The sequence below is a fragment of the Macaca nemestrina genome, chromosome 5 (assembly GCF_043159975.1).
Source record: "Macaca nemestrina isolate mMacNem1 chromosome 5, mMacNem.hap1, whole genome shotgun sequence".
Taxonomy (NCBI): Eukaryota; Metazoa; Chordata; class Mammalia; order Primates; family Cercopithecidae; genus Macaca; species Macaca nemestrina.
In genome coordinates, this window is record NC_092129.1 from 122,625,133 (window position 1) to 122,697,221 (window position 72,089).

At 37.2% G+C, this 72,089-nt stretch overlaps 1 protein-coding gene across 2 annotated transcripts; it reads left to right on the forward strand.

The window, feature by feature from the left end:
- Positions 1-15,612: 15,612 nt before the first annotated feature.
- On the forward strand, positions 15,613-60,393 carry LOC105479515 (lengsin, lens protein with glutamine synthetase domain). 2 transcript variants are annotated; one of them, XM_011737505.2, is made up of 4 exons: positions 15,613-15,932; positions 40,907-41,033; positions 50,259-50,425; positions 55,115-60,393. In XM_011737505.2, exons 1-4 carry the CDS (start codon positions 15,903-15,905, stop codon positions 56,312-56,314), a joined length of 1,524 nt encoding a protein of 507 aa, XP_011735807.2. In that variant the 5' UTR covers positions 15,613-15,902; the 3' UTR covers positions 56,315-60,393. The 2 variants fall into 2 exon arrangements, with proteins under 2 accessions (XP_011735807.2, XP_024647883.2); XM_024792115.2 differs by lacking the exons at positions 15,613-15,932; positions 40,907-41,033 and adding an exon at positions 42,106-42,289 and having other exon boundaries at positions 55,115-57,144.
- The last annotated feature ends 11,696 nt before the right edge of the window (positions 60,394-72,089 follow it).

Consider the following 72,089-nt stretch of genomic DNA (forward strand, 5'->3'; position numbering starts at 1 on the left):
AGCTCTAAGTGGTTAAAGAGAGGACACATGTCTGTGCTTAGATAAGGTACACAGGTTGGCTGCCTTGTTAGACATTTGAGAATCTGATATTTTCTGTTTCTGTTGTGATAATCAGTGTAGAGCTTGCACAAAGACTCTCAAGATAGGGTTTTCCCCCAATATAGGAAGGTTTATAGAGGCTAGGCAGAAACCAAAAGGCAAAGCAAATATCCCTTTAGCCCCACTGACATTCTCAAATGTCAGTTTAGGGTTTGCAGTGCCACAATGCTAGCTGGACCCTTCCTTTCTAGTGTTGTAGGGGGTTCCATCACACTAGCCAATGCAGTGTCCTATATCCCAGGGAACAGGTGGACTAGCACACCAGGAAGTCTTCCCCCAGGATGAAGGGAGCCATAATGCATAATCTCCAGAGCCTTGGGAGCTACTTTCCTGGGGCTGCTGCTACTGACAGCAACCCCATCCACTCCAGAGTCAGGGCGGACAAGCACCTGAGCATGCTTTCAGGGATCCTGAAGACCGATCCACTCAAACACATTGCTTGGGAGTCTAAGGACAGGCCTGCCTAGCCCACCACTGCCGGTGTCTATACATGTTGTTTGGAGGCTTGAGGATCAGTTGATACCACCTACAACCAGTGATGCCCATGCATGCTGTGTGGGAGCCTGAGGATCGGCAGGCCCTGTCCACTGCCACTGCTGGAATCCATCTGTGCCATCTAGGGGCCTGAGGATCAGCTTGCTTCTGCTGGTACCTATAGGCACTACCCAGGAGCCTGAGGACTGGCCTGCCTGGTGTTCCAGTTTCCAGCAGAACCTCACCAAAGCCAACACTAACAAGTGCAGCCTAAGTCACTGAGGAACTCAGAGACACTGCTGATGTGTTGATTATAGCTGAAGAAATCATATGGAGACTACGCTACTGCGTCCACCCATAATTAAAGCCAAAGCACCTACCCAACGAACACTATAGATACTTTGACAGGAAAAAAGTCTTTCACCATAAAAACCAATCCATAAATTTGGAATAAGTGACTGTTACCCCAGGTATGCAGATAACAATGTAAAGACACACACACGCGCGCACACACATACACACACACACAACACCATAAAAAAGCAAGGGAATGTGACTTTCCAAAGGAAAATAATAATTCTGGCTGGGCGCGGTGGTTCAAGCCTGTAATCCCAGCACTTTGGGAGGCCGAGGCGGGCGGATCACAAGGTCAGGAGATCGAGACCACAGTGAAACCCCGTCTCTACTAAAAATACAAAAAATTAGCCGGGCGCGGTGGCGGGCGCCTGTAGTCCCAGCTACTCAGGAGGCTGAGGCAGGAGAATGGCGTGAACCCAGGAGGCAGAGCTTGCAGTGAGCCGAGATCGTGCCACTGCACTCCAGCCTGGGCAACAGCGTGAGACTCCGTCTCAAAAAAAAAAAAAAAAAAAAAAAAAAAAAAAAAAAAAAAAAGGAAAATAATAATTCTGTAATAACAGATCCTAAATAAAGGAAAACTATGAAATGTCTAAGAAATTCAAAATAATGATCTTAAGGAAACTCAGTGAGACATAAAAGATAAACCATACAAGGAAATCAGAAAAACAATTCATAATATGAATGAGAAATTCAACAAAGAGGTAGATATCATTAAAAAAACAAACAAACAGAAATCCTGGAAATGAAGAATTCAATAAAAGGGAAAAAAACACAAGGGAGAGCTTCAACAATAGACTAGATCAAGCAGAAAAAAGAACTTCTGAACTTGAAGACCGGTCTGAAGTAACCCAGTCAGACAAAACAACAACAGCAGAATAAAAAAGCATGAAGAAAGCCTATGTTACATGTAGGGCACCAAAAGGTGAACAAATATTTAATTTTGGGAGTTTCAGAAGGAGAGGAGATGGGGAAACATGTAGAAAATCTATTTAATAATATAATAGCTAAAAACTTCCCAAATCTTCAGAGAGATATAGACATCTAGGTACAGGAAGCTCAAAGATTCCCAAATAGATTTAATCCCAAAAGGTCTTCTCCAAGGCATGTTATAGTCAAACTATCAATACTCAAAGAAAAATTCTAAGGACTGCAAGACAAAAGCGCCAAGTCACATATAAGGAAATTCTCATCAGACTAATAGCATATTTCTCAGTAGATATCTTATGGGCCAGGAGGAAATGAGATGATATATTCAAAGTGTTGAAAGAAAAAAATACCACCCCAGTAGTTAAGAAGAAAAATATAATCAGTACAGCTTTTTTTTTTTTTTTTTCCCCCAGAAAATAAGGAGAAGTAAAGTCTTTCTAAGAAAAGCAAAAACTGAGGGAATTCATCACTGTTAGAGGGAATCTACAAAAAAGCTTAAGGGAGTCATACATCTGGAAGCAAATGAACCCTATCTAACATCATGAAAACACATAAGAGTATAAAAGTCACTGGTAGAGCAGATACACAAATGAGAGAGAGAAACAAATCAAGTTATTACAGAAAATCACCAAATCATAAAGGTAAACAATAAAAGAGGAAGAAAGGAACAAAAGATATACAAAATAATCATAAAACAATTAACATGATGACAGGAGCAAGTCCTCACCTATTGATAACAATCTTGAATATACATGGTTTAGATTCCCCAGTAAAAAGATACAGACTGGCTGAATAGATGGAAAAAAACCAAGGCTGAACTATATGCTACCTACAAGTAACTCACTTCGCCTGTGAAGACACACATACACTGAAAGTGAAGGAAGGATAAGAATATTCCATGCAGGGCGGGTGCGATGGCTCACGCCTCTAATCCCAGCACGTTGGGAGGCTGAGGCAGGTGGATCACTAGGTCAAGAGATCGAGACTATCCTGGCTAACATAGTGAAACCCTGTCTCTAGTAAAAATACAAAAACTTAGCCAGGCGTGGCGGTGGACACCTGCAGTCCCAGCTACTTGGGAGGCTGAGGCAGGAGAATGGCATGGACCCAGGAGGCAGAGCTTGCAGTGAGCCGAGATCATGCTACTGCACTCCAGCCTGGGCGACAGAGCAAAACTCCATCTCAAAAAAAAAAAAAAGAATATTCCATGCAAATGGAAGACAAAGCATGCAGGAGTAGCTATACTTACGCCAGACAAATTAGATTCCACATAAAAACAATAACAATGAAAAGACAAAGACCATTATATAATGATAAAAGGATCAATTCAGCAAAAGCCTATATCAATTATAAACATATATGCACTCAACATAGGAGCACACAGATATGTAAAGCAAATATTATTAGCACTAAAGAGAGAGTAGACCCCAATACAATTACAGTTAGGAACTTCAATATCCCATTCTCAACTTTGGAGAAATCATCCAGATAGAAAATCAACAAAGAAATATCAGACTTAATCTGCACTATAGACCAAACGTACCTAACAGGCATTTATAGAACATTTCATCTAACAGTTACAGAATACACATTCTTCTCATCAGCACATGGAACATTCTCCAAGATAGACTATATGTTAGGCCACAAAACAAGTCTCAGCAAATTACAACAAAATCATATCAAGTGACTACTCAGATAAAAATAGAATAAAACTAGAAATGAATAACAAGAGGAACTTTGAAAATGTACAGTTTTCAAATATATGGAAATTAAACAGCATGCTTCTTAATGATTATTGGGTCTATGAAGAAATTAAGAAGGAAATATAAAAAGATCAAAACAAATTAAAATGGAGACACAACACAAAAAAACCTATGAAATACAGCAAAAGAAGTTTTAACAGGGAAATTTGTAGCAATAAATGCTTACATTACAAGAGAAAGATTTCAAATAAACAACCTAAGGAAATAGAAAAGAACAAACCGAACCCCAAATTGGTAGAAAGAAAGAAAAATAATAAATATCAGAGCAGAATGAAACAAAATAGAGACTAAAAAAAGGATCAATAGAATGAAAAGTTTGTTTTCTGAAATGATAAAATCAATAAACTGTTAGCTAGACTAACCAAGAAAACAAGAGAGAAGACCCAAATAAGTAAAATTAGAAATGAAAAAGGAGCCATTACAACTGATACTATAGAAATACAAAAGATCATCAGAGACTGTTATGAACAACCATATGCCAAAAAATTGGAAAACCTATTAAGAAATGGGTGCATTCCTGGACACATATAACCTACTAAGATTGAACTAGGAAGAAATAAAATCCCTGAGGTTCAGAGCTTCAGTGAGGACCTGAAGAGTAGACAGATGCTACAGAGGGATCTGAAGTGTAGCTCTACCCCTACCCCAAACCCTACTCCTATGATCTCAATCATGGTGATGTTAGAGTGCCTATAATGACATCTTATTTATTTATTTATTTATTTTTGAGATAATTTTGAACTTGAGGAAGAGTTGTCAAAATATTACAGAGTTCTGGCTGGGCACGGTGGCTCACACTTGTAATCCCAGAAATTTGGGAGGTCAAGGCCAGTGGATACCTGAGTTTGGGAGTTTGAGAGCAGCCTGGCCAAGATGGTGAAACCTTGCCTCTACTAAAAATACAAAAATTAGCCAGGCATGTTGGTGCCTACCTGTAATCCCAGCTACTTGGGAGGCTGAGGCAGGAGAATTGCTTGAACCTGGGAGGTGGAGTTTGCAGTGAGCCAAGATTGCACCACTGTATTCCAGCCTGGGCAACAGAGCAAGACGCTGTCTCAAAAGAAAAATAAATACATAAATAAAACAGTACAGAGTTCTTATATAATCATCGTCAAGGCTTCTCTTATGTATTTTTATTGTTTGTTTTTGAGACAGTATCTCACTGTTATCCAGGCTGGAGTGCAGTGGTGCAATCATGGCTCACTGCAGGCTAAACTTCCTGGGCTCAAGTGATCCTCCCATCTGAGCCTCCTGAGTAGCTAGGACCACAGGCATGTGTCACCATGCCTGGCTAAATTTTTTCTATTTTATGTAGAGTTGCAGTTTGGCCATGTTACCCCGGCTGATCTTGAACTCCTGAGCTCAAGCAATCTGCCTGCCTCGGCCTCCTAAAGTGCTGGATTACAGGTGAGAACCACCTCACCTGGCCCAAAGTCTTTTATTTATTTATTTATTTATTTATTTATTTATTTATTTATTTTAAAAATTGAGACAGAGTCTCGCTTTTGTCTCCAGCTGGAGTGCAGTGGCCCTATCTTGGTTCACTGTAACCTCTACCTTGCAACCTCTGCCTCTCAGGTTCAAGTGAGTCTCATGCCTCAGTCACATGAGTAGCTGGGATTACAGGCATATGCCACCATGCCTGGCTAATTTTTGTATTTTCAATAGAGACAGGGTTTTGCCATGTTGCCCAGGCTGGCTTTTTGTATTTTAGGAAACTACATTATATTTAGAAATGTCAGGCCAGGTGCAGTGGCTCACGCCTGTAATCCCAGCACTTTGGGAAGCCGAGGCAGGTGGATCAAGAGGTCAGGGGTTTGAGACCAGCCTGGCCAACATGGTGAAACCCCGTCTTTACTAAAGATACAAAAAAATTAGCCAGGGATGGTAGTGCGCGCCAGTAATCCCAGCTACTTGGGAGGCTGAGGCAGGAGAATTGCTTGAACTCAGGAGGTGGAGGTTGCTGTGAGCCGAGATCCTGCCATTGCACTCCAGCCTGGGTGACAGGGCGAGACTCTGTCTCAAAAAAAAAAAAGAAAAAAGACATGTCATCATTTTTGGGGCCGTGTGTGGTGGCTCACGCCTATAATCCCAGCACTTTGGGAGGCTGAGGCGGTACTATGGCCTGAGGTTGGGAATTTGAGACCAGTCTGGCTAACATGGTAAAAACCTGTCCCTACTAAAAATACAAAAATTAGCTGAGCGTGGTAATGCACGCCTGTAATCCCAGCTACTACGTGGGACACTGAGGTGGGGGAATTGCTTAAATTTGGGAGGCAGAGGTTGCAGTGAGCTGAGATCATGCCACTGCACTCCAGCCTGGGTGACAGAATGAGAGTCCGTCTCAAAAAAAAAAAAAAAAAAAATCATTATTTTTTATTATTCCATGTAATCTATACATAGAAACTTTATAATTTTATACATGTATACATATATACACATTCTATAAGGAAAATGACCTTATAAATTGTATTACAATTACAGCATGGGAGTGAAGTCATATTTAAAACTAGTAATACCATCGGAAGCATAAGTAAGTGCAGGGGACTGCAGATGGGTCTCTATCTTTCTTTTACTTTTATGCTCTACATGTGTACATATTTATAGGCTACACATGAATCTGTTACATGTATAGGATGTGTAATGATCAAATCAAGGTATCAATTATCCAAGTATTTATAATTTCTATGTGTTAGTACATTTCAAGTCCTCCCTTCTAGCTCTTTAAAAAAATACAAAACATTGTTGTTAACTTTAAAAAAATACAATACATTGTTGTTAACTTTAAAAAAATACAATACATTGTATAGTCACCTTACTCTACAATCAACATTAGAAATTATTCCTTCTATTTAACTGTATGTTTGTATCCATTAACCCACCTCTCCTAATCCTCCCCCACTCATACAATCTTATCGGTTTGCGGTATGTATCTTTACCTCCATATGATCAACGTTTTTAGCTCCCACATATGAGTAAGAATATGTAATATTTGTCTTTCTGTGCCTGGCTTATTTCACTTACCAGAATGACCTCCAGTTCCGTCCATGTTGCTGCAAATGACATGATTTCATCATTTTTTATGGCTAGATAGTATTCCATTGTGTATGTGTATGCACATTTCATTGTGTATTCCATTGTGTATGTGTATTTGTATGTGTATGTGTATGCACATTTTCTTTATCCAGTCATCTGTTGACGGACACTTAGGTTGACTTCATATCTTCTATTGTGAATAGTACTGCAATAAACATAGGAGTGCATTTATCCTTTTGCTATGTTGAATTATCTTTCCTTTGAATAAATATCCAATACACTGCTGAATTGTATGGTAGTTCTATTTTTCAATTGTTTTTTGAGAAACTTCCATTCTCTTCTCCACAGTGGCTATATTAATTTATATTTCCACTAACAGTGTGTAACAGTTATTTTTTCTCCACATTATCTTCAACATGTTATTTGTTGTTTTTTTGACAATAGCCATTCTAATTGGGGTAATAGGACATCTCATGTGATTTTGATGTGGTTTTGATTGGCATTTCCCTGATGATTAGAGATGTTGAGCATTTTTTCATACACCTGTTGGCCATTTGTATGTCTCCTTTGAGAAACGTCTATGCATGTCATTTGCCCACTTTTTAATGGCATTATTGTATTTTTTACTGTTGAGCTGTTTTTGTTGCCTGTGCTTTGGATGTTTTACTGCTGAGTTGTTTTTGTTACTTTGCTTTTGAGGTTTTAGTCATAAAATCTTTGCCTAGACAAATATCTTGAAGAGTTTTCTCTATGTTTTCTTCAAGTAGTTTTATAGTTTCAGGTCTCACTTGTAAGTCTTTAACCCATTCTGAGTTTATTTTTGTGTGGTGAGAGATAGGGGTCTACTTTCATTCTTCTACATACAGTCATCCAGTTTCCCCAGAGTCAATTATTAAATAGACTGTCCTTTCTTTAATGTATTATTATTATTATTATTATTATTTGAGATGGAGTCTCATTCTGTCTCCATGCTGGAATGCAGTGGTGCAATCTTGGTTCACTGCAACCTCCACCTCCAGGGGTTCAAGCGATTTTCCTGCCTCAGCTTCTTGAATAACTGGGATTACAGGCACCCACCACCACACTTGGCTAGTTTTTTTGTATTTTTAGTAAAGATAGGGTTTCACCATGTTGGTCAGGCTGGTCTTCAACGCCTGAACTTGTGATCCACCTGCCTCGGCCTCCCAAAGTGCTGGAATTACAGATGTGAGCCACTGTACCCAGCCCAAAGTATTTTCCTGATGGCTTTGTTGAAGCTCAGCTCGCCGTTAAGTATGCAGATTTGTTTCTGGATTTTCTATTCTGTTTCATTGGACTATGTGTCTATGTTTATACCAGAACCATGCTGTTTTGGTTACTACAAACTTGTAATATATTTTGAAGTCAGGTAGTGTGAAGCCTCCAGCTTCGTCCTTTTTGCTAAGGATTACTTTGGCTATTTGGGCTCATTTTCAGTTCCATAGAAATTTTAGAATTGTTTTTTCTGTTTCTGTAAAAGTGACATTAACATTTTGATAGGGACTGCATTGAATATGTAGCTTGCTTTGGGCAGTATGGTCATTTTCACCATGTTATTTTTTCTAATTCTTGAGCATGGAATTAGTCTTTCCATTTGTTTGTGTCCTCTTCAATTACTTTCATTAGTGTTTTGTAGTTTTCCTTGTAGAGATCTTTCATTTAATAGGTTAAATTTCTTTCTTTCTTTCTTTCTTTCTTTCTTTCTTTCTTTCTTTCTTTCTTTCTTTCTTTCTTTCTTTCTTTTTGTAGCTATTGTAAATGAGTTTGTCTTCTTGGTTTCTTTTTCAGATATTTCGTGATTGGTGTATAGAAATGCTGCTGGTTTTTATTATGTTAATTTTGTATCTTGCAACTTTGCTGAATTCATCATTTTTGATTTTTTTGTAGTCTTTAGTTTTTCTAAATGTAAGATCATGTCATCTGCAAAGAGGAACAATTTGCCTTGATCTTTTCCAGTTTAGATGCCTTTAATTTCTTTCTTTTGCCTGATGCTCTGGCTAGGACTTCTAGTAGTACTATGTTGAATATGAGTGGTTAAAATGGGCATTCTTATTTTCTTCCAGTTCTTAGAGAAAAGGCATTCAACTTTTTCCTATTTGGTAAAATGTCAACTGGGCATTTGTTATATATGGCCTTTGTGATTGTGATGTATATTCTTTCTACATCCAGTTTTTTGAGAGCTTTAATAATGAAGCTGTATTGAATTTTATCAAATGCTGCTTCTGCATCTATTTAGATGATCATATGGTTTTTGTTCATTCTGTTGATGTGATGTTTCATGTTCACTGAGATGCCTATGTTGAACCATCCTTGCACCCACAGTATAAATCCCACTTGATTATAGTGTCTTATCTTTTTGATGTGCTGTTGGATTGAGTTTGCCAGTATTTTGTTGAGGATTTTTGAGTTTATGTTCATCAGGCATATAGGCCTGTAGTTTCCCCCTTCCCCTTTCCCTTCCTCTTCCCTTCCCCTTCCTCTTCCCTTCCTCTTCCCTGCCTTTTTCTTTTCTTTTTTCCTTCCTTCCTCCCTCCCTCCCTGCCTTCCTGCCTTCCCTCCTCTTTCTTCTTTCTTTTCTCTTTTCTTTCTCTCTCTCTCTCCTCTCCTTCCTTCCTTTTTTTTTTTTTTTTTTTTTTTTTTTTTTTTTTTTTTTTTTGAGACGGAGTCTTGTTCTGTTGCCCAGGCTGGAGTGCAGTGGCCGGATCTCAGCTCACTGCGAGCTCCACCTCCTTGGGTTCACGCCATTCTCCTGCCTCAGCCTCCCGAGTAGCTGGGACTACAGGCGCCCGCCACGTAGCCCGGCTAGTTTTTTGTATTTTTTAGTAGAGACGGGGTTTCACCGTGTTAGCCAGGATGGTCTTGATTTCCTGACCTAGTGATCCACCCGTCTCGGCCTCCCGAAGTGCTGGGATTACAGGCTTGAGCCACCGCGCCCGGCCCCTTCCTTCCTTCTTTCTTCTTTCTTCCCTCTCCCCTCCCCTCTTTCCTTTTCTTTCCTTTTCTTTTCTTCTCTTTTCTCCTTTCTCCTTTCTCCTTTCCTTTTCTTGTCCTGCCTGGTTTTGGTGCCAGGGTAATACTTGCGTTGTAGAATGACTTAGGGAGAATTTCCTTCCTTTCAACTTTTTGTAAGGCTTGTTATTAGTTCTTCTGTGTACATTTGGCAGAATTCAGCAGTTAATGCATCCAGTCCTCAGCTTTTTCTGTGTTGGGAGACTTTTTATTACTGATTCGACCTTGGTACTCATTATTGGTTTGTTCAGGTTTTCTATTTATTCCTGATTCAATCTTGATAGGTTGTATATTTCGAGGGATTTCTCCTTTTCCTCTAGATTTTCCAGTTTGTTAGTGTATAATTGTTTATAACATTCTCTGGTGATCTTTTGTATTTCTGTGATGTCAGTTATAATGTCTCCTTTTCCATGTCTAATTTTGCTTATTTGGATCTTCTCTCTTCCTGGTTAGTCTAGCTAGAGATTTATTGTTGTTGTTTATCTTTTCAAAGAACCAATGTGTTTGGTTGAATTTTTGTATTATTTTGTTAGTTTCTATCTCATTGAGTTCTGCTCTGATATTTATTATTTCTTTCTTTGCGCTAGTTTTGGGTTTGGTTTGTTCTTTTTTGTTGTTGTTGATGTTTTGGGTATTTTTGTTTTGTTTTGTTTTTGTAATCAAGTTCCTTAAGGGGCATCATTAGATTATATATGTGAAAATTTTCACTTTTTTTTTTTTTTTTTGAGACAGAGTTTCGCTCAGTCACCCAGGCTGGAGTGCTATAGCGCGATCTCGGCTCACTGAAATCTCTACCTCCTGGGTTCAAGTGATTCTCCTGCTTGAGCCCTCCAAGTACCTGGAACTACAGGCACACGCAACCACGCCCAGCTAATTTTTGTATTTTTAGTAGAAATAGGGTTTCACCATGTTGGCCTGACCTCATGATCTGCCTGCCTCGGCCTCCCAAAGTGCTGGGATTACAGGCATGAGCCACTGTGCCTGGCCTCCTTTTTTTTTTTTTTTTTTTTTTTTTTTTTTTATGTAGGTGTTTATTGCTATCAACTCCCCTCTTAGGAGAGCTTTTGCTGTACCCCACACGTTTTGGTACCTTGTTTTTCTATTTTCATTTGTTTCAAATTTTTGTTTATTTTCTTCTTAATTTCTTCATTGACGCAGTGGCCATTCAGGAGCATGTTGTTTAATTTGCACATATTTGTAGAGTTTCCAAAGTTACTCTTGATGTTGATTCTTAGTTTTATTTAATTGGAGTCTGATAAAACATTTGATATAATTTTAATTTTTAAAAATTTGTTTAGACTTGTTTTGTGTCATAACATATAGTCTATCCTGGAGAACATTCCATGTACTCATGAAGACAATGTGTATTCTGCTGTTGTTTTATAAAATTCCTTTAATATTTTATACAATCACAGAACAGAGTTAAGGGAAACCTGAGAGATCATCTTGCCCTAACCCACATTTTGCACAAAAGGAAACTGTTATCAAGAAAACTATGTGATATGCCTTTAAAAAGCAGTGTTTCCTGTAGAACTCAGGTCTTTAATCTGCTCCTTGTTTCACTACAGTAGCAGTTCTCAAAGTATGGTTCAGGGACCCCTCGGGATTCCAAGAACCTTTGAGGAGACTGTGAGGTCAAAATTATTTTCACAATAATGGTAAGACCCTGTTTACCTTTTCACTCTCATTCTAGCTTTGGTGTATAGTGACGTTTTCCAGAGGTTGCATGACATGGGCTGTATCAAAAGAATGAATGCAGGTCGGGATCGGCGGCTCATGCCTGTCATCCCAGCACTTTGGGAGGCCGAGGCAGGTATATTACCTGAGGTCAGGAGTTCCAGACCAGCCTGGCCGACATAGCAAAATCCCGTCTCTACTAAAAATACTAAAAATTGTTCAGGCGTGGTGGCGGGTGCCTGTAATCCCAGCTATCTGGGAGGCTGAGGCAGAATTGCTTGAACCCAGGAGGCGGATGTTGCAGTGAGCCCAGATCGCATCACTGTACTCCAGTCTGGGTGACAGAGCAGACTCTGTTTCAAAAAAAAAAAAAAAGAATGCAAAAGCAGATATGAGATTCCAGTGGTTTTCCTCTTAAGCTAGACATTAGAGAAATTTGCAAAAATAAGAAATAGCATCAATTTTCTATAAAAAATGCAATTTATGTTCATATGTACAATGCCCATTATTATTATCATTATTATTTTTGAGACGGAGTCTTGCTCTGTCACCTAGGCTGGAGTGCAGTGGCGCTATCTCAGTTCACTGCAAGCTCCCATTCCTGGGTTCATGCCATTCTCCTGCCTCAGCCTTCTGAGTAGCTGGGACTACAGGTGCCCGCCACCACGCCCAGCTAATTTTTTTATATTTTTGGTAGAGATGGGGTTTCACCGTGTTAGCCAGGATGGTCTCCATCTCCTGACCTTGTGATCCGCCTGCCTTGACCTCCCAAAGTCCTGGGATTACAGGTGTGAGCCACCGTGCCTGGCCTATTGTTATATTTTTAAATATGGTAATATTGAGTAACATAACCTGTGTATGTGTGTGTGTATGTAAGTGTGTGTGTATATATGTACATATGTGTGTGTGTGTGTGAGTATATATATATATGAGGTTTTGGTGCTCTCAAGAATTCGTAGGTATTATCCCAATAAATAGAATGATGTCATTAAAAGAAGGAAACAAGGACAACAACAGCTACAAATTTTTAAAAATTAATAGTGTTATAAAAATGTCTTCTGTGAATAGACAGTGGAGACTCAAAAGAGGGGAGTGGGGTCAGTGATGAGAAATTACTTAATATGTACAATGTATACTATTCCAGTGATGGCTACACTAAAAGCCCAGACTTCACCACTATGCACTATATTCATGTAACAAAACTGCACTTGGACTCCATAAATCTTACAAATAAAAAGAAATGTATTCTGTGGCACTCTCCTTCTTCTAAAAATAGCTTGGGCTGTTTTGGAATAATTTTTAACTTATTATATGTGATTGCAAGCTCCTTATGCGCCTTGGAATTCAGAATTTCATGCTTTCACTTTCACAACTAACTTCATTTAACTTTATGAAGCTTGTGCTAAATATATAAATGCTTAAGGATATGTGGAAATCATTGAAAATGCTAAATTAAAATGATTTTAAACTAGTTTTAAATTGTGTCATCTTTACAAAAAAATTTTTTTCAGAGAGTTATGCTGTTTTCTACTCGTTGTTTACTTAGGTTTATCGACGGGGCAGATGAGAGGAGAAATTCCCCTTCTAAAACAAATGAAAAGGACACACAAAAATATTCTTCAGTTTCCCTGCCAATGTGGGTTTCTACTCAGCCCTGATTTCACTGATTTTTTACCTGTCCTCACTCCAATTTTTTTTTTAGTGATCGGTTTTAAATCTTAATTCTGTAAATAGATCTACCATTTTCTTAGAAAATGAGCTATTTCTGGGCAGAACTGAAAAGAGGTGGGGACTGGATTCATGAAAGGAACTTTTGGGAGCCTTTGTGAACAGGAGTTCTAGAACCACTAGGGAAGCTGAAATATTACTCCTCATAATTTTTGTATGACGTTCTTTTCAATAAAGGGTGTCAATGTAGCCTTCCAGTTATGTATGTCATAATTAGATGCATATAAAGGAGGAACAAACCCATGCAGTTTCTAGAACAACAAATTAGGGGAAAGATAGAGTGGAAGTATCCTTCTGTCATGGTTCTTACATTCTTATGCTGACCTGAAACCACATTTTTGTGATTGATGAAGGTCATAAGAAAGACTATTTCCTTCACTGAACTTATCTATTATTCTCACAAGTCAGTTATTCTCTTGGTCTCATTGGGCATGTTTTCACACAATTTCCTTATCAGTTAGTGCTGGGAAGACAAGAACTTTGTATTTTATACACTGTACTGTAACATATAATATACATAAATATGAAACAAAAACAAATTCATTGTGATTTCATTTTCTCCCACAATGAAAGAATAGATTTAATCCTTTACCTAATTTGCATCCTTTGCTCTTCCAATCCTGTTCAATAATTCATCAGAAGGCAGTAACTTAGTGGTAAACAACATATTGTTTCCCCTTGTTGGTACTTAGTAAGCTTTAGCTTCTGCAATCTGTTCTCGTGAAATGAATCCCATAATTCCTTTAATCATTTTAGTTACTCTTCTCTGGATCCATTCAATTAGATTACAACTTTTTGGCAAGATAAGTACTTGAGTTGAACAGTCTTTCCATATGTTGTCTCAGAAGAGTGGTAAGGGAAAGGCTTGTATCATTTACATCATGGCTCAATGGCTACATTCTTTTTGACAAAGATAGCTTTCTGGATATAGTATGTATTGAACAAGTGCTTGTGAATGAAAATGTTTAATATAGACTTATTGACCATTTATTGTTTTTCTAATCTATTTGTTAAGCCCTTTACTGACATTTGGTTTCTTCTTTGGAAAAACAGATTTTAAATAATGGTAATACTTTTAAAATATGTATCATGCTAATATCATAAATTAGGTTATATACCATATGTCCAACCAAGCTTTAGAACACTTTTTACAAAAATGGGCAAATCAAGGGTTCTGGAAAGGATATTATAAAAAACTCATGGATACACATTGAGAAGAAGAGATTGTCCAAATAAGGTAAGGAAAAGAAGATAAAATGAATCAAATTGCATATTCAATAACAATAAAATTCCTAGGAGAAAATTTGGGTAAGTAATACTATGAAGAAATGATTTTTTTTAACATGTCCCAATACGTAACTGAATATGTAAACCAGCTTAGAGTTCTTTTCTTTGATATAGGAAAGGGAACATTTCATAAACAAAAAAGAAATTTTTCACAAAACATTTTTTTCCATACCTCAATGGCACCTGTTTTGCACGGAGACAAGCACATGCAGGAAAAAGTTGTAAAAGTGGAAGTAAACATGGTTTCAGAAGAGGATTCAGAAAATCTTAGGTAAGACTCTGGTATAAGACATTGTGGGAATTAAACATCCTACTAGAGATCTGGGGGAAAGCACCAAAAGCAAGTCAAATACTAGAATAGGAGATAGAATCCCTTTTCTTGGAGAGGTTCAAGAATCCAAAACAGCCATATTCAGGATGCAGTTTCAGGTATCAGCATCAGAACTAGGTCCAAATCCAAGATCTGGTTGTAGATCAGGCTACACAGAGCAGAAGCTTTAGAGTCAGTCTTGGAACCAGTACCAACGGAATGGAAATAGGAATAGTTAATTACTGTCTTTAGGAAATGGGGCTTTTGAAATGGGCCAAGAGAGTCAGGCAGGATTGACTGGTTATAGTATTGGCTTGGCCTTCCTCAGGCCCAGAAGACCTGGACAGAAGTGATTAGCCATGGAGACTATACACTTCCACATGGAAAATACTTAGAGAGAATTTGGTTTGGTTCAGAAGAACTCCATATTCTCCTTTATCAACTATACTTGAAGTTGAGTTGATGGCAGCAGAAGTGTGATTTCAAACTCCCTTTACTAGTGAAGAGAAAGCATTCCCTATTTCCTCTACTGAGTTAGGATTGTTTATGGGACCCTATGGGGCAGCCTGTGTATTATTCCATATTCATTATGGACAGTGGGGATGGTCTGGGATTTGTCTTAGACTGACATTGGAGAATTGAAAAGGCTAAGGAAAGATATTTCAGTTTTATAATGAAGGTCCAAAATTAATCTGGAGGCCAGAGGGACCCAGAAAATAAAATAAAAATGAGAATTACTAATGAGTGGATCTTTGCCATTGGTAAAAATCTGGGTCACTTATAGCTGTATTTTTCCATCTGTGCTTTTGTCTGTGGGCTTTGATAGCATAGTTGTCTAATAAGTGTTTCAGCATCTGAATCTGACAATAGATATCATTCCAGAATACAATTGTTATGTAACAAACATTCTGTATTCTGGAGAAAAAAGTCAATCAACACAATTTTAAGCTTTCTATGTCTTTTGTTTGCAGGGATTCAGGCATAAACAAGCATTTGTCATTCGATTCTTCTAGTGCATTTCTAGCATAGTGTGCCTTAGGCATGACACATCAGGGTCTGATGTTTATCTTTTATTACCTGCCAGACCTCTCTGGAAAAGCCTCCATGGAATTCATCATCTGCAGTCTTTGTTGTAGGTACATATATAAATACATGTTGAACGCATTCGTTGAGGATATTGTGGTTTCTAAAGCTGAACTTAAATAAAAAGTATTGAGATGAATAATGAAGAGGACTTTCTGCAGAAGGTATGAAGCTAATCATTAAAATGTTTTTAACTAAAATATTGACAGCAAATCTTTTAAAAAATGTGAAGTATTTGAGTGCCAGTAAGAATAAGTGTAGCATAATTGTACTTATTATATGTCCACTTTGGAGAAGTTAATGAAGAATTGCCCTTCTCTACTACACAGTAAGTTTATAAAGATAATGAAAACTAAACAGTTCAAAATATTAATCTAGGAAAGCTCATTTGGTTTGAATAGTCATTTAGATTCAATAGGCACCAAGTTTCAGAAGAATACGTATGCTATAAAAAATTTTATTTCTATTTTGGTTGTTATTGAGAGAATAATGTTTTGTTTTTCTCAAAGCTTTGGCCTCATTCTAACAAATATGCTTTGAGATTAAATGACTAAAGGTGGAAACCTGTTTTCAAATTATATTTGAAATGCACAGCATGAATAGTGATAGCCACTCATTGGGTCTAGCATATATTAAAATAATCAGTTGTCAGCATATAGCATTTCTCCTCACTTCTTAACGTGTGTGTACCCAACCTTTACTCTTGTATTTCTGACCGACCATTTTGAAAGACTGAAGTACAGACTTGGAGGCAAGTTGTGGTAAAATTTGGGAGGATGTGGGTTATCTTTATTAAATTAAGAAAATATATTGCAAGAAGCATACCTACTATGTGAAGAGTGCAGTGAAAACCAGTGCATTATGTATGAAATAGTGGCATATAGAGAACAAACCTGGTCCCCACTTATGCATGGAGTGTAGAAGATCGCTAACATCTAAGAATGGGTTCACTGATCTGTATAGTGAATACAAGCAGTTGTTTTGAAAGAGACAAGAACAAATGCACTTTCCATAAGGAAACTGGGCAAGGCTGTGTGAAGAAGGGACTGCCTGAGGCGGAGGTGTGGCTTATCCTGTACTGTCATGTCACTGTTGTAGGCAACAAATGGTGGTTTGTGTGATTATAAAGAATTTAGCTAAAAGTAAATTCATAGCTGCCACTGAAGGCTTATAGAAAGAAAGTAAGGGTGATTAGCATGTACATTATTAGCTTTTGGGGTTTTCGATTTCTAACTATGTAACTTCTTGGACTAGGTTTTACTTACTACTTCTGAACCCACAGCAAGAACTCTGCTTTCTTCCTCAGCTCCCACAATTTTAGCCCAGGATTCCAGGTGATGCAGCTCCTACGAAAGCCCTTAAAAGCCATGCCCTCCTCAAGACCAGTCTAGACCAAATGTTGATTGTTTACTCTTAGGAGGGCAGAAAAATGAACAACATGATTTTTAAACTGCACAATTCTCACAGCAAGAGACATTTTCTGTCTTTTGAGGAAAGTTCCTTTGGAGTTGGAATAGAGCATTGTATTTACTAGATGTTATAACGGTGAATGTTGACTGTCCACTTGACCCAACTCCACTGAGTAAGCTCTTTTATATTCTCCTGTATAGGGTCACAATCTCAGGAAGTGAAAGAATATGGAAGGAGGCAGGGAGATGACATGTGACATTCCTTTTCCAGCTAACTGATGTCTGGTAAAGGAGAAGATTGTGTTTCATACTAGATGCTCTGGGAACGTGAGCAAGAGCAGCATGAAGTAAACTACAAAACACAGCACCTGAACAAAAGCTCAATGGATTCCGAAAGGCAGATAGTGTGTATGGAGAAAATCTCTCAGAATAATTACTTCCCCAACCTGAACAAATTCTTTGTTAGAATCTTCAGTAAAATGAACAGTTATTAATCTTAGATTTGGTATTTCCCTAAAGAATATTTTACTGAGATTCTCTATTTAAAACAATGATGTAAAGTCATGCATTCAGCCACATTCTTAGCAGTGGCAAACAAAAAATTGATTGAAAACACATTCTTATTTCTTATAGTAGACCCTATGGGGTGTATGAAGTTGAGAAATTGAGTGAAAGAGTAGCATATCATAACAATTAAAATCTGTTTATCAAGAACCTTGTGTGTGGTTCTGAGCTGGGTAATATGTCAAGTGAGTAAGATCTGTTCTCCGCCCTTCAGATATTTATAACTCAATACAGAGAACACTGACACAGGTAGACACAGTTCTGACGTTTCCATATCACAGAAGGAATGAATGTCATCTGGGGTGAAGTCAGAGATCCATCCAGCTCTGCAGCCTGTATCTGTTGGGGGCATGAAGTGCAGCCCCATGGGAGGCTCTGCCTGACCTTCTAGAGGCTTGCTTCAAGAGGCTAGAGGTTTACCTACCCCAACTCTCCCTGCTTTATGCTGTTGTCTGTGTGACTCTAGAGAACACCTGAGTCTTGTTTTATATTTTCCATTTGTTTTGTCTTTTAGAATTCAGAAGATTTGTCTTCTGAAGATTTCAAGGTTTATAGTTCATTTTATAATTATTTACCTCAAACCTACCTACTTCCAGTGTATCAACTAGCTCTCCATTTAAGAAATCTCAATGGAGAGACAAGACAAAAATTAGATGAGAGTTTCAAGAGTAGTGGGTTAAGCTCGCACTTCCTGAAATCAGAATGCCTGCATTTTAATCTCGGCTTTGCTACTTACTAGCTGTGTGATGTGGGGCAAATTATTGGACTTCTCTGTACCTCACTGGGACATTAATAGTGTCCACAGGAAGAGATTTTGTGGAGATTAAATAAGTTAACACATGCAAAATGCTTAGAACTGTGCTTACAATATAGTGAGAACTCATTAAAAAGGAGTCATTCATTACATATACTTTATTTTGTTATGTTGACCTCTAATAGCTCTCCTGTTTTCATTTTTACAGACTTAAAGAGTTTTACGCTTTCCTTTACATGATGGAATGTATTTGCTTATGATAGTAATGATAACAATTATATATAATGTACCTTTTTACATAAACATATATCCATCCACTTCTAGCCTATAAGGGCTTTCCTAAGGCACAATGACTAGAACTATTTTTAACAATCTAGTTACAGGCATATTATAATTTTTTAAAAGGATAGAACACCTTCCCCTCTCATATTTAAAGTATTTTTATATTCATATTTACAGTATTTTTATATGCTGCAGCAGCCCATTAGCTGATATCTTCACTAACAGTTCCATAACGTTCTTGGATCTTTTTCATACTGTATTACAGAGCCCATTATCTTAAATATATATTATATATACATGAATATCTAAATTTTTTCCACGTCTTTTTACCTTTGAAACATTTTTGTTGCTTTTCTGCTCACCCACAAAGTCTTCACAAATTATTTTTGTCCATCTGCATGGATAAATATATTTTTAGCCATACAATCTTAATTTCTCTAAAAAATATGGAGAATTTTTTGATATACTTATGAACATACTAAATAAAACAAAACTTTTTGCTTCCTTTATTATTTTAGTTTTCTTTATTATTTAGCTTCATATTATAAAAATCACATGGTGTTAGACCTTTGTAAAAATTATGTTTTTCCTTCTCTGAAAATGTTTGGTTAGGTATATTTTTCTTGTGTAGAACTTCTATTGTAGATTTTGCATAACTTGCCCATAGAGGTGAGATTTGTTTATGGGTTGATGCCACTGTTGACTATTTGCCAATTTGTTGGGAATAAAAACGAGACTCATAGCATTTCATATGGAAGCAGCTATATCATTTACATTCTGATACTTCTTTCACACAGAGCTCTCAATAATGATTGTTGCTCTATCATTCTTGGTCACATGTCAATGTTCCACCTAATCCACCAGCTTAGATCTAGGTTATTATCTTGTAATAATAATGAGAATTAAAAAGTCAGAAAGTGAAAATTTGATGGTAGAAGTGGAAATTAACCAGGTTGACCCTGATATTTGGCTATCTAATCTCCCCACAAATGTGCTTGGAGATGAGAAACTCAACACTTTGACAAATAACCCATTCCATTTTGGGCCCATTATATTAAGTAAAATTCTGATTCCTTGCAAATTCCAAGAAATTTATCTGGATTTTCCTTCTGTGCTTTGTTTTACTTCAAAAGATAGAGATACTATTGAACTCTCACTCGAAGTGTGGAGTTTTTTTTTTTTTTTTAGACTTGGATTTCCTTAGTTTTCAGTATTTTGTCACATATAAAGTTTTTAAGCAGCAAGAAAAAATGAAATAAGAGTTGCAAACCACACATATTTTAATTCTGCTATGTTTTAGGTATGAAGCCAGGCAAGTTGCTGTATTTATCAGATCCTCAGCTGCCTCACTGAAATATATATACATATATATATATTTATATAAATATATGTATATATGTGTCTATATAGATATATAGAGAGTGAAGGCATGCATACACACACACACACACACACACACACACACACACACACACACACCAGAGACAGAGAAAGAGAGAGAGAGAATGTTTTAGCTATTTCAGAAAAGCATGAGAAATAATGTTTTCTCAGTATCTTAAGTGGGGTAATCATAACCCTAGGGAAAACGGCTGATATTGAGGATAACTACAGTGAAAAAACCCTGAAGAAAAGGTAAAATTTATAGAGTAAAGCTACAGAGGCATTGTAGAGCAGACTTTCACCAGCACAAGCCCATCTAAGTGAAGAAGCACAGGTCTAAGCCTTTCTAGAGAAAATTTTGAAGAATGCCATGCCATATTTTATCTAGGAAAGCTGTTTTGACTGAATCATCCTACTGGGTTACCATCAGGTCTTGTTGACATCCAAAGAAGTCTCATTCAGAATCTTTTATAAAGGAGATGTCTGAGTCAAATGTCCTTTCTGGCCTTATACTTCAACATGGTAGGTCTTGTTTGTAATTAATTAATTAGAAATTATTTACTCAATTACTACTTTATGCTAGGCAATATATTAGGCACAAGGATACATCTAAATGCCACCTTCTAAGAATCTTCAGTCTTTGACATGTTCTTCTTGTCAGCCTTTCCTGACTTTACTTCCTATCCCATCTGTCTTGGATTCCATATCCTATTATTTATTTATTTTTTTTCCTTTTTGTGGAGAACAGGGTCTCGCTGTATTACCCAGGCAGGTCTCGAACTCCTGGGCTCAAGCTATCCTCCCGCCTCTGCCTCCCTGAGAGCTGGGATTACAGGCATGAGCCACCGCGCCCCGGCTCCATATCCTATTATTTTAGCATCTTCCTTGCCCAAATCCTCAACTTATTTTTGCCATTGTCCTTCTGAGTTTGTGACCTCATAAAATCTTAAACCATGGTGTCTTCACATTTCCAGCTGAGCATTGCTAGAGAAAATAATTACCTGTGCAGATTGGTGTCGCTACAACTTTAAAGCCTCCAATTCTTTCTGGGCCCTTGATATTTTTCTTTCCTGAGTCGGCTCTTTCTCAGTCTCCACTATAACTATGTCAAACAATTTCCATTCTCCTTAAGCCTTTAGTCTTCCATATTCCTACTCTATCTGAGCACTTCTTACCCTAAAGGGACAACTGGAAGCACCACAACTCTCCACCTTTTCTTATCCAGAATGGGTAAGATAGATTAAGGTTTAAGATCAGTTTTAGATTGAAATTCTACCATTTATTGGGTGAAAACCTTCCTGAGACTCAGTTATCTCATCTGAAAGGCACTCATGAAATGTTAACAATTCTTTTCTTTCTCTCCTTCTCCTCCTAATAGTCCTCTTCCTCCTCCTCAGTTTTTCTCTTCCTTGTTTCAGCCAGTTTGGGCTGCTATAACAAATTGCCGTAGGTTGGCTGGCTTAAACTACAAACATTTATTTCTCACAGTTCTGGAGGCTGTAAGTCCAAGTTCAAGCATCTGGCAGATCTAGTACTAGTAAGGCCTCACTTTCTGGCTTATAGATGCGCATATTCTTGTATCCTATATGGTGGAGAACAGAGAGAGAGAAGTAAGCACTCTTCTATTTTTTTTCCCCCCCAGTAAGGGTACTAATTGTATCACGAAGGCTGTAGCCTCATGACCTAATCACCTCTCAAAGGCTCCACCTCCTAATATCACCACATTAGGTGTTAGGGTTTACTGTATGGATTGTGGGGGACACAAACATGCCGTTCTTAACTCTGCTCTTTCTTCTAACAATCTACGTTTTTTCTTCCTCTGATAGAGGAAAATGTATTAAAGTTAATTCTGTTGTTTCAACCTCAGATTCCATCTTTTCTGTCCTCCCAGGACCTCCATTTATTTTTTTTCTACTCAATCCTACATCCCCTTTTTTGGTTCCTTTCATTAAGCATGTATTTATATATGTATGTATGTATTTATTTATTTGTTTTTGAGACAGGGTCTCACTCTGTTGCCCAGGCTGGAGTGCAGTGGTGCAATCTTGGCTCACTGCAACCTCCACCTCCCGGATTCAAGCGATTCTTGTGCCTCAGCCTCCCAAGTAGCTGGGATTACAGGTGTGCACCACCATGTCTGGCTAATGTTTATATTTTTAGTAGAGACGGGGGTCTTGTTATATTGGCCAGGCTCATCTCCAACTCCTGGCCTCAAGTGATTTGCCTGCCTCGGCCTCCCAAAGTGCTGGGATTACAGTGTGAGCCACTGCGCCTGGCTGTCTTAGCATTTAAATATATGCAAGTCTTCTCTACCTAAAAGCAACGTAAACTTTTCTTGAGCCTCTATATTCTCCGCTAGTACACATCTTTTCTGTCTTCTTCATACTTTTGAGTTATATTTCATATCTTCATTTGATAATATTTCTTGTGTGCTTACTGGGTATAGATCCTGGGCTAAACAACTCACATTCCTCTTCAACTCACTGGATCTTGCTGCTGCTCACATGCTTCCACTGTGACTGTCCTTACCAAGGCCTCCAGTAACTTGGGTTGCAAAATACAATGGGCAAGTATTAATACCAACCTTATTTATCATTTCAGTAGCTTGGTCCATTGGTACTTCCTTTTTATGTTTGCTCATTAAATATGGTGGGTTTTCAGTTCTATTTATTTATTTATTATTTTTACTATACACCATTTAAATGAACATCTCAGTTCTGTTTTAGAATTCTTATTTTCTCAGTCCCTGTTCTTTCCCTTAATAATTCTAACCACTGTCAGGGCTATTTTTTCCTTACATTTCGCTTTTGCATTTTGACCCTTATAGTCAATGCTTGCTGGACACTTCCAGGTGACACAATCACCTTAGATTCCATATGCTCAAAATAGAACTCATAATTTCCCTTCTCAAGTCTTTGCTTTTTGGGTTTCCTAGTAGAAATGTGGCTGTCATTTTTCAGTCCTCTGTCTCTGACACTTCCTATATCCAGCCCAATACCAAACTGCGAAATCTACTTCCCAAGTATGTCTGCACTATGCTCATTTCGCCCCCTACTCCAGAGCTATTCTCCTAGTTCAGATCAATGTAATCTCTACTCTAGATTACCCAAGTGGGTATTACAGATATAAAAAGTTCCTTGGTTTATAGTATGCTGAACTAGATGTAGTGTTTCTCAATTCTACAAGGGACACTTAACTGTATATTTGGCACTTAAGAGATCATAATGTCTGGACTAAAGTAATTAATGCCTTTTAGTTTGGAGAAAAAAAACTTATAGATGGACGAAAGCTCTACTTTAATGATACTGAAAGTTATTTAATGAAGCATTAGGTGAGATCTCCAAAGGGAGACTATATAATTTACTAATTATAATGAAGACAACATAACTATGAGTTATTTGAAGAGGACATAAAGTTTAATAAGGATTCTACTTTCATTGGAGACTTAAGAACATCAATCATCCATTAAAAATAGAGCTACTATATATGATTCAGCAATCCCACTACTGGATATATATCCAAAGGGTGTGAAATCAGTATGTTGAAGAGATATCTGCACTCCCATGTGTATTACAGCATTATTCACAATAGCCAAGATATAGAATTGACCTAAGCATCTGGCGATAGATGAATGGATAAAGAAAAAGTGATATATATACACAATGGGATAGTATTCAGCCTTTAAAAGGAAGGAAGCCTTAAACAGGCAATAATTAGCTTAGCCCAGGCATTATGATCTCTTAAGTGCCAAATAAAATTTTCTGTTGTTTGTTAAAACATGAATGAACCTAGAGGACATTATGTTAAGTGAAATAAGCCAGACACAGAAAGACAAATACTTCATGATCTCACTTACATGTGATGTGTAAAAAGGTTGAACTCAGAGAAGCAGAGAGCAGAATGTGGTTAACAGAGGGTAGGTGGTGGAGGGATTGCGGAGATGTTGGTCAAAGAATAAAAAATTTTATTTAGAAAGAGGAGTAGTTTTGAGAGATCTACTGTACCACATAGTGACTACAGTTAATATATAAGGGGACCTCAAAAAGTTCATGGAAAATGCGTATTATAAAAAAAAACTGTACATGGATTTTAAAATCTTTTTGAACCAAAGTAAGTTCAGGCTAATTTGTTATAACGTGTCTGAACAGGATATAGTTTGAGGCACTAAGCATAAGACATCAGTTTGAATAGAGCGTCTATCAGAGCAGCATGAATTCCGCTAAAATCAAAGTAAGAATGAACATCAAATTTATGGTGAAGGTGGGGTGGAAGAATGGTGAAATATTTGATGCTTTATAAAAAGTTCATGGGGACAATGCTCCAAATAAATCAGCAGTTTGAAATGGATGACTCTTTTTGAGAAGAGATTAAACAATGTTGAAGATGAAGCTTGAAGTGACAGACCTTCCACATCAGTTTGCCCTAGTTGTTCATGTCTTGATTGAAGACGACTGGCTTTTAACAGCAGAAACAATAGCCAAGACCATAGACATCTCAATTAGTTAAGTTTACACAATTCTGACTGAAAACTTAAAGTACGGCAAACTTTCTACTTGATGTGTGGCAAAACCATTGTACCCAGATCAACTGGAGATAAGAGCAGAGCTTTCAGTGGAAATTTTAAACTGGTGTGATCAAGATTCTGAAGCATTTCTTCAAAGAATTGTAACAGGAGAAAAACATGGCTTTACCAGTATGATCCTGAAGATACTGCCTAATCAAAGCAATGGCTAGCAAGAGGTGGAAGTGGTCCAGTCAAAGCAAAAGTGGACCAGTCAAGTGCAAAAGTCATGGCAATTGTTTTTGAGATGCTCAAGGCATTTTGCTTGTTGACTTTCTAGAGGGCCAAAGAATGATACCTACTTATTAGGAAAGTGTTTTGAGAAAGTTAGCCAAAACTGTAGCAAAAAAATGCCCAGGAAAGCTTAACCAGAGAGTTCTACTTCACCACGATGATGCTCCTGCTCATGCCTTTAATCGAACAAGGGTAATTTTGTGAGCATTTTGAAGGGAGATCATAAGCATCCGGTTTACAACACTGATTTGGCTCCTTCCGTCTTCCTTTTGTTTCCTAATCTTACAAAAATCTGTAAAGGGGATTCATTTTTCTTTAGTTAATAATGTAAAAAAGACTACATTAATATGTTTAAATTCCAGGATGCTCATTTTTAAAAGGATGCACTAAATGGCTGCTATGATTGCTTACAAAAGTGTATTAACCTTGATATAGCTTATGTTGAGAAATAACGTTTATATTTTATGTTTTTATCTTTTAATTCCATTTCCATGAACTTTTTGACATACTCTCATATTGTATATGTAAAAATTACTGAGAGAATAGATTTTAAGTATTTTCACCACAAGAAATGGGAGATAATATATATCCTAATAGCTTGATTTAGCCATTCCACAATGTATACATATATCAAAAGATTATATTGTATACCATAAATATATACGATTTTTACTTGTCAATTAAAATTAATAAACATTTTAAAAGGAAAGGAGATCCAGATCACCTTTTGCAGCCCTTCTCTCCCCAGATAAGAAAATTAATCATTTTGTAATGGATGGCTACATCAAACCACCCTGCAGGTTAATTTTTGGTTGTGGCCAGAAAAGTAGGTAACTGTCTTACCAGGACAGGCTAGAGAATCAACAGGAGCCTAGGAAAGAAGGAAACAGTGTGGCCACAAGAAATGATAAAACTAGTTTTATACAGATGGAGATAGGGTTTGTATGTGAAAATTCCCAGCTGTGAAGGCTGGAGAGATTGTTGAGAGGCTGGATTATGCAGAGCCTTAGAGAATACCAGTTTCCCTGAAGGTGAAGGGAGAATTGTGGAGGTATTTTCAGCAAAGAAATAACAAAACCAAAACTGTGCTATAGAGAAACAACATGGCAGTAGTATGAAGGATGGATAGAAGAAGGGTAACATTGGATGCACAGAGAATGGTTAGAGATTGTGGAGTTGGTCAAAGGATACAAAATTATAGTTAAATAGGAAGAATATGTTCAAGACATGTATTACACATCATTGTGGCTATAGCTAATAATATACATTCTTGAAAATGCTAAGAAAGCAGATGTTAAGTGTTCTCATCACCAAAATGATAACTATGTGAGATAATGCATATTTAATTAGCTAGATGTAACCATTCTGTAATGTATATATACTTTAAAACATTATGTGGTATATACCATACATAGAATTTTATCTGTCACTTTAAAAAATTAAAGGAAAACGCTAAAAAAAAAACCCATTAGACAATCCTATAAAAATGGGCAGTTTTAAAAAGACACATCAAAAAACAAGATATTAAAAAAGTTGTGTCAATTCAGGTGACAAAAGATGGAAAATGGAAACGCTTTTTTTTTTTTTTTTTTTTTTTTTTAGACAAAGTCTTGCTCTGTCGCCCAGGCTGGAGTGCAATGGCATGATCTTGGCTCATTGAAACTCTGCCTCCCGAGTTCAAGTGATTCTCCTGCTTCAGCCTCTGGAGTAGCTGGGATTATAGGCACTTGCCACCACACCAGGCTAATTTTTGTATTTTTACTAGAGGCGGGGTTTTGTCATGTTGACCAGGCTGGTCACAAACTCCTGACCTCAGGTGATCCACCTGCCTCGGCCTCCGAAGTGATGGGATTACACACATGAGCTACCATGCCTGGCCAGAAACATTTATTTTTAAATGTTAAATCAATTGAAAATAATTGCCATGTGTATTTACTCTTTCTAGTTTGTTGTATGTTACTTTCACATTTTTACTATTATAATGAAGGTGGCACTGAACATACATGACGTATCTTGGATTATTTTCTTAAACCAAGTTGCTAGGAGTAGGAATACAAGGTTAATAGGTATGGGTATTTTAAAAGTAGTTAATACAAGTGTGTAATGTAGTCTTTTAAATAACACTTCTCTAAATATTTTAAGCACGTTTTCTTTCTTTTTTCTTTGAAGAAGATACTTCAAGGTAACTGAAGGCACATTCTTTCATCTTTGACATATTCTTTTAAGTTTGATAATTATTGATCCCCTTTTCCACTATTTCTAACAGAGGTTAAAACTTGATGAAATTTCGTTTTGCTTGTTTGCGTTTCCATGCACCTCTCTCATTAACAAAATCAGAGTGTTTGGCAAATGCATTAATGGCTACACCTCAGACTATAACTATTATACAGGGGTCAAAAAAAGTTTGTTTTGTTTTTGTTTTTGTTTTTTGTTTTTAGTATTGACATTAAAAAGGTAACTGTTAGAGAAAATTAAAAGTAAATCAATAAAATCAGTGATATTTAGAACCTAAATAACACATTATTACATTGGAAATAAATTTATTAGGTCAAATTAGGGTCTACATTTAATGCTTGGCAGTATTCCTTTAGGTTAAGCATTTTTTGGTTAATTTGATCAAGTCACTGAGTTGAAATGCAAAATGACAAACTTATATTAAACCATATAAACACCATTTCAAAAGAATCACCATGGTAAGAAAAACACGAATTATAAAAATGTCTTGTAATGAACTTGAATGTAAGAAGGAAACATTCTTTATGGCCATTCCCATGTATGAGACAAAAAGGAGCCATCTGACGAAACAATAGTGAAAACATTTTGAAATTGTGAAAAGCTGCTCTGGTGAAAATATCAAAAGAATGAAAATCAACCTGTTGTAGGAGAAATTTGGGATTGTCTAAATTAAGCATAAATTAAATTTGTATATTTATGCCATGCAATCAAAATGAAATTGCATATCTGTACTTAGGCTCATGATTCTTCCAGGCTGGTTTACCTCTCTCTCTATCTTCAGCTCAAATGCTCCCTCTTCTGTTTAAGCTTGGCCTATCTGAAGACTGAAATATTCTGCCTGTGCAGCATTACTGTAGAATCCAAGCAAGGCTATTTGGGTCACACTGCTCCACTCTGAGAATCCTTGGACTGCTTAATATGCCTTCAGGATCCTGAGCGGTTACCCTATTTTATTGTGTTTAGAATATAGAACTTCTTAGATAAGGGAATAGAGCCCGACCCAAAGAAAATCACCTCTAGGCTGCTCAGGGCCTGTGAGGTAATCTAGAATGAGTTATCTTTCCATGGGAAGTCCTCAGTAATGCATGGTGCCTAGGTAATCATTCTGGCTGACCTCTATTTAGTACTCACTATACATCAGGCATTGCTTTTCCAACATAATGTTGCAACCAGGGAGAACTGTATCACTGAGTACTTGATAAATGGTCAAATATTTCTAAACTAACTGGTAAACAGTGGCTAACAAGAGCCTCTTAATGGTCTACTCTACCCAAACTTTTCTACCTGTCCTAGCATTTTCCTGGGGCTCTTGGACTTGTCCACAACCCATCAGTTAAATAGTTAAAGAACTAGTACCTGGCCCTACACGGGTCCTCCAGGACCTTGCTACAGCTTCCCAGCACCCCAGCAATGGTTGGGAGGATATCCTGATGACAGTGTTCATCAAGAATGTGCCAAGTACTTGGTGCTCTGGAGCCAACTGGCTGGGTTCAAATCTTAGCTTTGTCACTTATGAGACTTGTGAGCTTAGGTTAGTTGAGTAGTCTTTCTTTGACTCAATTTTTCTCATCTCTGAAACAGGATGGTAATATATTTATCACATGGGATCTTTTTCAGACTAAATAAATTAAGACATGTAAAGCATTTAGAAGAGATCTAGCACATAATAGGCGCAATGTAAGTGTTGGTTATTTTTATTAGATGTACTGATGGCTAAATGTTGTCACTATCACCCTTCAGTGCCACGCTAGATACCACTGTTGGGGAAAAGACAGGTGGTCACTGCTGATACAGTTGTGCCTCATATCTCTAGAGCTGCTCCATATTCTAAACAGCATTCCAGTAGTTTTGAGACCTAGTTGTGTGGTAGTTGAGAAAGTTTATTTCTTTACTTCTTACCTTATATTTTAAATCAATTGACAGTATTTAACAATCACAAAATTTCAAATAAAAATCCATATTTCTGGCATTTTTTGAAAATTTGTAAAACTGGCGACATGAGGGCCACGTTTTAATATGGCAACAATTGGCTGGACTCCTGTTTTGGCTCCTTCTTGGGAAGGGGTATCAACTACTGTGTCTGCCCTCCAGCCCACTGTGTTTTTTTGTAATCTGTCTGGTATTTGAGTTTGCTCTCTGTGAACTAGGCTAACCTAAGCATATCTCTTTCTTTAGAACATGGAGGCCCTTAACTGCCACAACAACACTTTATCGCCTCTACTAGATTGTAATATTCTTTGTGAATCATGTTTTATATTTTATTTATTTTTATGTCTTTGATTTTGCCTTATCCATACTAGGTTACATCCTCACTCTTGGGACAAATGAAGTTTAAACTGGTGGTGATCTGAATTAAAATGGGTTTTACTTTTATATAGAAAAGAGTTATAAAAATACAATTGAAAAAGAATATATAATTGAAGAAGTTAAACAAGTTTTATGAGTTACACAGATAACATTATATCATAAAAACAGAATTCCATTTAAGTCAATTGTCAAGCTGTGGTGATGTAGGAAGAACCTCAAACAAAATATGTGGATTTGAATTCCCATTCTTCCTCAGATATGACCTTGGACAAATTACCTAACCCCTGTGGGCCTATTTCTGCTTTGGAAAAAATATAGGTAATAATAAATACTCCCTGTATGTTGTGGGTATTAGATGAAATATAAAATATTGTCTTGATATGACAATGCTTTTAAAATGTTAATATTTTTATAGGTATTGTTTTAAAGACTTTTTTTGTTGTTGTTGTTGAGACAGAGTCTCACTCTGTCACCCAGGCTGGAGTACAGTAGTGCAATTTCGGCTCACTGTAACATCCACCTCCTGGGTTTAAGTAATTCTTATGCTTCAGCCTCCCAAGTAGCTGGGACTACAGACGTGTGCCACCAAATCTGGCTAAATTTTTGTATTTTTTGTAGAGATAGAGTTTTGCCATGTTGCCCAGGCTGGTCTTGAACTCCTGGCCTCAAGTGATCCACCTACCTCAGCCTCCCAAAGTTCTGGGATTACAGGCATGAGCCACCACACTTGGCTGGATATTATTTAAAAGACTTTAGACAAATTAAATTTAACAGAGTTTAATTGAGCAAAGAATGATTTGAGAATTGGGCCTCCCTGAGAACCAAAATAGGTTCAGAGCGACTCTGAAGCTGCCACATTGTTGGATAACATTTATGGACAGAACAAGAAAAGTGATGTACAGAAGACAGAAATGAGTCACAGAAACAGCTGAATTAGTTACAGCTGGGAGATTCCCTTATTTGAACATGGTTTGAACAGTTGGCTGCCTGTGATTGGCAGGCATCTGAAATTCTAATTGGTACAGGAGTAAGTTATAGTCTGTTTATAAAGTTCTAGGCCAAACTTAAGATATGTAAAGAGGCAGCTTTATGTAAATAATTCCTCCCTTTGGGTCAACCTCTTAAGATTGAGAGGTTGACCGAAACCTTAGGCATTGACGTCACTCTCACACCATTGTAAATGGACTTATTTGGTCTCAAATTCCACTGGGAAATTGCAGTACAGTGGATTTTGTAAGGTGGGAATATGGAAACAGAATGAGGGAAAAATAACCTGATTGTTTACTTTAGGTTAATTTTTTGTAAGGGTTAGAGCAGAGGGGACTTATTTATTATGCTGGTATCTCCTGTTTTCAGAAGAAAAAAAAACCTATTCTGCTTTGGAATCTATCTTCTTCCTTAAAGTTTCACTGTGATTATGTTGTATTAGCATGAGTGATTTTGTTTTGATTTGGTCTGTTCTGTTGGGGCCTAATGCAAGAGTTCAGTCCAAAACAATGGTCTTCCATAATTTTAACAATTCTCTTTTTTTGGTCAGGTTCTCACCTAGATGAGAGTGTGACCAAAACTTAGGGCTTTGGTGCTACTTCATATTACCATTATTTTGGGTTTTCTGTCTTAGCACGTTATTGATAGGTTATAGTGTCCTCATGATCAGGCATTTCTTTGAGATTTTGTCATTCCCGTCAAAGAGACCATCTGACATTCTACACATGGCTGTCTGCAAACATTTAAAACTTTGGAGAGATATAGCATACCAGGGAGAATACTGTTGTGACTGTCAGAATGAAAATGATAATGACCACTATAGTGACTGGCAGGAGCATACCAAGAATTTGGAGTATGCTCCTTAGCCAGGGTTCCTATTGGTTCCTATTAATCAACTAAAATTAAATAGCTCAAAGAATAAGCCAGGTGAAAAGTCTACATGTTTTAATTAAGGATCCTGTTCATTAATCTCTTGTAACTGAATCTCTACAAAATCCAATGTGTTTATTCATATACAATAAGAAGTGTAAGCCACTGTGCAGATTTCTCCCTGTTCAGCCTGTAGGTAATCTAGAGCTATCTAGCACAACTTTAGCAAGAGAATTTAAAGAAGTCTGCTGCACAGCCACAGGGTTTGCAGTAAAATCTGCTATAGAGACTACTGTAAGGGATACATTTCTAATCATTACCTCATTTACTCTAAGCCATAGAAAAAGGGACCTAACAAATGATGCCCATCAAGAAAGTGGAAGGCTCCTGGCAATGTTTTATTTAACCTAGGATGTAGGTTAAGAGAAGTGGACTGATGTTCTATTTCTGACTGATTATGGAGTAACAAAAGTGTCATTAAAATTCTTAGCCTACACTGGCCCTTCATCTTGCATCCGTCAAGAGATAAGGTTGCTCATGTATAAGGTTGTCTGTGAAATCTAACACAAATAAAAATATACTCCATGGGTACACACAAGGCCCCTTTTCCCACTCTGTTGTTCAAAGAGGCATAAGCAAGGAAAAAGTTAAGAAAGGTTAGGAATCTTATGATGGGAGAGAAGTCTTGTTCCATGATCTTGGGAAAGCTTTCTATGTCTAGGATGCCATCTGCTTCTAGGGAGAAATTTCTCTGGTTAGCTTTACCTTAAGGTCTCTAAGAAGTATTTGGTTTCAAGAGGCTGGATGGGCCTTCTGAGTTGTAATATTACAGACTCAAGGTTCAAAGTCCCAGCACTTTATTGCAGTGTGGGTGGCAAGGGAAGTCTTTCTCTGATGGTGTTTCCAGAAGGCCCAATCTCTAAGTTTTAGACCATGAAGGGTTTGACTGTACTCGGTCAGTGGATCATAAAAAGCTCTTTTTACCTAATGAAAATACACTTTGGCACAATGCATTAAAGCCTGCATTGTAGCATTTAGTCATATGAGAATTTAGGTGCAGAAGATACATAAGGTTCTATTATTAGAGGCTTTGCAGTGACCGTTTCATAAATAGTCAACTCATGTTTTGATTGGAAGAGGAACTGATTGTCATCAGTCTGCAGTACCTTTGACCAAGACAATTCAGTCCATTCAGTTAGATTTGCCTAATCCTATTATATCTGTAACATCTTATGTTTTACAACTTGTCCAGTGAAACAAGTACCTTTATTGTTGGAGATTTCTCTAGGAATGTCCCATGACAGAAACACATTTCTTGGTAACCGTTAAGCTATTTTAGCTATGGTTATTGCATTAGCCTTCTTGCATGAAGAAAGCTTGTGTATAACTAGAAAACATGCATTACAAATAACAATTGAATAGAAGCCATGTGTAAATGTTCAAATGGCCCATCAAGTAGCAAAAATGTCCTGAAGTTTTTATTGTCTTCCTGGGATTATGGATTTGACAAAACAAAATAAACCACTTTATATGGCAACTTAGAATAGTCATGACACCAATAAAATTTTAAAAATATAATTTGGACGCAGTCTCGGCTCACTTCAACCTCTGCCTCCTGGGTTCAAGTGATTCCCAAGTAGCTGGGATTACAGGTGTGTGCCACCATGCCTGAATAAGTTTTGCATTTTTAGTAGAGATGGGAGTATCACCATATTGGCCAGGCTGGTCTTGAACTCCTGACCTCGAGTGATCCACCTACCTTGGCATCCCAAAATGCTGAGATTACAGGCGAGAGCCACCATGCCTGGCCAAGTGTAGAGCTTTCAATGATGGAAGTTTTAATCACACAAGAAGGACCAGGCAGCTCTCCAGACTCTCCATGAGTCCACACTCGACACTGAATTTATATTATCTTAAATACAAATTTTGTTTCTTCAATTCAGGTGCACAGCACTGTTTGTTAAATGGGTTATTATAGGCAACTTGACTTGAACCACGAACCTCATTCAAATGGTGTATTTTAACAATTTCAGTACTGGCTGATCTAGCATGGTAATCTGCCAAAGTATTTCCTTGGTATTCAATTAGTTCTTGTGCTACTTAAGTTAGCAATTTTATAAACTGGTCAACTTCTTCATTAGAGTTTTTAGTATTCCTATCCCGTCCAAATGATATAATTCTAGAGTTATCAGAGACCTGTATTCAAGAGTGTTTATGAGCATTCTTTCAAACCTTTCCATGAACCTCCTTGAGGACACAACATTTTAGGATTTTACTTGATTGTAATGGGCTTTCAGAAAGTTCATCAGAATTCATAAACTGTCAATAAGACTTAAAATGGTTATGGTTAAAAGGAAATTTGGCTGTTTCTGTATCCTATAATAATTTGACATAAATAAACATAATTATTACTGATAACTATATTAAGATATATCAGAATATTAGGAGTCACATACAATTTTGAAACACATATTCACAATATATTCATAAAAATATAACTCAGAGAATGTTAAGTATCATTTATTTTACAATGCTTTCCATTTTATTTACCATATCAAATAAGCCTATTTATTATCTCTTCTTTGGATGCTTCAGGGACCTTTTGGAACATCCTAAAGTTAGTTTGAAGTAAAAAAGACTTAATTTTAGAATTTGAAATTTGATTTTAGGAAGCCTATCAAATATGCCAAAGGTTTTAAACACTGTTAAAATAGAATCGCAGATTATGGCAAAATAATAGTAATTCATTTAGCCTAACTGATAATTAAAAGGTTTTCAAAAGCAAAAATCCTTATTCTTTGATGAAGAGGAGACTCAGTTTTCCTAATCAAAAGACATAATAAAGACAGCATAAAACAAAATCTGTCTCTCCTCTATTTTTCTTTGCATTTTACTCAAAAGGTGGATGAAAATCTTTCACTCTTATTAATACTACAATAAATTCTTATTCAAAGGAAAAAACAGAATTTTACTTTTTTCCCCTGTGAACTCTGCAGAGAAATATGAATTTGACTTTGTATTAGTGTATAATCAATACTACAGCTAATTTTAATAAAACCTTATAAACAAATACATTCACCTTCAATCAGCTTTTGAACACACAGGATTTCCATAAACCTTTTTATAGCCTCTTACATTTTTTTCTATTTTCCCTCAAACTTGAATATCCATTAAATTTTATATATGTCATTTTTTCATTTTGAAAGAACCTTTAAAAAACCTCTAAACTAGACAAAATTATTTTTTCTCAACAAACACACATTTTCATTTTCTCGTCAAAGACAATCTTGCTTTTCTTGTACACTTTGCATATGCAATTATTTATTTTATTTTGTTTATTTGTTTTTTTAAGACAAGAGTCTCACTCTGTCACCCAGGCTGAAGCACAGTGGTGCAGTCTTGGCTCATTACAATCTCCACCTCCCGGGTTCAAGCCATTCTCCTGCCTCAGCTTCCTTAGTAGCTGGGGTTACAGGTGTGCATCACCATGCCTGGCTAAGTTTTGCATTTTTAGTAGAGACAGGGTTTCACTGTGTTGGCCAGGCTGGTCTCTAACTCCTGACCTCAAGTGATCCTCCCAGCTTAGCCTCCCAAAGTGCTAGGATTACAGGCATAAGACACCATAGCCAGCCAAATTATTTACTTTAGTAGTTATAGTTACATATATTAACTTAAATTTAACTCTTAATAATTCTAACTTCCAGTGTAAAACCTAGAAAGTAAATGATTTTGAAGTGTTTTATATCAGTATCTGCAGATGAAAACCATTTCATAATTTTTTAGAAAGACGTTTCCTCAATTATTTTTAATAGATCTAAATATATTTACCTTTTCAATATCATATAAAATAAGATGCTAAAGCATAAATTTATGTTAATAATTAATATTTCAGTATTTTAACTTACTTAGAAATGACTCAGATATTTAATGAGTATTTATTTCTGAATTTATTCTTATTTTTTATTTTTATTTTTTGAGGTAGATCTTGCTTTGTCACCCACATTGGAGTGCAGTGGCATGATCTTGCTCACTGCAATTTTTGCCTCCCAGGCTCATGTCTTTCTCCCACCTCAGCCTCCTGAGTAGCTGGGACTACAGATGCACACCACCATGCCTAGCTAATTTTTATATATTTTGTAGAGATGCATCTCACCATGTTGCCTAGACTGGTCTCAAATTCCTGGGCTCTAGTGATCCTCCCACCTCAGTCTCCCAAAGTGCTCGGATTATAGGAGTGAACCACTGCTCCTTTCCCTATTTCTGAATTTAACACGGCTTTAAGATTTTAAGTTTCTGAAAATAATTTTGAAAAAATAACATAGGTATTCTCCCTAATGTCTTTCCCAGTCATCATGGGTCCTGAGTGGCACCTAGGATGGCTAGGAAGGCCAGGGCCCATCTGGGTCCCTAATTTATACACCAAGTGTAGAGTCAAGGACAGAGGACGGAGCTATGAAAAAGATGTCTGGAGGATCCAACCCCTCTCAACATGGCCAGGAGGCAAAGCTGGAGGAGGGAGGGCAGGACAATATTGGGCTTGACTGTGCCCTGCAGCTGGTGGCCCAGGTACAGTGGACATACATGTCTCCAGGCCTCACCATGACCACCTCTCCATGCCTCAGAACTCAAAGGCTCAAAATCAAAGACATAAGCTCACAGTAAGATGTGTGAAAGGCCTCAGGGGAGCCCAGTAGTCAGCCTTTTCAGTGTCAGCTTACAGACAAGTCAAGCACATATCAAAATTTTACGGAAGCAGCAATTTTATGACCTTAAAACATATAGCAAAAACAGCATAAACCTTTCTGACCAGTAGACCCAGAAAAAAAAAATTCTGAATTATATTTAGTATTGGCAATTCTGAAGATATTCGTATTTTATTTTGCCAACAATATAAAAGCGTGCTTCATTTGCCAAATATTATATAAGATCAGAAAGAAACATCTGATACACATAACAGATATATACATATAGACAGACACACAGACAAGAGCAGAAGTTAAAGTTTTCAGAAAAATTTTTCATTTGCTAGTTTCCAAATAGTTTTTCTTTCCCCCAGTTCAGACTATCAATATTCCAATTACCTGTTTCATTGTTCTAAGCAATTCTTAGCTAGAAAATCCTAAAATTTCACTTCCAAAGGGATGACTTTTAGGTAAAATAATGTAGAAATTTTATCTCTCAAATGCATACAGCTGAGACTTTAGGCCTACGTGTTGTACCATCTTTTGCACTAATCAAGGAAGGAGGATGTGGATAAATGCCCAGTAAAGACAGGATGGATAGGAAAAGGTACTTTAGAGGTGAGACTTCTTACATAAATCTAAGTCAATGATAAGAGTCTCTAGTAACTTAGTCTTTCCTCTCTTCCTACTGCACAGAGGCAGACACCCTTAAAAATGGAGGTCTCCTTTACAGATGTAAATTTCCTTTAAAAATGTGTTTCAAAATAGCCAGCTAAATGCCAGAAAGGTGAATTTGGAGACCAATTTAGTTCAATAGGCAGTCTTTTTAAGTTAGCCACTATTTTTTAGCTAAAATTACTGAGTTCAGGTTGGAGTCCATTAATTAATAAGGCCAGGAAACAATTCTCTATGTGTGGTCTCAGCATGGATAGCTCAGAAAAGAAAAAAGTCTACTTTACTTGAGGGCCTACCTTCCATGAACACTTTATATAACTCGCTTTTTATCTTTGGGGCAGGATAGTAACTAAGCCAAAAGATTAGCAGATTCAATTTTTCTTGTCAATTAGCTGCTTAAGCTTTCTATTTGCCTTTTGAAAGACTTTTAAAAGAGGCAATAGAAGCACTAACTTTTTTAGAAGGTTCTGCACATCAATAGGCGTCCCTGGATATGCCTAATTTGGGAGCCTTCATTTTTAAATGCACTTCTTAAAGTGTGGTGTTGGTGTTATTTGGACCATTCCACTATAATTTTAAATTATAAGATTTTGCCATTTTTGTACGTATTTGTGGCTCGTAGGACCTAATAATTATACATGTAGAGGTATGGGGTAGACAAAAGTAGAGTGCTCCATTCTTCAGAAATTAAGAATCCCATTTTTATGTTGAATATTGGTTTTGGCTCTCACATCTCGATCAACTAAGCCAAAGGTTTTTCCCTACCTAATGCATTGTAGAACACAAAATCCTGGTGAATTTCTGAAAGCCAGAGTTCACACCTTCTGCAGTATTGCCATTTATTTCCAGTTTGTCTGACCAGTCAGCTATCTAAGACTTCTAACTGGATATAAACCAGTTAATTATTAAGTCTAACCCAGTCCAGTGTCTGTCATGACTTCTGAACCTAGTTAAGATAAAAAATGTGCACATCCAAATTCAAATAATCAAAACACAAACACAAGTATCTCCATAATTGGAGAGACAACTTGCCCATGATCCCCTGTTGATTCGAGAGAGCAATGGACACAATGGAACTGGTGGATACCTTGCTTAATCACTCCGTGCTCCTGGGGGTTGCTGGAAGCTCTACTTCAAATCTCACTTCTGAGGCCATCTGTTAAAAGAAAACCTTTAGAAAAATTAAATTTTAAATTCAATTAAAGAACAATTCAAGAGTCAGGCAGCCCTCAGAACCAGAATACATTCAGAGCGACTCTTAGACTGTCACATGGTCAGATGATATTTATGGACAGGAAAAGAAAAGTGATGTACAGAAGATTTCCATCTTGGTGCAGAAGATGGAAATGAGACACAGAAACAGTGTTTGAATATATTTTGAACAATTGGCCACCTGTGATTGGCTGAAACTCTGTGATTGGTAGAAGAGTAGTTTCTAGTCTGCTTAGAATGCTTAAGTCAAGCTTAAAATATGTAAGGAGGCAGCTCTAGGCTCAGTTAAATTTAACAATATGATTGTATTTATATTAGTGTTTACAGATGAGAATGCCAAGGCTCTAGAAGGACTTGCTACTTTGTGGAAAGGTCAGAATTACGACACAAACCTCAATCATCTGGGCTAGTAGGTTTTTTACTGAAGCATCATTCACATTGCACCTAAGTGCAATTAAAAGATTAAGGATTAAGGAGAATAAAAATACTCTACTGGAGGTGGGATAAATGAGGGATCCAATAAATTTGTTTCATTATAGATATGTTTATATGCTGATCACCCTCGTATGTAAAAGAAAACCAAAGGATTGAATGAAATGTATTCTTCATTTGAAACTCCCACTCCCTTTTTTGAGCATTTTTATGAAGTAAAAGGTATGTACTACAACTTAGTTTTTGGGCTTTTTTATTTTTTTGATACCGAGTCTCACTCTTCTTGCCCAGGCTAGGATGCAATGGCGCCATGTCGGCTCACTGCAACCTCCGCCTCCCGGGTTCAAGCGATTCTCCTGCCTCAGCCTCCCGAGTAGCTGGGATTACAGGCACGTGCAACCACGCCTGGCTAATTTTTGTATTTTTAGTAGAGATGGGGTTTCACCATGTTGACCAGGCTGGTCTCAATCTCCTGACCTCGTGATCCACCCGCCTTGGCCTCCCAAAGTGCTGGGATTACAGGCGTAAACCACCACACCCGGCCGTTTTGGGGCTCTTATTGGTAAAATTCTCAGTTAGTAACTAGGAACATTTTTTTTTTTTTCCTTAAGAAACTTTCCCTTTTGATCTGGTTTATATGAGGGCAAGTGAATGTTTCTAAAAATACCTTTCTTTTGTCTTAGATCTCTGGCTTTTAGGAAGCAGAATGGCATGTTGAAAAACAAGGTATTTTTAGAAACTGCATCTTTCATTCACTCTTGTGGCCTGGGGCAAGTTACTCTGAGTCTCATTTTTCTTATTTGTAAAATGGTGAGATTTTATTAACTTAAGGGGTACCATGAGAAAACATGCTTGACAATGTGCTCAATTTTAACACATTGTTATTTAATTGTTTATTCAGTTGGAGGTTAGAGTTTGAAACTCAAAGAGATGTTAAAGTTTATCTCACCCGATTCCTTCAATTTATATATGAAAAGATTATATATGAGAAAGGGTCAAGCTAAGACAAATTTAGTCTGCTCATATTGCATTGATAATTATATACCTGGCTAAGTATTTCATTTTCTAAACAATACTTCTTTAAAAGACTATATAAATAAATAAATAAAAATAAATATATACATACGAATTTAACAAAAGTAAAATTATAGACTACGCATTTCTAGCAAAACAATTTTAGACATGGTGAACATGTACAATAAATCTTTATATTTCTGCCAGATTCTATCAGAAGTGTGTTGGGAAAATTTATGCAAATATTGAAATTAAATCCTAAACTACTTACAAAATTATTTATTATATCATATATTAAGTATCATATTATCCAAATATAAGGTTATGTGGAGTGAAAAAGACCACAATTTTTAATAAGTGAAACTTTAAAATTACAGAAAAGCCTTTGTTCTAGGAAATATAACTTTGTTAATAACAATAATAGCAATGCATCATAATTACATACAAACAGCAAAAAATGAAAATCTTTCTTTTTCTGTTTTAGCCTTGGGAGGATGAACTGGTTTTATAGGTAAACTGATACAGTTGCTCCCCAGCAACTACTCAACATATATTTATATAACTTGCCTACAGAGGTGAACCCCCTCGGAGGCTGCTTTTCATGAAGATACTAAGCTCAAAGCATTTACGACATGCTTTTTGACCCTGACCCTGTCACTTTCCTCTCTCTTCAAACCACTATGAGGGGTTTGTAAAAAACCTTAAAAATATCAGTGTCAGCTTTTTCAAAATTTTTGGTATATTTTTTTCAGTGACAGCTTTTGTGTCTTGGGACTGCAGGGGTGACTCTGTGCACTGTTAGTGCTGAGATTCCTGAGTTCCCAGCACCAGCCCTTGCCTCACTGCCCAGCTCCCCACTGGGCACATCCTCTCATGTCGAAGATTATAACTAGATTGTGAAAGCTAGGTTATTTTGTTTTAAATGCATTTCCTTAGATTTTCTTAAGCTATAAAATGGTTTGGTCATGATGTTTGTTTTACACATATAAAACACAGTCACAAAATAGCACTTCATGAACTCAAGTACTTTTTTGAAGTGAAGTAAATATTGATGCAATTATTAATTGCATTATTAATTTTTCCTTTTACATAAGGAAAAAGAGAGCAGAAAACACAATTCTTCAGATGCCTATGCCTTCAGACAAAAAGGTTAGAAATCCTAAAAAATAGAAATCATAAAAAGTAAACTTTTTAGTTAAAATAGGTTTTGCAAAAATATTTAGGAATAAATAATATAAAATTCCCCAAGTAAAAAATAAACATAGAAATCTTGAGTAATTAGACAAGGTTTTAATTAACTTAACAATATTTTCTGTACCACATATAAAAGGAGATAGAGAATATCTGGCCTATCAGCACAACGTTGGGCTTTTAAATTTTGAGTTATTCAGGTGAGTGTGGAAGTGACAAAATTTTCATCATTATAAAAGTCTTCTATGCTCATTAAAAAATTGAGCTATTCAAATATACTCTTTTGACATCCAGATATCATTGTTTGAATAATCTGTTATTTGGCTTTTTGTTTCTTAATTATCAACAGGACTCAACAAGAGATGAAGGCAATGAGACTGAAGACAACAGCATGAATAAATTAAGAAGGAAGAAAGTCACTAAACCACGTGTTTGTTCCACTGAAGTCGGAGAAATGGATATGTCCAATTCAAATGGTATCTAACTACTCTGAGCCCTCAGAAATGGTGTGGTCAATGGCAATCTCCATTTGGTCTTTCTTTTCATAAAACATCTTCATTTCTTTTTTGGGAGAAGCAAAAGGACAAATAAAATTTATTCCTATATAGGTGTCATAAAAGATGACAAATATAAGCTTACAATGTGAATATATAAAAATAACCAATCAAAATATTTACAATGTAAAGAGGGTTAGGATTAGGATGATAGTAGTAGAAAAAAAAAAAGAACAAAACAGAGGAATGTATGAGTAGGAAGAGAGACAGTTTTCTGCTCTGAAAATGAATACAAGAATCATTACAGAGGATTTGAGGGGCCATAAGAATGGTATGGAAGGTGTTTTCATAACACATTTTGGAACTCCAATTAGATCTCAACAGATCTGAGACACTGCTAAAACTAGAAGTTAATTTGGGCGACAGGCTCAATCCTAGGAATCGCTGTGTCCCCAGGAATTCCCAGCATACGATTATAATAAAAAGAAATCAGATTTTAGTAGAATCTATCTATCTATCTATCTATCTATCTATCTATCTATCTATCTATCTATCTATCTATCTGTTTAGAGACAGAGTCTCACTCTGTCACCCAGGCTGGAGTGCAGTGGCATGATCTTGGCTCACTGCAATCTCTGTCTCCCGGGCTCAAGCGATCCTCCTGCCTCAGTCTCCTGGGTAGATGGGATTACAGGGCATGCCACCACACCAGGCTAATTTTTTTGTATTTTTAGTAGAGATGGGGTTTCACCATGTTGGCTGGTCTGGTCTCGAACTCCTGACCTCAAATGATCCACCTGCCTCAGCCTCCCAAAATGCTGGGATTACAGGCTACAGACATGAGCCACTGCACCTGGCCTGTTTTTAAATTCTCTACAAGCAATGCACTTTCTTGGCCAGTGACTAGGGTAGACCACTCCCATTGCCCCTCATTTAATATGTCACTGCTAGGAATATACTATTTTCTCAAGTATTCCTCTCCATATTATATTAAGAGACAGCTGAAAACAATGGGAACATATTTTAACATTTTTCCTTATTACTACAGAGAGGATCAGAAACCAAATTGTGTGCCACAAATTAGGGAATACAAGCAAACCCATCATGGGACCTGGTTCTGATGAGTCTCATCTGTCACATCATGACAAGGAGTCTCAGGATGAGACAACAGTGATAACACCATTGCCCCCCAAGAACAACCACCAATGTTCCTGGAGGTGAATTTAACCCAAACTCTGGTAAGGATTTACTGGTAAGGGTTCTGGAACAAACTGGTATGTGGTTCTAGCCCCTAACCCTAAGTCTGTATTTGAATTAGAGAGAATGTAATGTTGGTTGAGGAATACTAGCCTGGAAGTCAGAACACTTACAAAGATTTTTATACCTATCTTTTATAAAATGCTTTATAGTTTTCTTTATCCTTTAGGCTGTTCATCTGGAAAATAGCGGGGTTGCAATGGAAGATGTCTTGCCTTTTCTAAAAGTAAAATCCTATTATTCTAAGTTTCTGACTGATTGATAGTGATGTAACTATTTTGGTACATGAGTGTATTGATTAAAACTCACTTGAATGAAAATGCTGGAAATTGGTTATAAAAGGAAATCTAAAAGCCAGGCACAGTGGCTTACACCTGTAATCCCAGCACTTTGGGAGGCTGAGGTGGGGAGATCACTTGAGAAGTGGAATTCGAGACCAGCCTGGGCAACATAGGCAGACCCCGTTTCTACACAATAAAAAAATTAGCTGTGTGTGTGGGCACATGCCTGTGGTCCTAGCTACTTAGGGGAATGAGGTAGGAGGATCATTTGAGCCCAGGAGGTTGAAGCTACAGTGAGTTGTGATTGTGCTACTGCATTCCAGCCAGGGTAACAGAGAGAGACCCTACCCCACTACCCGCCTCAAAAAAAAGGAAATCTATAATGACAGGGTTAAACATACAAGATTTGGAAAGATGAGAATATACCAGAGTGGGAAGTTAGAGGGATAGTGTCTACCATGTTACCCTCACTTCTGACACAAATTACAAGTTTTGGAATTCCCCAAGTTAACCTTAGTTTAGATAATTTGCTGGAAGGACTCACTGAACTCACTGAAAGCTGTTATATTCAAGGTTATGGTTTATTACACTACAAGGATACAGATTAAAATCTGCCATGGGCAGTCCAGGCAACTTCTAAGCACAGAATGTTCACTTGTTCTTTGTTCACTTGTCCTTTCTTAGTGGAGACACGGACAGACAGCATTATTCTCTTGGCAATGACATGAGGAATACTGCCAACCAGGGAAGCTCACTTGAGTCTTGGTGTCCAGAGTCTTTACTGGGGCTTCATGGTTAACTGGGCATTTGGCTGACCTCACTCTCCAGCCCCTTTGGGGATCAAGCAGTTACTGCATGACTTGAAGTCACCACTATAAATAACATTGTTAGAGTTTCTGGCGTGGCCTAGAACCTCTTGGTAAACAAAGACACTCTTGTCAGGCAAGACATTCTAACTGTTTGGAAGGGACCAAGGGCAGAGACCACAGCTCTCTTTGGGCAAGGTTAAATCCTTTAGTACACACAGGGCCTGAGGAGAAGCTACAGCCTGGAAAATAAACACTATCAGAATTCTATATGTATTAGTCTTCTATTGCCACCATAACAAATTACCACAAACTTACTATCTTTTTGAAAATACAAGTGTACTATCTCACAGTTTTGTATGTTAGAAGTCTAGGTTGGTTCATCTGGTTTCCTTGTTTCAGGCTTTCCAAGGCTGAAGTCAAGGTATTGCCATCTGGGTTCTTATCTAGAGACTCCAGGGAACAGTACATTTACAAGTTCATTCAGATTGTTGAGAGAATCCAGTTCTTTGTGACTGTAGAATTGAGGTTCTTGTGTCCTGGCTGTCTGTCAGCTGGGGTGACCCTTATCTTCCAGAAGCCTCTCTCGGTTTTTTTTTTTTTTTTTTTTTTTTTTTATCTCAGAGATAACAATGCCTCAAATCCTTCTCATATTTAGAAATTCTCTGAATTCCCCTTCTTCCACATCCCTTTTCTGCCTTCAGCTGGAGAAAGCCATCTAATTTCAAGGGCTTACATGGATAATCCAAGATAATATCCCTATTTTAAAGTCCATAACCTTAATTATATTTGCAAAGTCCCTTTTGCCATGCAATTTAACATATTCATATGTTCCAGAGATTAGGTATGGTAGGAATTTTCGTAGGGCTATTCTGTCTACTGATACCAAGAGGAGGCAGGGAAATACTGTGTAGAAGAGGGCAGTTCCCCGGCAAAGGCCCCACCCTCAAGCCTGGAAACCCATGGCCCTGAATAGGAACAGGCATTTCTGTTTTTGTTCCAAAATGTTGCCTTTTCCAAGACCACTCTGGCCCACCATGTCCCTATCCTATGCCCATATAAACCCCAAGCTCCACTGACAGAGCAGCAGAACAGCATGGCAGAGAAGGAGCATCTGAAGGTGGAGAGGAGTTTAGCTGGGGACGGTCAGAGAGGAGATCCATCGCGGGACAGCCAAACTCCAGGGGAAAATGGTATTCCCACTCCATCCCATTTCCTGCTCCCCAACCATCCCACTGAGAGCCACCTCCATCACTCAATAAAATCCCTACATTTGCCGTCCTTCTAGTCCATGTGACCTGATTCTTCCTGGACTCCGGACGAGGAGCCGGGTACCTAGAGAATAGGGTGTAAAAGGCTGTTACCCGGACTTTCCACTGAGCTGGTTAACACTTAGCCGTCCATGGATGGTAGAGCTAAAAGAGCATGGTAACACCCCTAAACACTGCCATAGGGCCGCAACCCGAAAGTGCTCACCTTGGCTCACCTGCACGTTCCCCCCTCCCATAAGTGGTTTGAGTGCAATGGCCGAGTAAATGAGTCATGTCCCTGTGGCAAGCCCCGCGAGGAGGTCAGGGAACTCTCCCATCTCACTACCACACCATCTTTCATAACTGAATTTCTCTCTACTTTGGCTTTATGAATTTATCCAAAGTGAAGAGCATGAGCACTACCAACCTCTGAACATCAGGCAGCTGTTGATACAAATGTCCACAGGGGCCAGACAGTTAATACAAAAGATGGGCTGGTATAAGAACATAGGGAGTGGTTCTGGTCATGAGTAAACTGGAGCAGAGAGCAACAAACTATGGCCCAAAGGCCAAATTCAGCTTGCTGGTCAGTTTTTCTAAGTAATGTTTACAAATTGTTTATAGCTGCTTTTGTGCTGAAATGACATTGTGCTAAATGAGTAGCTGCAACGAATACCATATGGCCTACATGGTTTCAAATATTTACTATCTGTTCCTTTACAGAAAATGTTTGCCACCCTGTTAAGTAGAGGTTGCCTGCCCATCTAGACTACCTCAGAGTTCCAACCAGTTGTTGCTGTGGAGAAATACCTACCCAGGGTTGCCAGATCTAGTTTCAAAATAAATTTGAACTCAAGATTTTTACATAAAATTTTCTAATAGTGAAGTGCTGTCCACTATTTCAAAAAAGTTTCTGAACACTGGGAAGACTAATCAGATAACATCTGCTGGCCACACTGGCTCCTCCAGAGCTTATGGTCATTGTTTTATACTAGTTTTAGCTGCAAAAGAGAGATGGATTTTCCATTTCTTTGTCTTAAGCCAGAAATCTGGAGAAAGATCTTGTATCGTGAGCTCTCTTTGCACTGTCAGTTGTGACTTAGGGAATGGGTACCGTTACTAACTCAACTTCTTTAGCTCAGAAGTTCCCTTTTTGGCCCAGAGTGTATTAAGTTCTCTATAGGCCCTCAGTACCAAAAATTTAAAACACAAACCAATACATATATATAATTAAAAAAAAATTTTTTAATAAACCCCAAAAATAAGTGTAAGGAATTTTGATATGGTATTGCTTCTTTGGAATAACTTCTCTGAGTTTCTCCAAAAATAATACTTTGTTTTTTTCAAAGAAAAGCCCCCTTTCCCTCCCACTTTTTATTGTATTGCTTTTTTTCCCTGCTTTGTACCTGGTTATTCTGCCACCTGGGCTTTCCAACAATGTCTGCGCTAATATGATGTGGGCAGAAGGTAGCACAAACAGGGTGACTCTCACCATAGCCACAATGATGAAAGATGGCTGGACCTTGAAACAGCATGGTACATTATACTAGGTATGCAGTAAGCTGAATGTATTCCAGGGTTTTCTCTCAAATGCACTTTTCCCTTTCTTTGAATTGGTGTTTCTGAAGCCCAAACGTCTCTTCAATCTCCGTTTTATAAGTGACCATGGCTTGTTCTGTATAACTGATATATGTCCTCATTGTCACTGAACACGGACAAAATTTCTCCAAGGCCTACTAGTTGCTATAGAGCTTTGACTTTTTTTAAAAAAATGTTTTCTTATTTTTTTCCCTAAACATGCACAGCACTAAAACATCTTCTATAAAAACACACTGATTTAATTTATTAATCCCTTGATGGAATAGAAAAGAAGAAAATCTCCCAGGAACCACACTGTAGGAAAAACAAATGAGCTCCTGAACTGGCAATTATCTGCCAGCTATTCATCTTGTGCAACTGGGAAAGGCTGACCAAAAGGTTTAATTGTAAATAACAAGTATGATTTATTGAAGAAAAATTCAGACAATGATGCAGCAAGATCAGTCGATGCCTTGAAAATGAAATGGGATTGGATAGGTTTCTCATATTTGGTGAAAGAAACTTTTAAATGAAAAATAGATACTTAGGATATATACTAAAATATATGATGACAACTTTTACTTATCAATTAGACAAGGTCAAATCACACAGGATGTATTCATTCATTCACTCACTCACTTATTTAAAAAATATTTGTCCAATGGCTATGAGATGCCTATACTGCTACAAGTACCAAGAAAACAGCAGCGGGTGAAACTAAGCCTTGGCTCTCAAGGAGCTGATAGGCAATGGGGGATGACAGAAACATGTGAGTATACAGTGTGGCAGGTGCCAATAAGGACACTGAAGATAATAGAAACAGAATGATACACTGTTATGTGTTGAATGGTGTTTCTCCAAAATTGTTAAAATAATATCCTAACCTTCGGTACCTGATAATGTGGCTGAATTTGGAGGTACACTCTTTAAAGGGGTAATTAAGGTTAAATGAGGTCAGCAGGGTGACCCCTAATTCAGTATAATTCATGTCCTCCTAAGAAGAAGAGATTAGGTCACAGACATGCACAGAGAAAAGAACATGTGAAGGTGCTGGAAGAAGATGGCTGTCTATTAGCCAAGGGGAGAGAGACCTTAGAAGAAGCAATCCTGCTGACACCTTTGGTTTCCGACCTCTAGCCTTCAGAACTATGAGAAAATAAATTTCTGTTTAAGCCGCCTGTCTGGGGCATTTGTCATAGTAGCTTTAGCAAACTAATACATGTACTCTACTCACTGTCCAGTCACAGAGCAACTTAGAGACTTCAAAATGAATCAAGGGTTAGAGCTGTCTATGTTGTGATCAAGTCTCATACAATTAATACTTCAGGTGATTATGGTTTTGTTTTGTTCTTTTTTCAGCCCTTTTACTGTGTGAACTTATCCCACCCTTGCATTTGATGGCATGTTTATTATCTATACCTGCCCCACTTTATAATATAAAGTTCTGTGAGGGTAGGGCTCTTCCTGGCTGATTCCCAGATACACGTTCAGTATGAATAGTATGTGATGATGAAAAATATCTATGTTGAGTGAATGAATATTATTATTTTTTTATTGATTATTTTTGTTTTTTGAGATGGAGTCTCACTCTGTCGCCCAGGCTGGAGTACAATGGCACCATCTCAGCTCACTGCAATTTCCGCCTCCTGGACTCAAGAGATTCTCCTGCCTCAGCCTCCTGAGTAACTGAGATTACAGGCGAATGCCACAGCCTGGCTATTTAAAAAATTTTTTTTTATTTTTATAGAGATGGGGTTTCACCATGTTGGTCAGGCTGGCCTTGAACTCCTGACTTCGTGATCCACCCGCCTCAGCCTCCCAAAGTGCTGGGATTACAGGTTTGAGCCACTGTGCCCAGCCAAATATTATTCTTATTTTAAAATAATATGTATTCATTGTAGAAAGTTTAGGAGACACAGATAAAGCAAAAAGCTAGTAAGACTACCTGTTATCCTATTACTGGTGAACCAATAAAATTACCTTTCTCCTTTTATAAGGGATGTCTTCTTTATAGCTTATGTATAATTTCTTATTATGTTTAGAATATTCATTATCTAAAAATTTCCATATTATTATTATTATTTTTTAAGACAGTCTCTCTTTGTCGTCCAGGCTGGAGTACAGTGGTGCGATCTTGGCTCACTGCAACCTCCACCTCCCAGGCTCAAGCAATTCTTGTGTTTCAGCCTCCTGAGTAGCTGGGACTACGGGAGCACAACACCACACCCAGCACATTTTTGTATTTTTAGTAAAGATAGGGTTTTGCCATGTTGCCTAGGCTGGTCTTGAACTCCTGACCCCAAGTGATCTGCCCACCTCAACCTGCCAAAGTGCAGGTATTACAGGAGTGAGCCACCGCGCATGACCCAAATTTCCATATTTTAAAATGCCTATCAATTTTGCTTTAAGGAGCATTATTCATTTTGGGCTGAATACCTAATATTTCAGAGTAGGTTGGGAATACAGCAAGTGTTAATTTAACATGAAACACTTTAATTGCTACAGTTTGTTTGTTTTAAATGGAAGGTAGTTATAAAGCCTTCAGAGTTTCAGAGTAGCCAAATGTATCAGTGATAGCACATTATCACTAATGTATTTGCATATATGGAACCAGTAATTTGTTTTTCCCATGCTTCGTGTACTTAAAATCTACTTAATCTATGTTTCTAAACTGTCAATCTTTATGCTTAGTTTTAAAGCCTAATTATATCTTGCAAAAGAATACTCAGGTATCTCTTCAGAATTATAGCTGCTCAACATCAATGATGTGACGGATTGATGAGTGTTTGGTTGCAGACTTGATCATGATACCATTTACTAGGGCTAGAGTACTTGTACTCACTTTATGCATTTAAGTAGCACTTATATGGTGCTTACTGTCTGCCAGTAACTGTTAATAACCTGTTTAATCCTCCTAACAAGCCTGTGAAGTAGGTCATATGTTACTGATGAGAAATTCAAGGCATAAAGAGGATAAGATTGTTGCTAGGGCAAAGGTAGGATTGGAATGGAGGTGGATGGGCTTCAGTGTTTTGTGCTAACCCAAACTACACTCTGCTGCCTCTCCTAAAAGTTCTGACAGCAACTAACATTTATAATGTATACTATTTGCCTGACAATTCTATGTGCTATAGACATACTAATTTAATTTGTGGTAATAAACCACCCAGCGTGAATCAAAACTCTGCATTCTAGTTTCAGTTCTGCAGTGAACTGATAGTGTGGTTTGGAGTAACTCATTGTGCCACTTTGGGACTCAAGCTAACGAGTTGGTTAGATTAAATGATTTATCTCCAAGGTTCTCTTCTAGCTCTAAAGTTGGAATTTGCAAACTATCTTAAATTCTTGAAAAGAACATTTTTTATGTTTCTAATTTTAAATTGAGTACACAGTCCAGATTTTTAATCTCCTACGTGCTCATTCTTTAAAAAAAAAAAAAAAAAAAAGACACATTTGTTTGCTTATTTAAGCAAGTTTTAAATTTGACAGAAATGTGTAGACTTCTTAGAGTTAGATGCCGTTAAAAATATATAAAGCCCTTTGGGTAAAAAACTCCCAGAATGAGACAAAACCCCAGAAAATAAAACCAAATTCACTTTTAATCACATAGAAATTTAAATTTAGAAATTAACAGTTAGTTCAAGAAGCCCAAATATGTTCAATAATAGTCACCTACAGACAGGCTTTTATGGTCCCTTTTTTGCTGTGAACTTATGCAAATATGTTCTAATTTCCATAAGCAAAAGGATTTTCAGTAAGTATCTACATATGATTTCGCTATATCCTTATGCAAATAATGTCAATTTTGACCTCGTCCTAACTGATAAATGATCTCAGGTTGTTTAGACACAATATTCTTGGGAAGATGGTAAGGGTAGAATGAGAAAAGTAAGAGATCCAACTGTAAGCCAGTGACATGATGAATATTAATGTTTTTATTAATAATATTGACTAATTCACTACTCTGTAATCTCCTTTTGCTTCTCAGTCCATCATGATCTCCTGAGTTAGAACCTATTTTTTTTTATTTTGCAGATTGCATGAGGGACAGCAGTCAAATTCTGGCCCCACCTCAACTCTCTTCTAGAATGAAACACATTAGACAAGCCATGGCCAAAAATCGCCTCCAGTTTGTACGATTTGAAGCAACAGACCTCCATGGCGTGTCCAGGTCTAAGACTATCCCTGCACACTTTTTTCAAGTGAGTTTAACACACAGTTGTGACTGAATGTAATTTCATGACCATTAGCAGGCAAATGGTTCTTATTACTGTTTCTTATTTTCTTGTAATCTATACACCAATTCAAGCTGAAAATCAATAACTTATTTTGTTTCTTCCCTTGTTCCTCCCAAACATGTTATTGCTCCCCAAGGAGCTAAACGTGTACTCTCGGCTCTCAAACAGCAATTTCTTTACCCAATAGAAATACAAAACTAATTAAGACTGGTAAATTTAGTCCTTCTGCCTTGAATAATTTTGCTCTACAGAATTATTTTTTCTCCCTTACTGCAATTATGAAGATTGTATTTTATTTGACACAAGAAAATTGCAACAGAAGACCCAAGAGCAAACATAAAGAGGAAAAAATGATTAAATAGAAATAATTTGCTAGATAAAAAACATATTCCTTTCGGCTCCAAATTCTGATAAGAAAATAGTCCATTGTTGTTGGATGACTTAATGAATATTATTAAATTCCCGAAAATGATGATATCAACAAATACTGTGTTTTTGTTGTTTTGAGACTTCCTTAATTTTTTGTATCAGTTTTTGTCATGTGTTTATTTTGATGACTGAGTTGTTGTGTTAATTAAATATCAAATTTCTTAGCAAGGGACATCAGGTCGGTACTATTTAAGAAAGTGTGAAAGTTAAGCATCCTCTAGGTTTAACTATTTTAAAATATTATACTTTTATCACATTAATATCAGATTCTAATTGTTAAATTTGCTTCATGTTGGGAAAAACTGGACATCTTCAAGAACACTTTTTAAAGAATTCTAACAGATTCAAACTTGTTTCTTAAGGAATTATTTGGAGCTGCTTGCAGATATTGTTTCCTCTTCATCCAGGCAAGAATATATGTTGTTTAATTTTTATAAAAAATGTGGATTTTCTTGTGGACAGGCCCAGAATATAATTCAAATGAATCTCTTCCAATCATAAGGAAAAGTAACTGGCACTTTAAGTACTTGCCAGAGACCTCAATATAAAACTGTTTGCTATTCAGTTTTTATCAAATTTTAATCATTTATTTTACTAATGGCACCTACAAGTCCATATATAGGACATTACTCTAGTTTCTCAGTGGAATCCTTTTACAAAAATAAAACAGTATGCTGCTTATACTTGCTAAGGATTGATATAATTGACACAAAGAGAAAAATTCTGCATACTATTTTTATCCAACTGTTACTGAAAATATTTTTCACTATTTTGTTCAATATCCCACATATAAAAAACACTTTTTTTTCTAGAGTTTAGCTAGAGAAAAAGTTTGTCTATCATGAGAATTTTAATGTAACTCATTATACACCTTCTCAATGGCTATATTTATTCTTAGTCCCAGTTTCCTAATAACTAACTTCACTATTTCATTACCTCGTTATTATTATTTTGTTCTCATTTAATGATCATAGAGTATCGATATTTTTTTAAGAAGCCACTTTAAATTCATTTTTGAAACTTGTGAAGGTATAAATAATGATATTAGCACAATGAATATTTGTAATTTAAGACAAAATAATTTATTTTGGAAAATTTGCTGTGACTAGACATTAAAAATAGGTTTAAGAGGCCAGGCGCGGTGGCTTATGCCTGTAATCCTAGCACTTTGGGATGTTGAGGTGGGCGGATCACCTGAGGTCAGGAGTTTGAGACCAGCCTGACCAACATGGTGAAACCCCGTCTCTACTAAAAATACAAAAATTAGCTGGGCCTGATGACAGGGGCCTGTAATCCAGTTACTTGGGAGGCTGAGGCAGGAGAATCACTTGAACCTGGAAGGCAAAGGTTGCAGTGAGCCGAGATCACGCCATTGCACTCCAGCCTGGGCAAAAAGAGTGAAACAGCGTCTCCAAATAAAAATAAAAAAACAGATTCATCTGTGCAAAGTAACCTAAATATCGTGTGTGTGTGTACTTTATTCCATCTCAAAAAAAAAAAAAATTCATTTGTGCAAAGTAACCTAAACATTGCATGTGTGTGTGGTGTTTAAGGTTTAAACCTTACAACCAACTTATATTATCTCTGTTCTATCAAAAGTGTTGATTTTTATTTAAATTATATGCAAATAATGTAGGCTCTTTCTATATTTGATCTAGCCAAAACATGATACATTGCTATAGACTCGTAACTAATTCTTGGCTTATTTCAAAAGATAACCTTTACTATGGTCCAAGTTTCATTTTTGATAAGGATTTAAGTTATTCTGCAAACATTTTATTGAGCCCATAGTGATCTATATTGAAGATGAAGTTGTTCCAGTGCTTTATATCTATAAACGCTGCTTCAGACAATATATTATCATGAGTATATTCATGTATATTCATATATTTCCCATAACTAATAGAGAGTAGTTTGCATTCTCTATGTCCAAAAAAAGAATAAAGCAAATTACAGTGCCAGAAAATAGTGTTCAAAAAAATATGGATTAAATAATCTAAAGAATAAAGTGTGACTTTTTACTATTTTTTGAGTTCACGAAGGACTATTGGAGTGAAATGGCAACCCAGCTGTTCTCTACTACTCACAGCCAAGTGAATACAAACACAGATTTAAATTGCAGGAACTCATAGAAGTCTCATGAATAAAATATATTATTTCTCATTTTAGTTATGTAAAGAACTAATATACGGAATTTCAAACTAAAAAACTGACAAGCAGGGAAATGACATTATTGCTTATAGTGAAAATATGAATTAAAGGATTCCATGCTATAGTATTCAAATATCCCACAGTATGCGTGCGTGTGTGTGTGTGTGTGTGTGTGCATAAAGTTTACATGTACAGGTCTATGAGTGAGTTGGAAAATTAGGTAGGCACCAAATAGTGTTTGGCTCACTCAACTTTATTATTAGTGAAAGTAGACTTGGATCAGTTCAGTCAAATAGCATTCAAAAATGTGTATAGAGATGGTGGAAAGTGAAGGAGGCAGTGGTTCATGGGCAAATGCAGAAGAGTGAACCAGTAAATTACTTTGGCTAATACCAGCCCCTCTTTGATAGCCATGCTTCTTGGATTCTGGAGGTAACATAAGAAATAGTCTGGGCTGGGCGCGGTGGCTCAAGCCTGTAATCCCAGCACTTTGGGAGGCCGAGACTGGCGGATCACGAGGTCAGGAGATCGAGACCATCCTGGCTAACACAGTGAAACCCCATCTCTACTAAAAATACAAAAACTTAGCCGGGCGAGGTGGCCGGCGCCTGTAGTCCCAGCTACTCGGGAGGCTGAGGCAGGAGAATGGCGTGAACCCGGGAGGCGGAGCTTGCAGTGAGCTGAGATCCGGCCACTGCACTCCAGCCTGGGTGACAGAGCGAGACTCCGTCTCAAAAAAAAAAAAAAAAAAAAAAAAGAAATAGTCTGGCTTCCTTCCACCATGTGAGGATACACAAGAAGAAGCCATATACGAACCAGAAAGCAGCCCTCACCAGACACCATATCAGCTGTTGCCTTCATCTTGTACTTCTCAGTCTCCAGAACTAAAGAGGAATAAATTTCTGTTGTTTATAAGAGGAGAAAAAGAGAAAGAAAGAGAAAGGAAGAAAAGGAAAGCATCTGGCTTACAGATTGCTAGGTGGTTTTATTAACCTCATGATCTTCACTGACTTCATGGGAACCAACCTTTTATACTCAGTGATTTTTCTCCATCTATTAAAGTAACCTTCAACCTTGTTGATATATCTAATACATAATTTCCAGAAATTGTTTTACGCGTCTGTTCAACTTAATAACCTTATCGCTTCCCTGTTGCCTGGCACAGAGCAAAAGTTAAATAAATGACCAAATTCACTGAAACCTAGAAATAAACGACTAGAAAGTACCTTAGCAATCGTCTAGTCTAACACGTGTTTTACCGATGTGGAAGCTGAGGCACATAACCCAGTGACTTGCCAAAATTCACAGAAGCAATTAATGAAAGAGCTAGGATGAGAAGGCAGATCTGTTGACACCCAGTTCACGCTGACTTGAAGGTTACAACATTTTGGAAGCTCTAACTTTGGAGTTACAGGTCCACATTCACAGACAAGGGTTCTGGGACTCTGAGACAGTGAGTTTTTTAATTCTTAAATGGGTTGTAAGAGTGAATAAAGAGAGGAATGCAGCTGTCAGCGTCCTGGCTCCCCTGGTGTTAGGACAAATGTGCTGTGTGCCACAGTATTGACCATAGTCTGCAATTTGAGAAGGATTGAGAATTGTTTACTGTAGACTTTTGAGGGTCAGTTAACTCAGGGTTACAATAAAATAAGCAAAAATAAAGCCTTATCTGAAGAATTAACAACTGTACTATAAAATAAAAAGTGCTTCAGGAAGTACTTTTGATGATGATAATTTCAAATAATTCCATAAGGCTTTACCTTTATTTTTTGCTATAACGGATTTTCTTTATCATTATATCTTTTATTTATAACTGCTATTTTGAGATCTAAGAGCATTTAAGGCCTTCAAGGCTTAAAACATTGCATTGTTTGGGGGTTTTATTTTAAAATATTTGACATTTATCTGATACCAAGTTAGTGTTAACCAACAAATGTTAAACATATATATATGTGTGTGTGTGTGTGTGTGTATATATATATATATTTTTTTTTTCATTAGCAAGGCTTTTTCTCCCCCAACCCTTTTGTTTGTTTTCAAAACCTAATTTCTTCATTTTTTTTCCTTCTTTAGGAGAAAGTGAGCCATGGAGTTTGCATGCCCCGAGGTTATCTTGAAGTGATACCGAATCCTAAGGACAGTGAAATGAATCGCATAAGAGCCACATGTTTTAATAGTGACATAGTCCTAATGCCAGAGATATCAACCTTTAGAGTTTTGCCATGGGCTGATAGAACTGCAAGAGTGATATGTGATACTTTCACTGTGACTGGTGAGCCTCTTTTGACCTCCCCAAGGTACATTGCAAAGAGGCAGCTGAGCCAGCTGCAGGCCTCTGGCTTTTCCCTGCTTTCTGCTTTCATCTGTGATTTCTGCATTTTTGGTGTGCCCGAATTTTTAAATTCAAAGACTATATCATTTCCTGCTTCAACATTTTTAAATAACCATGATCAGCCCTTCATGCAGGAACTTGTTGATGGCTTGTATCACACTGGAGCAAATGTCGAGAGTTTTTCCTCCTCTACCAGGCCTGGTCAGATGGAAATCTGTTTCCTGCCTGAATTTGGCATTAGCTCAGCTGATAATGCATTTACCCTCAGAACAGGTGTCAAAGAAGTGGCAAGGAAATACAATTACATTTCCAGCTTCTTCATTGAGACTGGATTTTGTAATTCAGGGATTTTGTCTCATAGTCTCTGGGATGTCGATAGGAAGAAGAACATGTTTTGCAGCACTTCTGGAACTGAGCAGCTGACGATCACTGGGAAAAAATGGTTGGCAGGACTCTTGAAGCACTCTGCCGCACTCAGCTGCCTGATGGCGCCTACTGTTAGCTGCCGAAAGCGTTATTCCAAGGACAGTAAAGACCTGAAGGACAGTGTGCCTACAACGTGGGGATACAATGACAACAGCTGTATATTTAATATCAAGTGTCATGGAGAGAAAGGCACCCGGATAGAAAATAAGCTAGGCTCAGCAACAGCAAACCCTTACTTGGTGCTGGCTGCAACTGTTGCTGCAGGCTTAGATGGACTTCATAGCAGTAATGAGGTCTTGGCTGGTCCAGATGAGAGCACAGACTTTTACCAAGCGGAAACTTCTGAGATCCCTTTAAAACTGGAAGATGCCCTTGTGGCACTGGAAGAAGATCAATGTCTGAGGCAGGCTCTAGGAGAAACCTTTATTCGATATTTTGTTGCCATGAAGAAATATGAGTTGGAGAATGAAGAAATAGCTGCAGAGAGAAATAAATTCTTAGAGTATTTTATTTAGAATAGAACTCATAACTACTCCTTTAGAGATGTAATTGTTACTTAAAGCTAATCTACCAAAACAAAGACTGAACTTTTGTAATTAACAACAGTAACAATAACAAGACTAGGAATGCTTTTGACTTTTTTTTTTTTTTCCCCTCCATGGAATATTTGACAGATGAAGTAGGACTGCTGAGAAGATTCTGATAACAGAAACAAACAACAAAGTTGTGGTGAAGTTACAATATGCAAACTTACCAGATCTTGTCAGTTAGTCATTTCCTATGTGTATGTTGACCTGGATAGGAATATCCAATTTTGGGGGGCAATAAATATATTTGCACATTAAAAAAAAAGACTTAAGCATTAGAAAGCAAATTTAAATGACTAAAAAAGAAAAAAAATAAAAGGAGGAAAAATTTTAATGGTACACATAGGTTATGACTTCCAGGGAGACAAATATACTAATATAGTCTTGCTAATCAAATAATATTGTGAATCTAGGTTGTGTGCATCATTATGGTCTTTCTAAACAAGTTAAATAAACTTTTGCCAAAATAATGACAGGTAGGCAGTTTTCCCCTAAGTCACTTCTCTTTTCACGCTTTTCCACTAGCTCCTGAAAAGCTTATGAATTTCAAGGTTATAATGTCCTCAAGAAACAAATCCCTAAGGAATAGAATTGGAGCTGGGAACAACGAGGTCAGATTTTAAAAGTAGTTAAAGCCTTTCTTTAAACAATGCCTCGTATAGAAGTTTGATACATAAAGTATAGATAGAAAGAAGTTTGTGTGTGAGGGTAGGCGGGCTCTGTCTACTCTGCTTCACTCTTTGAAACTAGATGTCCCTCTGAAACCTCTTGTGCTCTGTGGAGTGTCAGAACAACTTCCCGGCTAGCCAGGGCTGTTTGGAGTTTAAGTTTGTTATTCAAATTACTAAATCTGCTGCTCACAGAGCTTGGTACCTCCCCAGAGAATATTACATGTTCCAGGCCTTTGTTTGAATGAGATAATATTGTAACTATCACTAAAGTTTAGCTTCTTTTGGGAGGAAGTCCAAAATCCACTTACTAGCAAATGAAAATGTTGTTCTACTGCTTAGGATCAAACAGCAGATTTTATGTTCAATTAAAACTGACTGTGGTTTCAATTTAGATAGCAAACACACAAGGAGAGGATGAGAATTTGGCTCAGATCCTCTTATTAAAATTCTTAGTACTCAGTAGCTTAAATAGTGAAAGTCAGTCTGTCCTTCACTAATTACTCCCTTCTTTTCTCCACACACAAAAGAAGTGTGTTTGGATACATAAGAAGAAAGTTCCCAGCACTTTGGGAGGCCAAGGCGGGAGGATTGCTTGAGGCCAGGAGTTTGAGTCCAGCCTGGACCACATAGAGAACCCATTTCTTAAAAAAAAAAAAAAACAACAACAACAACAAAACAAACCCTGGCATGGTGGCATGTGCCTGTAGTCCCAGCTAATTGGGAGGCTGAGAAGGGAGGATCGCTTGAGCCTCAGCATTTGAGGCTGCAGTGAGCCATGATCACACCACTGCACTACAGCTTGGGGGACAGAGTGAGACACTGCCTTAAAAAAAAGAAAAGAATAAAATTCATGGATGCATATGGGGTAGAGAAAAAGATAGTGTAGGGTAGGTGGGGGAAGGAAGGGAATCTGTCCTGAAACCTCCAAAATGAAATCCCACACATTACATCATGTGAGGGATAAGGAAGACTCTCATGCCAATTTTCTAGTTGTCTGCCTATATTCATTTCCCCCTCTGTTCTCAGTAATAAAGCCTCAATATGTTCATTGAAAGCAATGAAAAATGAAATGATATTTCTGAGCCTTCATTAAGGTTGGATGTGGTCATGTTATTAGGTTCAGTGCAAAGAGGTGAAAGTAGAAGTGTTGTATGTAAGTTCTTTAGGACATTTTCTTTTCTTTTCTTGTATTTTTTTTTTTTTTCAAGATGGAGTCTCACTTTGTCACCCAGGCTGAAGTGCAATGGCGGGTCTTGGCTCACTACAATCTCTGCCCCCTGGGTTCAAGCAATTCTTCTGCCTCAGCCTCCCAAGTGGCTGGGATCACAGGTGCCTGCTACCATGCCTGGCCTTTTAGTAGAGATGGGGTTTCACCATGTTGGCCAGTCTGGTCTTGCACTCCTGACCTCAGGTGAACAGCCCGCCTTGGCCTCCCAAAGTGCTAGGATTACAAGCGTGAGCCATCATGCCCTACCACACTTTAGGACATTTTTCTAAGTGACGGATGCTGTGTACTCTGCCTTTTCTCTCTAGCTACCTTCACCCTTCCTGCTGACTGGCCTACAGATAATATGGCTAGGATAATGTCCTTGGGAAGGAAGGTTTGCTCCACAGGGTGCAGTAATAAGGTGGAACCTCTGCTTTGTAGAGCAGTTTGACTTGCCTACATCCAGACATTTACCTGAGAGAGAACCAAACTTCTATCTTCTTTAGGCCACAATGGTTTTGATTCTTTGTTAGTTGCAATGAAATTTTTCTCTTTTGCATGTGTGTTTTGAATGTGTGTATGTGTGTGTGTGCGCGTGCGTGCATATGAGTGGGGCATTTGAGGGATTTGGGGATGAAAGAAAAAAGGTATAAGAACCAGTGAAAGACCACTTCCTCAATATTCCCACTTCTAAAGAGGATAATCCCACTTCTAAAGAGGATAATCTGAGTTAATCAAAGGGATCCACACATGCAAAAAATGGGATTGGCTCTAACCTATCCCTATAAACTGGCATATCCCTTTATAGTCCATAGGCCTTAATGAAATGTGTCTAATGCATTGACTTCATTTTACCATAATAAGTAAAAGATGCTGTAAAAAGTCTGTTAATCACAGTGTTTGAAGCCCTTTTTTCCCCTTTCACATTAATAGCATAACTTAAAACACAGTACTCAGGATGCCATGTGAAGACATTATATATATTATCTTCAGAATTAAGTGTACAGTAGTGAGTCAACAGAAAATATTCAGCCATAGATTACAAATCAGTTGATAACGTAAGTTGGTGTGGCAGTCTCCACCAAGATTTCAGTCAGGTGTGTGCTGATGTATATTCTTGTTCTTTAAGGCAACCCGAAAAGAGGCATTGACCAACAGAGTTCAGGGTCAAAGACAAATTGGGGTAGGTACATGTCAAAATCAGTTACCTATTTTTCTATTTCTTTCATCTGTTCATAGGCTTTCTATTGTTGAAGGGACTTTCTGCTGATGCTTCTACCTTCTTAGGCTGGGTTAAGAGGGTCAGACATTCATTCAGCAGCACTTATTGAGCACCATTTGTGTGCTAGGCCTTTTGCTGGGAGCCATTATACTAGGGGAGACCAAAACAAAGATGAGCAGACAATGAAAGAGTTTTGGATCTGGGTGTCTTAAGCAGAACAGAAATAATTTTTTTTTGGAGGCCTAATGCTGAAAAAAACTATTTGGAAAGCTTCTTTATGGCTCGAAAAGGGTTTTTTTATGAATAGCTTTACAAAAATTACTTTCTTATTTTCATTTACTATAATTGTTCTAATCAAAGCTTAGGGGAAAAATGTGATTACTGAATTTAAATTTGGTTATTAAATGAGTATACATAAGAAATTAAATTAAAAGCAATAATGTTTTAAGACTAGAAACTAAAACATTAGTATTGTAGTAACAAGTTTCTATTTTCAAGGACATTCTATAATCTAAAATTTCATTTTACAGTGTCTGAATAACAACAAAGCTTGAAATGATTATTTGAAGGCAATGAAAGATAAAAAAACTTTAATCTGAATAAAAATGGAAAGCATACAGTGAAGTCTGAGCTTATCAGTAAAACAGAACAGTCTATTGACATATCTCCAGTCATCTGTTTGACAAAATATACTTACCAATATGTTTATGATATAGATATAAATGGACAATACCTTTAACCCTGGGTTTTCTATTATAGGGGTTAGAATTTGTATCTTTAAACATTACCTATGTGCACAGTGCCTTCCCTATTAAAGCTCTTCTCATGCTGCCTAAAATTAGGGGTTTGCATGATACTTCCTAATTAGGATGTGAATTCTAAGAATAAAAGGAACAGATCTTACTTACATTTGCATTAATACTTCTTGTTCCTTGCATATTTTCTGGAATTCAATTAATGTTTAATCAATCAATCAATCAATCAATCAATGCATATGTTATTAGCATAATACAATACTGTGCTTGTTCAGTATAAAACACACAAATTCACATATCCTGAGAGAGGGAGGAATAGAGACAGTGGAGAAGACCAACAGTTTGTGTTTTTTCATTGATCCTACAATTTCTGCCATTAGAAGAACTTCTTCAGGTTTTCTGCTTCTAGAAACTCCTGAATAAACACCATTTGATTAGCTTGATGGGGATCAAAAGAACAAGAACAACAACAACAACAACAACAACAAAAAACAAAACAAAAAAAGAGCAAGGTGAAGTTGTCATGTTTTTTAGCCATGGGGAACCTTTCAGTAGCTCTCTTACATTTGTGGAATCCCTCTTCTTTGGGCTCTTGTCTCCCAAGTAGAAGTCAGAACCTCACCTTCCCAGTTTCTCTTGCTGCCATGGTACAAGGACCATGCAAGATGCAGTCATAAAACCCTCAGGGACTCCACTCTGCTGAGCCTGAAGGAGGCAGCAGCGACAGGCATCCATGGGTGCCATCCTGGGGTGGCATTGTGGGGGGGGCATTGGTTTTGCTATTGTCCAATGCCAGTGGCTGTCAGGTCTCTGGAAGAGTCAAGCATAGCTTCTGAACCTGATTTTCTGGACCTCCCAGATTCTATTAAATATCTAATTTTTTAAAAAAAATTCCCTTTTTCTTAAAGTAGTTTGAATTTTTAAAAAGAAGCCTGACTGAAAAACAGTATATAAAAAGACAAGCAACGAGCAAGAAAACTTTGATAAGGGAGAAGAAGAAAGAAAGGGAGAGAATTACCCTTAATCAGAAGACTAGGAACAATTGAATGTGTATACTAGATACAGATTAAACAAAGGTTTATTAAGCTCCTAGTACATAACATACATCATGTGGGCACTTTCTCATTCATTTCCTTATTTCATGCTGTCTACAATTTTATGAGAAAGGTATACTTATTATTTTTAAAAACAAGAGATTTAAGACCCTAAAAAGTTGTTGTGTTGAAAGAACTAGGAATCAAATCCAGGTTTCTACTCTCAGTCTCATGGTCTCTGTGCTACACCAAAATGCCCTTCACTACACGGACTCAGCTGAGTACAACACCGAAAATTATGCTGAATATTACATTTTAATTTTAAGGCTTCTAGGCATTAAAATGAACAGACGTAGGTAGTAGATATGTGCTTGATATCTCTATCCAGACCAGAAGATCTTATCAAAAGTATGATGCCATAACATTATTTCAGAACTTTTGTCAGATAATAGTAATTCAAGCCTTAAGTAGTTTCATAATTTTTTTGAACACCAAAAAACACCTGGCTGAAATTTCTGACCGTCCTTAGAATTTGAAATAGTGCCAATCATTTATTTTGTTTCATTTTAAGAAATATTATTTGACAAGAACTCAGCATTCATTGAGAGCATAAAGGATTTGATACTTCTCTCTGGCTGCTTAAGAAATAAAAGATAAGAAAACACATTGAGTTTTGAAAATAGCCAACCTACATGGAGGGGAAATGTGTAAATTAAGGCAAAAAGAAATTGGCTGAGAACCTGCTACACAATGACATAACAAAGCTTTTTCTTTTCTTTTCTTTTTAAGATGTTCCCTAAGATTAATACAATCAGTTTTACCTGGAAAGAAAAATAACACTTTAAATAATAACTATAAAAATTTAATGTTTATAAAACCGCTAATATATGATTCATTATATACAAATGAATATCAATTTATTGGGCATATCCAAGAGACTACTGGATAAATTGTTACATTATAGAAAAGTTTTCAAACATAAGCTAGAGGGCAGCAACGTACCATTAAAACAGTCAGTGTTGGTGGCTCAGAATTCAGTGCAAAGCTGAATATTAAACATAAAAGTAACTGGATTTCAAATCTAGTTACTGTGAATAAATGAAAATTGAAAAAATGTATTAGAAATACTAACAGCAGAAAGGCATTCCCAACCACATGACTTGCATTTGAATATATTTAGGTTAATAGATCTTAAATACAGGCTCAATATCAGAGGGGAAGGGGGAAAGGATTGTTGGCAGGATATGATATTACCAATATTTAAGGGTATATTCAAGAGATGTAGAAATATAAAACCGCAGAAACGTTAGCTGCATTCTGTGATGCCTAAAATTAATCTAAATGTCTTAAATTTTGGATGACTCTGCAATGGATTTGAAATAAATAGATCTGAAAAGAACTAAAGAAGAAATCTTTAATAAACTATGAAAAAAAGAAAATCCAGTAATTTGTTACTTTGGAGGTTCATTAAAATGAATCACATTATAAGAGCTTCTACAATATCTACAAGTTAAATAAATGCTACAAAGTGTTTGTCTTCTTTCTGTGATCACTAGAAAACATATATATCAATTCACTTTTTATGAGGTAAACAGAAATTATGATACTTTAGTGTTTGAAGTGAAAAACGATTATTAGATAGATAATGAATTGTTTAAGTTAGACACTAGGTAGCATTTTTATTCAATTTTTGAAATAATTGCTTTTGAGAGCCATTTGTATGTAAGTTACTGAAGGGGAAGATACAAAACTGGACAATACATGTTTTACTCCCACAAAGAGTTTTTAACTTAATTAAGAGAAGTGTTTCTAAATGTCTATGGACAGAGGATAGAATTTATGTTGTGAGGAGAAAACAAAGCAGCATAGGGGAGGATGACACTGATCAAACAGTGCGAAGGCTTGGGCTGGATCACAGATTTCCTTAGCTCCAACCACCTTTCTCACAGGATGGCAAGGGTTATAAGGCCCCATGACCTCAGCACTTGAAGAAGGGAAAGAAATGTGGCTAGGAAGGGGCAGATAAAACTAACTCTAATAGGGCTGTGTCTCGTGGCAACACTTCCTTAATTCCCTGACAAAGAACAGGCGTCTTATATCAGACTTATCACCTTTCTACTTTCTCTCTACTTTCAGTGCAAGTGGTGCCTCTCACTGTTGTCAGAATCCCACCCCTCTGGCCTTCTCATGCACTAATGCTAGTAATACCCTCTCTCTACTGTATCTCCAGTAATGTCCCTCTCCGTTTCTTTCCCATCAGAATTTAACATGTTGACATGGTTGCAAGGTGCATAATGCAACACACACACATGCTCACACACACAAGGACAAAATCTATTAACCCCAAGTACCCTTCTCACTTCTCTCCTTCTCTTTAAAATCAAACTTATTTGTTAGGTTACATGTCCTGGCTCTTTCTACTTCCTCTTACTATTTACTCCCCATAGCTTCCTGTCACTGCCCCTAAATATTTTGGTTTCTACCTCCACCAATCCACTCCAACTGTTCTCATTAAGATTAATAGTAACCTCCCTCTTGTTAAATACAGGGGATATTTCTCATTCATGTTTTATGACTAGTAAACAGAATTTGAAACTGCTGACCTCTACCTCTTTGTCAAAATCCTTTTCTGTTGACTTGCAAGACAATAGAGGTTCTAGATGTTCTGTCTCTGTCCACTTCTCAGCTTTTCAATGTCTTGTGAATTCCTCTTTTCTGCCTGAAATTTGATGTTGATTATTATTCAAGATCCTTCCATTCTTGGTCCTTTCCTCCCTCTAAAAATTGTCCCTACAACATCTATTTGTTATTAATATTATTTTCTATGGATTAAGATATTTATTTATTTATTTATTTATTTATTTATTTATTTATTTTTGAGAGAGTCTTATTCTGTCATCGGGCTGGAATGCAGTAGCGTGATCTTGGCTCACTGAAACCTCTGCCTCCCAGGTTCAAATGAATCTCCTGCCTCAGCCTACCAAGTAGCTGGGATGATGGGAACGCACCATCAAGCCTGGCTAATTTTTGTATTTTTAGTAGAAACGGGGTTTCACCATGTTGGCCAGTCTGGTCTTGAACTCCTGGCCTCAAGTGATCCATCTGCCTCAGCCTCCCAAAGTGCTGGGATTACAGGCAAGAGCCACTGTATCTGGCCAAGACTCTTGGTTAAAAGTAATGGAAATCAAATTGAATTTGATTAAACAAAATAAGGAATTTTTTCAGTTGAGATAGAAGAGTGCCTCAGGGACCCTAAGACCTTCAATGCATCTAGGTGTTATGAATGAATCTAACCTGAAACAGAAGTACTGTAGATAACCCAGGACATCTTTTCTATCTGTTCTCACCTCTGTTGTGTTTCTCCTCATGCCAACATCATCCTTTCACTTCTGCTTTAGACTGGCTTTCTCTGTTTCTTTCTCTACATGATGGAAAATGCCTACTGAAACAACTTCCCAAATTTACGTCTTTTATGTTGAACAAGCAACCTGTTTGAAGCTAGTCTCTTCTAGTCTGAACTCCAAATTCATTAGTACAGTTTGGGCAATGTACTCACTCCTCATCCAGTGAACTATGACCTGGAAGGGAGATGGCACATTGTGTGAATATGGCTGTTCTCTCTATTATAATACGGATGGGACAGGCAAAAAGGGAGTCCTGGTGGGATGGCATAAAAACCCAATGATGGTGATGGTAAAGCCTACACCTTCAGTTTTTACTTATAAGCAAATGATTGTCAAATTAGTTTCTCAAAAAGTACATCCACTGGAATGCCCCACCGGTATTTCAAAGTCAACCCATTGGTGTTTAATTTATGACCTCTTCCTCACTCTGTTGGCCTAAAAATCTACATATTGGTTCTTTACAATTTTTAGAGTCTTCACTGGCCTCTCTCTACAGGAAGTCCCTTGTCACACCTGGTAATTAGTCATCTGCTGCCGCCTATTGTTTCAGACTAGGAGGTCTGGTGAGACATGCAGTCTCTTCTCTTCACATGGTGAGGGCATCCTCGAGATCCGTCTCTTCTGCCATCTCAGTGCTACTTCAACTCTTTCTGGCACTGTAGGTGCTGTAGCCTCAGTTGTGCCCTTCATCCAATGATGGACCTAGGAGGCCCGCTGGGCAGCTTGCTCCAGCTACAGTTTCACCTCATTCCACATACTGTGGCACACAGCAGGCCTGCTGTCTGTCTGTCAATGTTCTTGACACATGTTCTTGAAAAAGTAATCTGATTTTTAGAACCACAATTCCCCCATCTAGTAAATGAGGATGTCCTTTTTACCTATAACAAGTCTGTTACACTAATTGTTTTCCTTTTTTTTTTTCATAAAAATACTACATACAAAGTCAGATCCTGTTGCTAAGAAGCTTCACAAATGTATTATATTAAGCTTCTTTGGACATCCCTCTTAAGAGGTAACACTAAGTGAGTGATTGCACGATTTAATTACTCAACACTTCAACTGACCACTGTGCTATGGGTTGGAATAACAGAAGCCTAAAGCCAAGTGGAGAATAAAGAAACATCTTGACTGAAATCTACAAAGCATTTGAATTGGACGCTACATATACTTCAAATCATCATGGCTTCTCTTCATAGAATGAAACAACAACCAAGAATTCAACTGGCAAGGTCACCTGCCTCAGTTGAAGCTCATGGAGAAGGTGGGATAGAACGGATCCCCCATTTCAGAAATACTCAATTTTCATACTCATGTTCCCAGTTAGAGAAGCCCTATGCTGCACAGTGACCTTATGGTTGCCAGAGCTGTTTTTCTGTCTCACTGGTATGAGAAAAAAGAAAAGAATAGTAAAAAAAGTGTGGCAGTTTCAGGAATCACACTGGTTGCAGGATGCCCTGAAATAGCATTGTTCAAAGCAACTTAAACTGGAGGCCTTGTAGCAGCAGAAGCATTAGCTCTGAGCTTTTTAGAAATGCAAACTGACAGGCTCAGAAATATGTATTTTCACAAGTGCTCTAGGCATATTCTCTGAATGCTTAAGTTTGAGGAGCACTGTCCTGTAAGATCAAGACCTGTCCAATAGTTCATGGAGGTTTCCATAAGCCCTGAATCTGAGGGCAAAAAATTCCACAGAGCCTTTTGCTGCTTTCAAGATGCCACTTCCATGCTTATAGTTTCGTGTGCCCTTCGGGCTAACGTTTGCTATTCTAAACTGCTACAGAAGCCAAACAGGTGTTCTAACACCTAGAATATTTCTTAATATCCAAGGAAGGTTTTTACATGCTTAAAAATGTATGTTATCTGCTGCGCTATTAGGTCCAATGTGATGACTATTAATCAAGTTTGCAGTGAAGACAGTTAAAAGCTTCTTGACGTGTAAATGATCTCATTTCACTTCATCACTTACTTCTTTTAGGAAGGAGAGAGATTCTATAGAAAATAGTTGCTGATTGAATGGCTTCTGTTTTATTTGTTTTGGGATATTTTTAAGAATATAATTTTGGCAGCACATTTAACCTTTTTGAGCTATCTGATATTCCCAGGAGGGAAAATTCTTGCAATGTCAAGAGATCACATGCTTTTTGTTTGATGGTTGGTGTTATACAACACCTCTTTGTTCTCTTTAATAATAAGCACAGTTTTTCACAGGACAGAAACAGCTATGTCAGGATATGTACTTACAACAGGAAAGGACATTTTACACATTGCATTTTGCCCACAGTACTGTAAAGAATTCTGAAATGCATTATTCACATCAGATACACACACACACACACACACACACACACACACACACAGAGAGAGAGAGAGAGAGAAAGAGAGAGTATAATGGGATAGAAGGAAATAATGTATTTACCTGTAATTGATCGAAATCTCTACAAAGAAACACACACAACTGAACAACCTGAAAAAGTATAGTCACTATGCTTATTGGGGAAGTTGAGTGTGGAGTCTTACATGGTGTAGTCTCTGGAATTAGACTATCTGAGTTGGAGGCTCAGCTCCACCACTTACTATTTCTTGAGTCTTCGGTAGGTTTTTTTTGTTTTGTTTTGTTTTTTACCTTCTGTGCTCAGCTTCTGCATTGGTAAAATGAGAATAAAACGACGTACAATAAAACGTCGAAAGTCAATGTGAGGAGTCAATCAGTTACTGCATGCAGAACTACTAAAATAGTGCCTGATATTTGTTAAGCACGTATTTAATTTTTTTTTCAAATTTTCTGTTTTCTTTCTTTTTTTTCTTTTTTCTTTTCTTTTCTTTTCTTTTTTCTTTTTTTTTTTTTTTTTTTTAACTATTCCAGTTGGAGAAGGAAGCAGGAATTAAATATTTGCCAAAGACCTTCAGAATTTTTAATCTTTTGTGACAAGAGAGAAGACATGGATTTCTCCTTACCATGTCCATACGGTTTAAGACCTCTTTAGTTGGGAGCTACAGCTTAAAAGAAGGAGTTCCCTTGGGGGCAGACATGCTGTGTGCGTGGTGGGGAGAGGAGGAAGCAAATGCGGGACCAGTTTCAGGATTTTAATCTCGATATGTTCTGACGTCTTGGCTTGTTTCCTTCTTTCCATTCTCAATAATTCTCATTGCTTTGCATAGGATAAAGGAGTACTTTTTGTGTGTGTGTGTGATTTTTTAAAAAAAATTTACTTCATTACTTTTAATAGACTGCAGAGGTATTTAGTTTTTGACTGACAGAAAATATAATGATACATCAGATTCAAGCAGTCCCTCAAACATCATTCTTCACAGTTAAATTCTATATACATTTAAGAAAATGAGAACATTCAAAAATGAAACTTTCTGGAACACATCTGACAGATTCGTATCTGTCTATAAAGTTCAAAAGAATCTTTCTAGCACACTAAATCACAATGTATTTCTTGAACAATAGGACTGAAATACAGGGCTATTCACTCATTTTCTTACTACTAAGTACATATTTATGAGTTAGAGAAGAAACATGCAGAGTTAAGAAAAAGACAGATTTGAATAATTTATAAAAAGGACAAAACCCCAACATATACAAAAAATGATGTTTGATACTGAGTTTCTTCTAAAAAGAGCTTATTTTATTAAATTTCAAGAAAAGTAAGCCTTTTCTAATAAGTAACAGATTTATAATCTTATAAATAATAACTCTTTCCCAATTAACTATGGTATTTACACCAAGAAATATAATAAAATTTTATACACTTTATGGCTTCTTTTACGTAATTTTCAAGTTTGAAAATCCTCCCACAATACACTTTTTTTCCTGAAAATTTAAAATATCACTCCTTAAATAATAATCTATTTTATGCTATCTTATTTAGTTTTGTAGTTCAAATAATAGACTTTTCTAAATAGAAAATAAAATGTGGGCAAATGAAGATAGTCACTAGCCATCTCAAAGTATTTATAAAATATAGCTAATCTTAAAGTGAATTAACACTAAAGAGGATCACACTGTTATTTCCCCTCTCAGATTTGGGCATATTTATGCTATGAACTTTGTTATTAATAATTTCCTGATGAGGGTAAAATCTTTCATCTTTCTTACCAAGAGGAAGATTAGTAATGCACATGTCTTAAGCCAGAAGATGTTCTGAGGTTGCTTTTTAACGACTTCCATATAGTAAGACTGTGCTTGCCGTTGCCCAAGGCATGGCTAAAGCCATGTCTCAGGCTACAGAAGGGCTTCTACTGAGAAATTCACGATGAATTAACACAATTTCAAGTTTTATTACCATACAGCGACATAATACAATCCTTTGGGATCCATATTAAATCAGAGTTTCACCATGAAGTGACTCAGTTGGTTTCATAATACTGCACAGTGAATAGGAGTCTCACAATAAAGCTACAGTATGAGCTTCTATATCATACAGTAAATCAATAGCGTTTTACAACAGAATTACATGGTAAGCTTCTCTGTACTTTAAATCAATGGCGATTCACAATAGGATTCACCTTTTAGCTTCTATGAATTGCATGGTAAATCTGAAGTCTTTATTCATTTTAAAGCTGGATGGTTGCCATCACATTAGACAATAAAGCTAAAGGAAGACCATTTTTGATAAGAAAGAAGTCCCATTAGCAAGACTTGCCTCAAAATATCTAATGAGTTTCTCGAGAATAAAGGTAGTTACCTCTATTATGTCAAATGTTGGAATCACTTGGAGGGAAGAAGTAAAATCTTCTGGAAATAACAAGAAAATCTTCTGAACCAAACTCATGAAGAAACTGAAAACTAAGAGAAGTCTTTCTGTTTTGGGAAGCTAAGATGATGGTGGAAAAAAGGATTCAGCAAGAAAAAGGAACTTGCAAGAGGGAAGAGGATGGTATGCTGGTCAAACACCGAAAAATCCTATCCATGAATAGTAAAATCTATTTTCTTTCCAGAGATTGTTACTTGACTTCATGGTCTTTTTTTTTTTTTTTTTTTTTTTTTTTGAGATGGAGTCTTACTCTGTTGCCTAGGCTGGAGTGCAGTGGCATGATCTTGGCTCACTGCAACCTCTGCCTCCTGGATTCAAGCATTCTTCTGCCTCCTGAGTATATGAGATTACAGGTGCCCGCCACCATGCCCAGGTAATTTTTGTATCTTTAGTAGAGATGGGGGTTTCACCATGATGGCCATGCTGGTTTTGAACTCCTGACCTCAAGTGATTTGCCCACTTTGGCCTCCCAAAGTGCTGGGAGTACAAGTTTGAGCCACCACACCTGGCCCCACAGTCTTCTTTAATTAAAACAGTTGTGGGATGTAGAATTAACGGGAAACAACTTTTTTATTTTTGAGACGGAGTCTCAGTCCATTGTCAGGCTGAAATGCAGAGGCGCGATCTCAAGGGGAAACAATTTCTATAAAGATGTTTTACCTTGAAACATTTTCTCCATTATGGAAAATGCCTGCTCTTTAGTAGAGCATTATTAATTTTCTATAGACTAAATTGAAGTAGGGTGAATTCAGGTGGTTTTAGTTTTCTAAAGGGGGAGGGAATGTAAGTACCAAATTCAATTTTAAAGCAATTTTCTTTATAAAGCAAACATGTAGATCTTTTAGACAGTTCGAAGTTTGAAATTTCCAAGTACATCAAGAACTAAATGGTTTGGAGATGTGGAAGATACTAATTATGCCTAACCTTTCTTTCAAGTATGAAGAACCTAAGGTTCTGAAAATTGTATATGACTTCCTCAGGGCTCGTAGTTATTGACAGAGTTAAAACAATATGAGGATCAGCCTGGTACTTTTTTTGTTGTTGCTCTTGTTGTACAATGTCAGCTTCCCACTATCCCATATTTAAATAGGATTTGTGTGTGTGTGTGTGTGTGTGTGGTCACTGGAACTTGTAAAATATTTTTAGCCTTGAATTTGCCCTTTTATTTGCATTTTGCTGTGCTTTAAAGTCTTTTCTAGAGAAATTTTGAATCAAATTGTATTTTAGGTTCTAAACTTGTTTTCAAACTTATTTTCTGTTGACTTATAAAGTTCTGAGCTTGTCCTGCTGGAGTCTGGACCCATCCCATCCCCTGATTTAAATTGACTTAGATATAAACTGGAGGTAAATTTAAAATTTTCTGTACTTTCCAATCACCAGTCAGACTATTGCTATTTTATTTCACGTTCTTATGACAGACACTGAGGAAAGCATCCCAACCCTTGGGGTGATTTGAGAGCACACTGGACCAGAATCAAACACATTAGGGAAAAAAAAGGACTGGAAGTAGATTTTAGATAAAAAAGTATATTCAAACGTGTTCCAGAAAAAAATGCCAGCAGGTGTTGATGACTCATAGCCTGCCAGTCCTTTATCACCTCATTAGCTTTGATTGCCTGACCCTGGATGCTCACACCGGCTTCCTGTTTTCTCTGAGGAATCTGAATTATCCCCCACTCAACTTAAAGCTTTTACCAACAATGCCCTTTGGGAATTGGAGTAGTAGAGAAATGCTGTGTAAAAAGTGTTGTATCTGTTTTTGGCACCTTTACTGCTAACCATCAATAATCTTTGAGATTTTAATTTTATCTTCTGTGTGTCCATTCTTACACAGACAAAACAGGCAGTTATAAGGATCCTAGAGTGCCTAACAATTCTGCCTGCCTTTCTTCCCATCACGGTTCTGAAATACACAAAGAGACAAAGTTTTAAGCAAAAATTTTCAATAGAGATTATATAACTCTGTGTGTGTGTGTTTGTGTCAGCGTTTGTACGTGGATATGTGTAAGCAAGTTAGAGTATAACCTACGTTTCTTTGAGTGAGTGAAAGGTAATATTTACATTCAGCTTAAATAACTGTTGGATAAATAAATGAAATTAGGATACATTGTTCTTTCACATTTCAGTTTTGAACACTTAAATGTTTTGATCCAGTGGAGGACAAGCCACCCAGAAGCTGCAAACCCAGTTCCCTGCTCCCTGTTGGAGCTATAGTCAAGATGAAGAGGGATGTTCACATGTCATCACATTCAGGGTGACAACTCTGCAACTCTAGCCCAGAGAGTGGAATACGGAAAAGAGAGAGGAGAACTGCAGAACAAACAACCAAAATAGGCTGTAATGGTAGGTAGCTAGTCACACAGGAGCAGGGCAGGAGAGAGCCCCCCAACCCCCAGGAATGTCAGGCAACCATCAGGTGATGATCAGGCAGTTGTTACACAGTCTCTCTAAAATAATAATTGGTTGCAGCAGCACCATGGAAAGGCAGTCTTCCAATAGACAGAAACACCTGAAACTGGTGATCAGCAGCTTCCTGAGAAGATCTGAGGAGTTGGGTGAGTGGGCACAAGCATGTGCACTAAGAGGCAAAATGGCGGATGACCTTCCTTTAGGAACACTGGACTGGTAAGGAAAAAACACCTCAAGTGAG

Coding starts and splice junctions, on each gene's coding strand:
- LOC105479515 (XM_011737505.2), top strand. CDS start 15,903: ATGAATAATGAAGAGGACTTTCTGCAGAAG. Junction 15,933..40,906: donor AAGAGGACTTTCTGCAGAAG/GTATGAAGCTAA, acceptor AATTATCAACAG/GACTCAACAAGAGATGAAGG. Junction 41,034..50,258: donor GGATATGTCCAATTCAAATG/GTATCTAACTAC, acceptor TTTATTTTGCAG/ATTGCATGAGGGACAGCAGT.